The sequence below is a fragment of the Heterodontus francisci genome, chromosome 31 (genome assembly GCF_036365525.1).
Source record: "Heterodontus francisci isolate sHetFra1 chromosome 31, sHetFra1.hap1, whole genome shotgun sequence".
NCBI lineage: Eukaryota > Metazoa > Chordata > Chondrichthyes > Heterodontiformes > Heterodontidae > Heterodontus > Heterodontus francisci.
In genome coordinates this window covers 41,220,303-41,292,391 of record NC_090401.1, presented here as the reverse complement: position 1 = coordinate 41,292,391, position 72,089 = coordinate 41,220,303, and the positions used below count along the sequence as shown (strand labels likewise).

General features: G+C 42.7%; 1 protein-coding gene across 1 annotated transcript; it reads left to right on the top strand.

The window, feature by feature from the left end:
* Positions 1-31,703: 31,703 nt before the first annotated feature.
* Positions 31,704-59,282, top strand: LOC137346976 (amine sulfotransferase-like). The gene is made up of 6 exons (XM_068010951.1): positions 31,704-31,872; positions 41,942-42,141; positions 50,084-50,210; positions 53,916-54,010; positions 57,893-58,070; positions 59,155-59,282. Exons 1-6 carry the CDS (start codon positions 31,716-31,718, stop codon positions 59,280-59,282), a joined length of 885 nt encoding a protein of 294 aa, XP_067867052.1. The 5' UTR covers positions 31,704-31,715.
* Positions 59,283-72,089: the final 12,807 nt, after the last annotated feature.

The following is a 72,089-nucleotide window of genomic DNA, read 5'->3' as shown; positions in this document are numbered from 1 at the left end:
AGCTGTTTGCCCCTGGACTGGAAAAGACCTCTCTCCTGTCTGTTCTCATCTCGTTCTCACCAGCCTCGGAAACCGTTGATGACACGTAAAGTCAAAGAGAGAAAGGTCTCCTACGTGAACAAGATTTAAGGAGAATACTGGGCCCCAATGAAAAGTAAGACTACCTACAATCAATGACCCTACAGCGAACTCAAAGCACAGCAAAACAAAAAACCTTTTCAGAGATTGCCTCAAACCGCTCCATTTTATTTTTCTTCTCTTTTCTGTCTCTATTTGCATGTGCATATCGTGTATGCATGCTAGCGTGGGGCACAGCGTGTATCTGTAGGCATTAGCCGAATTAGAGTTTAAGTTTAAGGTTTAATAAACTTCACTTTTCTTCTTTATACCAAAAAAACCTGGTGTGCTCATTTCTTTGCCTTTTAATTGGAAAGCTGTGAACAAGGATTCACAAAGGTGGAGCTCAAAACACAGTGTTTAAAATTAAACCCTGTTACAATAAGACTATTTACCTCCATAGGGCAAATAGTAGGACAAGTGTTGCCAAGAACAGCAAAAGTACAAGCATTGATGGAGTTCCCTGCCCCAAGACTAAACAAAAAATCATGAGGTTTTTGGGGATGTGTGATTTATGCCACAAGTTTGTACCAAATTTTAGTACTAAAGCTGCTCCACTGATGGATTTGCTACAATAACAGAAAGCCAAGGTCGTGTGGTCAGAAGATTTCCAAGCATTGTTTGACAGCCTGAAAGCCATTTTGATCAATGAACCAGTGTTGGCTGCCCCAAATTTCACTAAGCCCTTCAAGGTAGCAATTGTTGCTCGTGACCTGGGGTCGGTGCAGTCCTGTTACAAGACGATGAATTGGGCATAGAAAGGCCAGTGGGATACTTTTCCAAAAAGCTAAATCGACATCAAAAGCGATACTCAACAGTGGAAAAAGAAACCCTGGGCTTATTACCAGCTCTTCAGCATTTTGAAGTCTATGTCCACCACGACTACAGAGTGACACTGGTATATACTGATCATAAACCCCTAGCCTTTGTGGAAAAATTTGAAAACCAGAATGCCAGACTATTCTGATGGAGTTTACTATTGCAGTCCTATCTCTTAAAGATTATCCACATTGCTGGGGAAAACAATATAATTGCTGATGCTTTGTCTAGAACTTAACCTTGATTTGAATTATCTGAGGACAAAGGGCATAACTGTCTTAGTTACAGGTAAAGAGTGAATGAGAATGAGTGTGGAAATGTGTTTGAATTTTTTTCAACTTCTGTTTTTTTCCCGCTCTTTGTAATGAAACGCATTTAAAAATTGTGTTTCATTCCTCCAAGGATGGAAGTGTTATGAAAGTGCTTCTATTTTTAAAATATTTTGTTGATGACTCATGGTTGAAGATTGTGGAGATGGATTCATTTGGGACTGAAGTCAATCCATAGATGCTGGACTTCATTTTTGTTTTGAAAGAAGAGGTCATTGGAAGGATTTGAGCTTTCTGTTTAAAAGGAACATTTACTGGATGTCGCATGTCTTAAGCTAAATAAACAACAGAAGCCTTGGTGACTAGATGAAGTTGATTACGGAGAAGTGACATGTCAAGATTTATGGTGGTCAAGAGTTGGTTTCATTTTGAATGCTGTTTTGAGTCAGTTGGGGGTCAGCCTGTTAAGAGAGAAACACCCAACTCATCTTTTCTCCACATCTCTGAGGAACCCTACAAATCCAGTGAGTGAATGCTGAAACCCCTGATGCCGCTTTTCTACTGGAAAGCCTGCCAGATTAATTCTCAATGCCGCTTGAAAAGAACTGCTCCAGGAAGATCCCAGTGACAGCCTTCAATGCCCGAATTTGGGACACCAGAATAAAGGGACAACTGATATCGCTCCATATCTTCTCCTTTTCCTTCAAGAATTAACAAGTGTTTGGCCAAAGTATTTTTTGTCTTTTTTTGTAAAAGGTCTCTGCAGAGAAAACTGCTGTATTTTTTCTGTGTGTGGCTAATTTTAAAAGGGAACGTTCATATTTCAATCTGTGTGTTAATGCTTTGTAACATTACTACATAAATCTGGGGTTTTCCGGCAGGCATTTAAAAAAGAATTGGAACCTGCTGGAAAATCCTGAAGCTGAGGATAAGTAGCAAACATCATGAATTGAAAATAGGTATAAGAGAAGTTAACTCTTTTTGGTATAAGAATGTTGAGAGTTTTATTTAACTATGAACAATAACTTTTTCTTTAGTTTTATTACAGTCATTTGGAAAGTTGCCTGAAAGAACAGGAAAATGATACAATTCATCTTTTCTTATGAAAGTATGTGCTCATATGTTCTACGTTTAATTAATAAGTGTTGGTTTGAAGTAAATTGGGAGTATTGTGGTTAACTCACCTGTTAAGTTATGAAAACTTGAGTTTCATTACTGGCCACAGTGAAATTCTGGTTATTATGATGAAGGATGTGGGAGTTTTTATTTCTGGATGATAAGGCTCAAACATCTAAAGCTTGCTAGTTTTAAATTTCTTGAATGTTTAATCATGTGAATTGGAATTTGGGATATATGAGTTGATTCTGGTTGTTCAATTATTTTGCTTGTACCCAAAAAATCTTGGATTGGAAACCTCTTACAAAAAAACTGCTCTAAAGTTAGGAAACAATTGGAGCTTAATCTAAAATGCAGCCTTACCTGATGAGAATAGGAGAATGTTTTCCTTCGAAGTTGATAATGTTACTCGGGACTTTTGTTTTCAATCCCTCTTGATAAAATTTGGGCAAAGTTGAAAAAATGATACCAAAAACAGTTTAAAATGGAGTTCGGTTCTTTTCCCATTGGGAAAGTTTTTAAAAGAAAATTATGTGAAGTGACACAATTGTGTGTATATGAGAGGTTTCCCTGCCCTTTTGCAAACAAGCAATGAAGTTAACACCTTCTGCTGACAGTTATTTTCAAATTCACCACAAAATTTTTGTATCGCTAAGTATAAATTTATAAATTAAGCATTATTAAATTTTAAGTTCCTAAATTGACAGATATGATTGGACAATTTAACCCATTTGGCTCTGGGTGGATTCTTTGTGCTCTTTTTAAAAAACAGGTGAGTTGCTATTTCAAGCACTCAAAGGGAAATTTTACCTGATGTTTAAGGGGATAATCAAATTTTCAGTTAAAAATATGAAAAACAGTCTTTTTGGTAGCATAGCAACCTTTCGAGTTAGTCATCAATTTGCTCTCTTGTAATTTGCGGGTTAAAATAAACTAAAAGTTTGGGTTGTTGTTTTCAAACCTTACACAACCAGAATTCTTAGTTACCAGCTCATTGAGGAGAACTTGAGCTGAACAATCCTTGCTGCCCTGCATTAACATTCAAGTCCAATATCTCTCTCAGCCCTTTCACCATTAAATAAACTGCCTCTGCTCAAAGGCCAACATTGATGTCAACTGACATTGCAGGGACACCACTACTCCAGGAACATTCTCTGCACCAAAATATTTCCAAAAGGATTATAATTTTATAAATACCTAGCACCTAGTCTTGACTGGTTTTCTGGTACCAAGGCATTGGTTGAAGGGGGTGGGAGGAGTCCAGATGTTATGTCATCCTGAGAGATAGAACTGTGCTCCCTTTCCACTGAAAGACTGCCTCTGCTAATGGGATGTGTCTCAGCTCTCCCACTGATCTGCAGGGAGTAGATCATAGGACTGTGACCCGATTGAAGTCACTTTCCATTCCACCTCCCAGCTGGTTCAAGATGGAGGAGATGCTGGAGCCCCGATCCTACATGTCACAAATGAGCATCCCTGAAAAATGTTATTACTCTTGTCATAGATTGGGACTGGAAGGGTCCAGCTTCAACATCTGTTGAGGAGACCACACACTCCATGGTTGACTTAAGAGCATCGATGCCATGGACCAGAATGCTATATGTCAACGGTGCCGACTCCACAATTTCAGGACAGAGAAAAAGAGTGAGATGAAAAAGGAAAAAGGAAGAAGGAGAAGAAAGGCCAAAAGAGAGAGCATCTCAAAGGGGAAGAAAAGAGACGCAGGAGCGAAAAGGATAATTTGAATTTAAAAAGCTGGAAATAAAGCAAAAAAACTGGCCTTGATTTGAGTGAAAATTCTGGTGAGGAAACAGCCCAGGACCCACTGAAGAGCTATTTAAATTTATGCAAGCCCTCCCAAAATTTGAGGAAAGGGACGTACAGCCATTTGTCATTTCTTTTGAAAAGATAGCTAGACAGATGAAATGGCCAAAGGAAAGCTGGACACTGCTCATGCAAAGCAGGTTGATGGGCAGAGCTCATGAAGTTTATGCTGTGCTTTCTGAGGAGGCTTCTGCAGATTTTGAGATGGCAAAAATGGCTATTCTCGCTGCTTATGAGTTGGTCCCTGAAGCGTACTGGCAGAAATTAACGAACCTCCAGAAACAGCCTGGGCAGCCATATTGAATTTGAGAGGGTAAAGCAACTTAACTTTGATCGTTGATTGCGGGCGCTAAAGGTAGAGGCCAGGTATGAGATTCTTAGGGAAATAAATCTCCTGGAAGAATTTAAAATTTCACTCCCTCTTATAGTAAGAACCCATGTAGAGAACCAGAAGGTTTCAACAGCTATACAGGCAGCTGAGCTAAGTACAAAAACCACTGTGGATGCAGGGGATGTGAAAAAGATACCTGAGAGTTATAGGAAATCCTTGTCAAAATGAAAAGTAACTCCTTATCCCTCAAGTGAGGCAGGTAAACCTATAGTTATACTTAGGGATACAGGAGCTACTCAGACTCTCTTGCTGGGGAAAGGCATGACCTTTCCACCAGAGAACAGATTGAATGCCAAGGTTTTAGTGAATGGTATCAGCGGGGAGTATATACCCGTACCTTTGTATCAGGTGCACCTGGAGTGTGGCCTAATGTCTAGAATGGTAACCTTAGGCGTTGTCCATAGTCTGCCTGTACTTGGAGTTGACCTACTTCTGAGGAATGATTTGGCCGGAGCGAGGCTAGTAGCTTCTCCAGTAGTTACGGAAAGACCAAGTAAAGTCAAAGAGACAGAGCAGTTGCAGGAAAAGGTTCCAGGAATTTTTCCTTCATCGTAGTGACCCGAGCAATGGGTAAAGAAGTTCCATTGTCGGGGGTCAAATTGGCACCACAGACAGATAGCTGAGTATCTGAAACTTTCTTTGGGAATTTGGATAATCAATAAGTCTTCTCTGATCAAGGCTCAGCAAGCTTATCCAGAGTTAAGTAAAGTGGCACAATCGACTCTAACTGAAGCTGAGGTAAAGGGAGTTCCAGAAGGCTACTCTATTAAAAATGGGATTCTGATGAGGAAGTGGAGACCTCCTCACAGATATGAGGATGAAGAATGGACAGTAGTTCACCAAATTGTGGTACCGCCCAAGTAACGCTGGGAAATATTAAGGATAGCCCATGAAATTCCTAAGGTGGGATATGTGGGGATACGGAAGACCCAATCACGTATAAGTCAACATTTTTACTGGCCGGGTCTTTTCAAGGATGTGGTGCAGTTTTGTAAAACGTGCCATATGTGCCAGATTGAGGGAAAACTGCAACCTGCCATAAAACCAGTTCCTCTAATTCCCATACCAGTTTTTGGGGAACCATTTAGTAGGGTGTTGGTAGACTGTGTGGGACCTTTACTGAAAACGAAGGCAGGACATCAATATATACTCACTAGCATGGATATGGTTTCTCGGTTCCCAGAGGCCATTCCCTTAAGAACAATTTCTGTTAAGGTAGTGGTAGAAAGGTTAACTCAGTTCTTCACTAGATATAGATTACCGATTGAGATTCAGTTGGATCAAGGTTCCAATTTTATGTCTAAGATTTTCCAGGAAGTTATGAGTAATCTGGGATAACACAGTTAAAGTCCTCAGCCCTCCACCCACTGACACAAGGAGCTTTAGAAAGGTACCATTAGACCCTCAAAATGATGATCAGGGCACACTGTCATGAATATCCCCATGATTGGGATAAAGGGTTGGAATTTCTTTTGTTTGCCACTATGGATTCACCTAATGAATCTATCAGTTTTAGTCCTTTTGAATTAGTTTATGGGCATGACGTAAGAGGTCCTCTAAAATTAATCACAGTTTTTAGAACATGTTCTGGGAGAGGCTGAGAGCCTGCAAAGTGGTTCAGGAACACCTGAAAGCTTCCCAAGCAAATATGAAGAAATGGGCATACAAGCATGCCAAGACCCAAACATTTCAACCAGGGGATGAGGTGTTAGTATTACTGCCTTTACAGGGTGAGCCGTTGAAAGCACGGTTCAGTGGTTCATATAGAGTAGTCAAAAGGATTGGTAAAGTAAATTATTCGATTGACATCCTAGAAAAAGATTCGGCTGGATCATATCAACATGTTGAAACAATATCACTGTCGGGTGGAGGATAAGCAAGCACGGGTATGTCAGCTAGTATGGCCAGTGAAGGATCAAAAGGATAGTGAGGATGTGACAGAAGGAGGCCTAGACAATTCTCAAATTAAACCTCCTACTATCCGGTTAGCTAATGCTGAATTGTTAGGGAGATTAGACACTATAATTTCATATTTAGATGCAGAACAATGAAAAGACATAACAAGGCTACTCACAGCATTTAAAGGAGTCTGGAGGGATAAACCAGGATGTACAACCTGAGCTACACATGATGTGGATGTAGGAGAATCATCTCCTATAAAACAGAATCCTTATCACTTAAGTCCAGAGAAACAGGCCCAGGTGAAAGCAGAAATCCAATACATGTTGGAAAACCACCTAATTGAACCCAATCAAAGCAGCTGGAGTTCCCCAGTTGTGTTTGTACCTAAACCTGACAGTTCAACCAGATTTTGTATAGACTACAGAAAGGTTGATGCAGTTACAAAGGCAGACTCCTACCCAATTCCTCACTTGGAAGATTGTATTGACAGAGTGGAGAGTGCCATGTTTCTTTCAAAAATAGATTTGTTAAAGGGATACGGGCAGGTTCCTTTAACACCCTGAATTAAAGAAATATTGACCATTGTCACACCAGATGGTCTTTTCCAATATCGAGTAATGCCATTCGGGCTAAAGAATGGCCCAGCAACTTTTCAGTGATTAATGAACCAAGTGGTAGCCAGTGTTCCTAACTGCTTGCTTTACCTTGATCATGTGCTGGTATACAGTGACACTTGGAAGGACCACTTGGAACAACAGAAGCTCTATTTTTAAAAATTGCAGTTGGCTGATTTGATGATAAACCTTGCCAAAAGTGAATTTACAAAAGTACGGGTAACCTCCTTAGTGCAAATAGTAGGACAAGTGTTGCCAAGAACAGCAAAGGTACAAGCATTATTGGAGTTCCCTGCCCCAAGACTAAACAAAAAAACATGAGGTTTTTGGGGATGTGTGATGTGCAACAGCCCCAACAAACAAATTTCTCTGCAGCACCTGTGGAAGAGCCTGTCACTCCAGAATTGGCCTTTATAGCCACTCCAGGCGCTGCTTCACAAACCACTGACCACCTCCAGGCGCGTATCCATTGTCTCTCGAGATAAGGAGGCCCAAAAGAAAGAAAGATTTATACCACAAGGTTGTACCAAATTTTAGTACTATAGCTGCTCCACTGATGGATTTGTTACAAAAACAGAAAGCCAAGGTAGTGTAGTCAGAAGAGTTCCAAGTATTTTTTGACAGCCTGAAAGCCATTTTGATCAATGAACCAGTGTTGGCTGCTCCAAATTTCACTAAGCCCGTCAAGGTAGCAATTGTTGCTAGTGACCTGGGGGTCGGTGCAGGCCTGTTACAAGACGATGAATTGGGCATAGAAAGGCCAGTGGGATAACTTTCCAAAAAGCTAAATCGACATCAAAAGAGATACTCAACAGTGGAAAAAGAAACAGTGGAAAAGGGTGGCACAGTGGCGTAAGAGTGGCGCAGTGGCTAGCACCACAGCCTCATAGCTCTAGGGACCCGGGATCGATTCTGGGCACTGCCTGCACAGAATTTGCAAGTTCTCCCTGTGACTGCGTGGATTTTTGCCGGGTGCTCCGGTTTCCTCCCACAGCCAAAGACTTGCAGGTTGAGAAGTAAATTGGTCATTGTAAATTGCCCCTAGTGTAGGTAGGTGGTAGGGAATATGGGATTACTGTAGGGTTAGTATAAATGGGTGTTTGTTGGTTGGCACAGACTTGGTGGGCCAAAGGGCTTGTTTCAGTGCTGTATCTCTAAATAAAAATAAATAAACCCTGGGCTTATTACTAGCTCTTAAGCATTCTGAAGTCTATGTTCACCACGACTACAGAGTGACACTGGTATATACTGATCATAACCCCTAGCCTTTGTGGAAAAATTCAAAAACCAGAATGCCAGACTATTCTGATGGAGTTTACTATTGCAGTCCTATCACTTAAAGATTATCCACATTGCGGGGGAAAACTCCATCAGAATATGTAATTGCTGATGCTTTGTCTAGAATTTAACCTTGTTTTGAATTATCTGAGTACAAAGGGTATAACTGTCTTAGTTACAGGTAAAGAGTGAATGAGAATGAGTGTGTCATTCTGGTGGTCAAGAGTTGGTTTCATTTTGAATGCTGTTTACAGTCAGTTGGGGGTTAGCCTGTTAAGAGAGAAACACCTAACTCATCGTTTTTCCACCTCTCTGAGAAACCCTGTGGATCCAGTGTGTGATAGCTGAAACCCCTGATACTGCATTTCTACTGGAATGCCTGCCAGATTAATTCTCAATGCCGCTTGGAAAGAACTGCTCCAGAAAGATCCCAGTGACAACCTTCTACGTCCAAATTTGGGACACCAGAATAAAGGGACAACTGATATCACTCCATATCTTCTCCTTTTCCTTCAAGAATTAACAAGTGTTTGGCCAAAGTATTTTTTGTCTTTTTTTGTAAAAGATCTCTGCAGAGAAAATTGCTTTATTTTTTCTTTAACCAGTGTGTGTCTGTGGCCAATTTTTAAAAGGCAGCTTTCATATTTCAATCTGTCTGTTAATGCTTTGTAATGTTACGACATAAATCTGGGGTTTTCCGGCATGCATTTAAAAAAAAATTGGAACCTGCTGGAAAATCCTGAAGCTGAGGATAAGTAGCAAACATCATGAATTGAAAATAGGTATAAGAGAAGTTAACTCTTTTTGGTATAAGAATGTTGAAAGTTTTATTTAACTATGAACAATAACTTTTTCTTTAGTTTTATTACAGTCATTTGGAAAGTTGCCTGAAAGAACAGGAAAATGATACAATTCATCTTTTCTTATGAAAGTATGTGCTCATATGTTCTACGCTTAATTAATAAGTGTTGGTTTGAAGTAAATTGGGAGTATTGTGGTTAACTCACCTGTTAAGTTATGAAAACATGAGTTTCATTACTGGCCACAGTGAAATTCTGGTTATTATGATAAAGGATGTGGGAGTTTTTATTTCTGGATGATAAGGCTCAAACATCTAAAGCTTGCTAGTTTTAAATTTCTTGAATGTTTAATCATGTGAATTGGAATTTGGGATATATGAGTTGATTCTGGTTGTTCAATTATTTTGCTTGTACCCAAAAAATCTTGGATTGGAAACCTCTTACAAAAAAACTGCTCTAAAGTTAGGAAACAATTGGAGCTTAATCTAAAATGCAGCCTTACCTGATGAGAATAGGAGAATGTTTTCCTTCGAAGTTGATAATGTTACTCGGGACTTTTGTTTTCAATCCCTCTTGATAAAATTTGGGCAAAGTTGAAAAAATGATACCAAAAACAGTTTAAAATGGAGTTCGGTTCTTTTCCCATTGGGAAAGTTTTTAAAAGAAAATTATGTGAAGTGACACAATTGTGTGTATATGAGAGGTTTCCCTGCCCTTTTGCAAACAAGCAATGAAGTTAACACCTTCTGCTGACAGTTATTTTCAAATTCACCACAAAATTTTTGTATCGCTAAGTATAAATTTATAAATTAAGCATTATTAAATTTTAAGTTCCTAAATTGACAGATATGATTGGACAATTTAACCCATTTGGCTCTGGGTGGATTCTTTGTGCTCTTTTTAAAAAACAGGTGAGTTGCTATTTCAAGCACTCAAAGGGAAATTTTACCTGATGTTTAAGGGGATAATCAAATTTTCAGTTAAAAATATGAAAAACAGTCTTTTTGGTAGCATAGCAACCTTTCGAGTTAGTCATCAATTTGCTCTCTTGTAATTTGCGGGTTAAAATAAACTAAAAGTTTGGGTTGTTGTTTTCAAACCTTACACAACCAGAATTCTTAGTTACCAGCTCATTGAGGAGAACTTGAGCTGAACAATCCTTGCTGCCCTGCATTAACATTCAAGTCCAATATCTCTCTCAGCCCTTTCACCATTAAATAAACTGCCTCTGCTCAAAGGCCAACATTGATGTCAACTGACATTGCAGGGACACCACTACTCCAGGAACATTCTCTGCACCAAAATATTTCCAAAAGGATTATAATTTTATAAATACCTAGCACCTTGTCTTGACTGGTTTTCTGGTACCAAGGCATTGGTTGAAGGGGGTGGGAGGAGTCCAGATGTTATGTCATCCTGAGAGATAGAACTGTGCTCCCTTTCCACTGAAAGACTGCCTCTGCTAATGGGATGTGTCTCAGCTCTCCCACTGATCTGCAGGGAGTAGATCATAGGACTGTGACCCGATTGAAGTCACTTTCCATTCCACCTCCCAGCTGGTTCAAGATGGAGGAGATGCTGGAGCCCCGATCCTACATGTCACAAATGAGCATCCCTGAAAAATGTTATTACTCTTGTCATAGATTGGGACTGGAAGGGTCCAGCTTCAACATCTGTTGAGGAGACCACACACTCCATGGTTGACTTAAGAGCATCGATGCCATGGACCAGAATGCTATATGTCAACGGTGCCGACTCCACAATTTCAGGACAGAGAAAAAGAGTGAGATGAAAAAGGAAAAAGGAAGAAGGAGAAGAAAGGCCAAAAGAGAGAGCATCTCAAAGGGGAAGAAAAGAGACGCAGGAGCGAAAAGGATAATTTGAATTTAAAAAGCTGGAAATAAAGCAAAAAAACTGGCCTTGATTTGAGTGAAAATTCTGGTGAGGAAACAGCCCAGGACCCACTGAAGAGCTATTTAAATTTATGCAAGCCCTCCCAAAATTTGAGGAAAGGGACGTACAGCCATTTGTCATTTCTTTTGAAAAGATAGCTAGACAGATGAAATGGCCAAAGGAAAGCTGGACACTGCTCATGCAAAGCAGGTTGATGGGCAGAGCTCATGAAGTTTATGCTGTGCTTTCTGAGGAGGCTTCTGCAGATTTTGAGATGGCAAAAATGGCTATTCTCGCTGCTTATGAGTTGGTCCCTGAAGCGTACTGGCAGAAATTAACGAACCTCCAGAAACAGCCTGGGCAGCCATATTGAATTTGAGAGGGTAAAGCAACTTAACTTTGATCGTTGATTGCGGGCGCTAAAGGTAGAGGCCAGGTATGAGATTCTTAGGGAAATAAATCTCCTGGAAGAATTTAAAATTTCACTCCCTCTTATAGTAAGAACCCATGTAGAGAACCAGAAGGTTTCAACAGCTATACAGGCAGCTGAGCTAAGTACAAAAACCACTGTGGATGCAGGGGATGTGAAAAAGATACCTGAGAGTTATAGGAAATCCTTGTCAAAATGAAAAGTAACTCCTTATCCCTCAAGTGAGGCAGGTAAACCTATAGTTATACTTAGGGATACAGGAGCTACTCAGACTCTCTTGCTGGGGAAAGGCATGACCTTTCCACCAGAGAACAGATTGAATGCCAAGGTTTTAGTGAATGGTATCAGCGGGGAGTATATACCCGTACCTTTGTATCAGGTGCACCTGGAGTGTGGCCTAATGTCTAGAATGGTAACCTTAGGCGTTGTCCATAGTTTGCCTGTACTTGGAGTTGACCTACGTCTGAGGAATGATTTGGCCGGAGCGAGGCTAGTAGCTTCTCCAGTAGTTACGGAAAGACCAAGTAAAGTCAAAGAGACAGAGCAGTTGCAGGAAAAGGTTCCAGGAATTTTTCCTTCATCGTAGTGACCCGAGCAATGGGTAAAGAAGTTCCATTGTCGGGGGTCAAATTGGCACCACAGACAGATAGCTGAGTATCTGAAACTTTCTTTGGGAATTTGGATAATCAATAAGTCTTCTCTGATCAAGGCTCAGCAAGCTTATCCAGAGTTAAGTAAAGTGGCACAATCGACTCTAACTGAAGCTGAGGTAAAGGGAGTTCCAGAAGGCTACTCTATTAAAAATGGGATTCTGATGAGGAAGTGGAGACCTCCTCACAGATATGAGGATGAAGAATGGACAGTAGTTCACCAAATTGTGGTACCGCCCAAGTAACGCTGGGAAATATTAAGGATAGCCCATGAAATTCCTAAGGTGGGATATGTGGGGATACGGAAGACCCAATCACGTATAAGTCAACATTTTTACTGGCTGGGTCTTTTCAAGGATGTGGTGCAGTTTTGTAAAACGTGCCATATGTGCCAGATTGAGGGAAAACTGCAACCTGCCATAAAACCAGTTCCTCTAATTCCCATACCAGTTTTTGGGGAACCATTTAGTAGGGTGTTGGTAGACTGTGTGGGACCTTTACTGAAAACGAAGGCAGGACATCAATATATACTCACTAGCATGGATATGGTTTCTCGGTTCCCAGAGGCCATTCCCTTAAGAACAATTTCTGTTAAGGTAGTGGTAGAAAGGTTAACTCAGTTCTTCACTAGATATAGATTACCGATTGAGATTCAGTTGGATCAAGGTTCCAATTTTATGTCTAAGATTTTCCAGGAAGTTATGAGTAATCTGGGATAACACAGTTAAAGTCCTCAGCCCTCCACCCACTGACACAAGGAGCTTTAGAAAGGTACCATTAGACCCTCAAAATGATGATCAGGGCACACTGTCATGAATATCCCCATGATTGGGATAAAGGGTTGGAATTTCTTTTGTTTGCCACTATGGATTCACCTAATGAATCTATCAGTTTTAGTCCTTTTGAATTAGTTTATGGGCATGACGTAAGAGGTCCTCTAAAATTAATCACAGTTTTTAGAACATGTTCTGGGAGAGGCTGAGAGCCTGCAAAGTGGTTCAGGAACACCTGAAAGCTTCCCAAGCAAATATGAAGAAATGGGCATACAAGCATGCCAAGACCCAAACATTTCAACCAGGGGATGAGGTGTTAGTATTACTGCCTTTACAGGGTGAGCTGTTGAAAGCACGGTTCAGTGGTTCATATAGAGTAGTCAAAAGGATTGGTAAAGTAAATTATTCGATTGACATCCTAGAAAAAGATTCGGCTGGATCATATCAACATGTTGAAACAATATCACTGTCGGGTGGAGGATAAGCAAGCACGGGTATGTCAGCTAGTATGGCCAGTGAAGGATCAAAAGGATAGTGAGGATGTGACAGAAGGAGGCCTAGACAATTCTCAAATTAAACCTCCTACTATCCGGTTAGCTAATGCTGAATTGTTAGGGAGATTAGACACTATAATTTCATATTTAGATGCAGAACAATGAAAAGACATAACAAGGCTACTCACAGCATTTAAAGGAGTCTGGAGGGATAAACCAGGATGTACAACCTGAGCTACACATGATGTGGATGTAGGAGAATCATCTCCTATAAAACAGAATCCTTATCACTTAAGTCCAGAGAAACAGGCCCAGGTGAAAGCAGAAATCCAATACATGTTGGAAAACCACCTAATTGAACCCAATCAAAGCAGCTGGAGTTCCCCAGTTGTGTTTGTACCTAAACCTGACAGTTCAACCAGATTTTGTATAGACTACAGAAAGGTTGATGCAGTTACAAAGGCAGACTCCTACCCAATTCCTCACTTGGAAGATTGTATTGACAGAGTGGAGAGTGCCATGTTTCTTTCAAAAATAGATTTGTTAAAGGGATACGGGCAGGTTCCTTTAACACCCTGAATTAAAGAAATATTGACCATTGTCACACCAGATGGTCTTTTCCAATATCGAGTAATGCCATTCGGGCTAAAGAATGGCCCAGCAACTTTTCAGTGATTAATGAACCAAGTGGTAGCCAGTGTTCCTAACTGCTTGCTTTACCTTGATCATGTGCTGGTATACAGTGACACTTGGAAGGACCACTTGGAACAACAGAAGCTCTATTTTTAAAAATTGCAGTTGGCTGATTTGATGATAAACCTTGCCAAAAGTGAATTTACAAAAGTACGGGTAACCTCCTTAGTGCAAATAGTAGGACAAGTGTTGCCAAGAACAGCAAAGGTACAAGCATTATTGGAGTTCCCTGCCCCAAGACTAAACAAAAAAACATGAGGTTTTTGGGGATGTGTGATGTGCAACAGCCCCAACAAACAAATTTCTCTGCAGCACCTGTGGAAGAGCCTGTCACTCCAGAATTGGCCTTTATAGCCACTCCAGGCGCTGCTTCACAAACCACTGACCACCTCCAGGCGCGTATCCATTGTCTCTCGAGATAAGGAGGCCCAAAAGAAAGAAAGATTTATACCACAAGGTTGTACCAAATTTTAGTACTATAGCTGCTCCACTGATGGATTTGTTACAAAAACAGAAAGCCAAGGTAGTGTAGTCAGAAGAGTTCCAAGTATTTTTTGACAGCCTGAAAGCCATTTTGATCAATGAACCAGTGTTGGCTGCTCCAAATTTCACTAAGCCCGTCAAGGTAGCAATTGTTGCTAGTGACCTGGGGGTCGGTGCAGGCCTGTTACAAGACGATGAATTGGGCATAGAAAGGCCAGTGGGATAACTTTCCAAAAAGCTAAATCGACATCAAAAGAGATACTCAACAGTGGAAAAAGAAACAGTGGAAAAGGGTGGCACAGTGGCGTAAGAGTGGCGCAGTGGCTAGCACCACAGCCTCATAGCTCTAGGGACCCGGGATCGATTCTGGGCACTGCCTGCACAGAATTTGCAAGTTCTCCCTGTGACTGCGTGGATTTTTGCCGGGTGCTCCGGTTTCCTCCCACAGCCAAAGACTTGCAGGTTGAGAAGTAAATTGGTCATTGTAAATTGCCCCTAGTGTAGGTAGGTGGTAGGGAATATGGGATTACTGTAGGGTTAGTATAAATGGGTGTTTGTTGGTTGGCACAGACTTGGTGGGCCAAAGGGCTTGTTTCAGTGCTGTATCTCTAAATAAAAATAAATAAACCCTGGGCTTATTACTAGCTCTTAAGCATTCTGAAGTCTATGTTCACCACGACTACAGAGTGACACTGGTATATACTGATCATAACCCTTTGTGGAAAAATTCAAAAACCAGAATGCCAGACTATTCTGATGGAGTTTACTATTGCAGTCCTATCACTTAAAGATTATCCACATTGCGGGGGAAAACTCCATCAGAATATGTAATTGCTGATGCTTTGTCTAGAATTTAACCTTGTTTTGAATTATCTGAGTACAAAGGGTATAACTGTCTTAGTTACAGGTAAAGAGTGAATGAGAATGAGTGTGTCATTCTGGTGGTCAAGAGTTGGTTTCATTTTGAATGCTGTTTACAGTCAGTTGGGGGTTAGCCTGTTAAGAGAGAAACACCTAACTCATCTTTTTTCCACCTCTCTGAGAAACCCTGTGGATCCAGTGTGTGATAGCTGAAACCCCTGATACTGCATTTCTACTGGAATGCCTGCCAGATTAATTCTCAATGCCGCTTGGAAAGAACTGCTCCAGAAAGATCCCAGTGACAACCTTCTACGTCCAAATTTGGGACACCAGAATAAAGGGACAACTGATATCACTCCATATCTTCTCCTTTTCCTTCAAGAATTAACAAGTGTTTGGCCAAAGTATTTTTTGTCTTTTTTTGTAAAAGATCTCTGCAGAGAAAATTGCTTTATTTTTTCTTTAACCAGTGTGTGTCTGTGGCCAATTTTTAAAAGGCAGCTTTCATATTTCAATCTGTCTGTTAATGCTTTGTAATGTTACGACATAAATCTGGGGTTTTCCGGCATGCATTTAAAAAAAAATTGGAACCTGCTGGAAAATCCTGAAGCTGAGGATAAGTAGCAAACATCATGAATTGAAAATAGGTATAAGAGAAGTTAACTCTTTTTGGTATAAGAATGTTGAAAGTTTTATTTAACTATGAACAATAACTTTTTCTTTAGTTTTATTACAGTCATTTGGAAAGTTGCCTGAAAGAACAGGAAAATGATACAATTCATCTTTTCTTATGAAAGTATGTGCTCATATGTTCTACGCTTAATTAATAAGTGTTGGTTTGAAGTAAATTGGGAGTATTGTGGTTAACTCACCTGTTAAGTTATGAAAACATGAGTTTCATTACTGGCCACAGTGAAATTCTGGTTATTATGATAAAGGATGTGGGAGTTTTTATTTCTGGATGATAAGGCTCAAACATCTAAAGCTTGCTAGTTTTAAATTTCTTGAATGTTTAATCATGTGAATTGGAATTTGGGATATATGAGTTGATTCTGGTTGTTCAATTATTTTGCTTGTACCCAAAAAATCTTGGATTGGAAACCTCTTACAAAAAAACTGCTCTAAAGTTAGGAAACAATTGGAGCTTAATCTAAAATGCAGCCTTACCTGATGAGAATAGGAGAATGTTTTCCTTCGAAGTTGATAATGTTACTCGGGACTTTTGTTTTCAATCCCTCTTGATAAAATTTGGGCAAAGTTGAAAAAATGATACCAAAAACAGTTTAAAATGGAGTTCGGTTCTTTTCCCATTGGGAAAGTTTTTAAAAGAAAATTATGTGAAGTGACACAATTGTGTGTATATGAGAGGTTTCCCTGCCCTTTTGCAAACAAGCAATGAAGTTAACACCTTCTGCTGACAGTTATTTTCAAATTCACCACAAAATTTTTGTATCGCTAAGTATAAATTTATAAATTAAGCATTATTAAATTTTAAGTTCCTAAATTGACAGATATGATTGGACAATTTAACCCATTTGGCTCTGGGTGGATTCTTTGTGCTCTTTTTAAAAAACAGGTGAGTTGCTATTTCAAGCACTCAAAGGGAAATTTTACCTGATGTTTAAGGGGATAATCAAATTTTCAGTTAAAAATATGAAAAACAGTCTTTTTGGTAGCATAGCAACCTTTCGAGTTAGTCATCAATTTGCTCTCTTGTAATTTGCGGGTTAAAATAAACTAAAAGTTTGGGTTGTTGTTTTCAAACCTTACACAACCAGAATTCTTAGTTACCAGCTCATTGAGGAGAACTTGAGCTGAACAATCCTTGCTGCCCTGCATTAACATTCAAGTCCAATATCTCTCTCAGCCCTTTCACCATTAAATAAACTGCCTCTGCTCAAAGGCCAACATTGATGTCAACTGACATTGCAGGGACACCACTACTCCAGGAACATTCTCTGCACCAAAATATTTCCAAAAGGATTATAATTTTATAAATACCTAGCACCTTGTCTTGACTGGTTTTCTGGTACCAAGGCATTGGTTGAAGGGGGTGGGAGGAGTCCAGATGTTATGTCATCCTGAGAGATAGAACTGTGCTCCCTTTCCACTGAAAGACTGCCTCTGCTAATGGGATGTGTCTCAGCTCTCCCACTGATCTGCAGGGAGTAGATCATAGGACTGTGACCCGATTGAAGTCACTTTCCATTCCACCTCCCAGCTGGTTCAAGATGGAGGAGATGCTGGAGCCCCGATCCTACATGTCACAAATGAGCATCCCTGAAAAATGTTATTACTCTTGTCATAGATTGGGACTGGAAGGGTCCAGCTTCAACATCTGTTGAGGAGACCACACACTCCATGGTTGACTTAAGAGCATCGATGCCATGGACCAGAATGCTATATGTCAACGGTGCCGACTCCACAATTTCAGGACAGAGAAAAAGAGTGAGATGAAAAAGGAAAAAGGAAGAAGGAGAAGAAAGGCCAAAAGAGAGAGCATCTCAAAGGGGAAGAAAAGAGACGCAGGAGCGAAAAGGATAATTTGAATTTAAAAAGCTGGAAATAAAGCAAAAAAACTGGCCTTGATTTGAGTGAAAATTCTGGTGAGGAAACAGCCCAGGACCCACTGAAGAGCTATTTAAATTTATGCAAGCCCTCCCAAAATTTGAGGAAAGGGACGTACAGCCATTTGTCATTTCTTTTGAAAAGATAGCTAGACAGATGAAATGGCCAAAGGAAAGCTGGACACTGCTCATGCAAAGCAGGTTGATGGGCAGAGCTCATGAAGTTTATGCTGTGCTTTCTGAGGAGGCTTCTGCAGATTTTGAGATGGCAAAAATGGCTATTCTCGCTGCTTATGAGTTGGTCCCTGAAGCGTACTGGCAGAAATTAACGAACCTCCAGAAACAGCCTGGGCAGCCATATTGAATTTGAGAGGGTAAAGCAACTTAACTTTGATCGTTGATTGCGGGCGCTAAAGGTAGAGGCCAGGTATGAGATTCTTAGGGAAATAAATCTCCTGGAAGAATTTAAAATTTCACTCCCTCTTATAGTAAGAACCCATGTAGAGAACCAGAAGGTTTCAACAGCTATACAGGCAGCTGAGCTAAGTACAAAAACCACTGTGGATGCAGGGGATGTGAAAAAGATACCTGAGAGTTATAGGAAATCCTTGTCAAAATGAAAAGTAACTCCTTATCCCTCAAGTGAGGCAGGTAAACCTATAGTTATACTTAGGGATACAGGAGCTACTCAGACTCTCTTGCTGGGGAAAGGCATGACCTTTCCACCAGAGAACAGATTGAATGCCAAGGTTTTAGTGAATGGTATCAGCGGGGAGTATATACCCGTACCTTTGTATCAGGTGCACCTGGAGTGTGGCCTAATGTCTAGAATGGTAACCTTAGGCGTTGTCCATAGTTTGCCTGTACTTGGAGTTGACCTACGTCTGAGGAATGATTTGGCCGGAGCGAGGCTAGTAGCTTCTCCAGTAGTTACGGAAAGACCAAGTAAAGTCAAAGAGACAGAGCAGTTGCAGGAAAAGGTTCCAGGAATTTTTCCTTCATCGTAGTGACCCGAGCAATGGGTAAAGAAGTTCCATTGTCGGGGGTCAAATTGGCACCACAGACAGATAGCTGAGTATCTGAAACTTTCTTTGGGAATTTGGATAATCAATAAGTCTTCTCTGATCAAGGCTCAGCAAGCTTATCCAGAGTTAAGTAAAGTGGCACAATCGACTCTAACTGAAGCTGAGGTAAAGGGAGTTCCAGAAGGCTACTCTATTAAAAATGGGATTCTGATGAGGAAGTGGAGACCTCCTCACAGATATGAGGATGAAGAATGGACAGTAGTTCACCAAATTGTGGTACCGCCCAAGTAACGCTGGGAAATATTAAGGATAGCCCATGAAATTCCTAAGGTGGGATATGTGGGGATACGGAAGACCCAATCACGTATAAGTCAACATTTTTACTGGCCGGGTCTTTTCAAGGATGTGGTGCAGTTTTGTAAAACGTGCCATATGTGCCAGATTGAGGGAAAACTGCAACCTGCCATAAAACCAGTTCCTCTAATTCCCATACCAGTTTTTGGGGAACCATTTAGTAGGGTGTTGGTAGACTGTGTGGGACCTTTACTGAAAACGAAGGCAGGACATCAATATATACTCACTAGCATGGATATGGTTTCTCGGTTCCCAGAGGCCATTCCCTTAAGAACAATTTCTGTTAAGGTAGTGGTAGAAAGGTTAACTCAGTTCTTCACTAGATATAGATTACCGATTGAGATTCAGTTGGATCAAGGTTCCAATTTTATGTCTAAGATTTTCCAGGAAGTTATGAGTAATCTGGGATAACACAGTTAAAGTCCTCAGCCCTCCACCCACTGACACAAGGAGCTTTAGAAAGGTACCATTAGACCCTCAAAATGATGATCAGGGCACACTGTCATGAATATCCCCATGATTGGGATAAAGGGTTGGAATTTCTTTTGTTTGCCACTATGGATTCACCTAATGAATCTATCAGTTTTAGTCCTTTTGAATTAGTTTATGGGCATGACGTAAGAGGTCCTCTAAAATTAATCACAGTTTTTAGAACATGTTCTGGGAGAGGCTGAGAGCCTGCAAAGTGGTTCAGGAACACCTGAAAGCTTCCCAAGCAAATATGAAGAAATGGGCATACAAGCATGCCAAGACCCAAACATTTCAACCAGGGGATGAGGTGTTAGTATTACTGCCTTTACAGGGTGAGCTGTTGAAAGCACGGTTCAGTGGTTCATATAGAGTAGTCAAAAGGATTGGTAAAGTAAATTATTCGATTGACATCCTAGAAAAAGATTCGGCTGGATCATATCAACATGTTGAAACAATATCACTGTCGGGTGGAGGATAAGCAAGCACGGGTATGTCAGCTAGTATGGCCAGTGAAGGATCAAAAGGATAGTGAGGATGTGACAGAAGGAGGCCTAGACAATTCTCAAATTAAACCTCCTACTATCCGGTTAGCTAATGCTGAATTGTTAGGGAGATTAGACACTATAATTTCATATTTAGATGCAGAACAATGAAAAGACATAACAAGGCTACTCACAGCATTTAAAGGAGTCTGGAGGGATAAACCAGGATGTACAACCTGAGCTACACATGATGTGGATGTAGGAGAATCATCTCCTATAAAACAGAATCCTTATCACTTAAGTCCAGAGAAACAGGCCCAGGTGAAAGCAGAAATCCAATACATGTTGGAAAACCACCTAATTGAACCCAATCAAAGCAGCTGGAGTTCCCCAGTTGTGTTTGTACCTAAACCTGACAGTTCAACCAGATTTTGTATAGACTACAGAAAGGTTGATGCAGTTACAAAGGCAGACTCCTACCCAATTCCTCACTTGGAAGATTGTATTGACAGAGTGGAGAGTGCCATGTTTCTTTCAAAAATAGATTTGTTAAAGGGATACGGGCAGGTTCCTTTAACACCCTGAATTAAAGAAATATTGACCATTGTCACACCAGATGGTCTTTTCCAATATCGAGTAATGCCATTCGGGCTAAAGAATGGCCCAGCAACTTTTCAGTGATTAATGAACCAAGTGGTAGCCAGTGTTCCTAACTGCTTGCTTTACCTTGATCATGTGCTGGTATACAGTGACACTTGGAAGGACCACTTGGAACAACAGAAGCTCTATTTTTAAAAATTGCAGTTGGCTGATTTGATGATAAACCTTGCCAAAAGTGAATTTACAAAAGTACGGGTAACCTCCTTAGTGCAAATAGTAGGACAAGTGTTGCCAAGAACAGCAAAGGTACAAGCATTATTGGAGTTCCCTGCCCCAAGACTAAACAAAAAAACATGAGGTTTTTGGGGATGTGTGATGTGCAACAGCCCCAACAAACAAATTTCTCTGCAGCACCTGTGGAAGAGCCTGTCACTCCAGAATTGGCCTTTATAGCCACTCCAGGCGCTGCTTCACAAACCACTGACCACCTCCAGGCGCGTATCCATTGTCTCTCGAGATAAGGAGGCCCAAAAGAAAGAAAGATTTATACCACAAGGTTGTACCAAATTTTAGTACTATAGCTGCTCCACTGATGGATTTGTTACAAAAACAGAAAGCCAAGGTAGTGTAGTCAGAAGAGTTCCAAGTATTTTTTGACAGCCTGAAAGCCATTTTGATCAATGAACCAGTGTTGGCTGCTCCAAATTTCACTAAGCCCGTCAAGGTAGCAATTGTTGCTAGTGACCTGGGGGTCGGTGCAGGCCTGTTACAAGACGATGAATTGGGCATAGAAAGGCCAGTGGGATAACTTTCCAAAAAGCTAAATCGACATCAAAAGAGATACTCAACAGTGGAAAAAGAAACAGTGGAAAAGGGTGGCACAGTGGCGTAAGAGTGGCGCAGTGGCTAGCACCACAGCCTCATAGCTCTAGGGACCCGGGATCGATTCTGGGCACTGCCTGCACAGAATTTGCAAGTTCTCCCTGTGACTGCGTGGATTTTTGCCGGGTGCTCCGGTTTCCTCCCACAGCCAAAGACTTGCAGGTTGAGAAGTAAATTGGTCATTGTAAATTGCCCCTAGTGTAGGTAGGTGGTAGGGAATATGGGATTACTGTAGGGTTAGTATAAATGGGTGTTTGTTGGTTGGCACAGACTTGGTGGGCCAAAGGGCTTGTTTCAGTGCTGTATCTCTAAATAAAAATAAATAAACCCTGGGCTTATTACTAGCTCTTAAGCATTCTGAAGTCTATGTTCACCACGACTACAGAGTGACACTGGTATATACTGATCATAACCCCTAGCCTTTGTGGAAAAATTCAAAAACCAGAATGCCAGACTATTCTGATGGAGTTTACTATTGCAGTCCTATCACTTAAAGATTATCCACATTGCGGGGGAAAACTCCATCAGAATATGTAATTGCTGATGCTTTGTCTAGAATTTAACCTTGTTTTGAATTATCTGAGTACAAAGGGTATAACTGTCTTAGTTACAGGTAAAGAGTGAATGAGAATGAGTGTGTCATTCTGGTGGTCAAGAGTTGGTTTCATTTTGAATGCTGTTTACAGTCAGTTGGGGGTTAGCCTGTTAAGAGAGAAACACCTAACTCATCTTTTTTCCACCTCTCTGAGAAACCCTGTGGATCCAGTGTGTGATAGCTGAAACCCCTGATACTGCATTTCTACTGGAATGCCTGCCAGATTAATTCTCAATGCCGCTTGGAAAGAACTGCTCCAGAAAGATCCCAGTGACAACCTTCTACGTCCAAATTTGGGACACCAGAATAAAGGGACAACTGATATCACTCCATATCTTCTCCTTTTCCTTCAAGAATTAACAAGTGTTTGGCCAAAGTATTTTTTGTCTTTTTTTGTAAAAGATCTCTGCAGAGAAAATTGCTTTATTTTTTCTTTAACCAGTGTGTGTCTGTGGCCAATTTTTAAAAGGCAGCTTTCATATTTCAATCTGTCTGTTAATGCTTTGTAATGTTACGACATAAATCTGGGGTTTTCCGGCATGCATTTAAAAAAAAATTGGAACCTGCTGGAAAATCCTGAAGCTGAGGATAAGTAGCAAACATCATGAATTGAAAATAGGTATAAGAGAAGTTAACTCTTTTTGGTATAAGAATGTTGAAAGTTTTATTTAACTATGAACAATAACTTTTTCTTTAGTTTTATTACAGTCATTTGGAAAGTTGCCTGAAAGAACAGGAAAATGATACAATTCATCTTTTCTTATGAAAGTATGTGCTCATATGTTCTACGCTTAATTAATAAGTGTTGGTTTGAAGTAAATTGGGAGTATTGTGGTTAACTCACCTGTTAAGTTATGAAAACATGAGTTTCATTACTGGCCACAGTGAAATTCTGGTTATTATGATAAAGGATGTGGGAGTTTTTATTTCTGGATGATAAGGCTCAAACATCTAAAGCTTGCTAGTTTTAAATTTCTTGAATGTTTAATCATGTGAATTGGAATTTGGGATATATGAGTTGATTCTGGTTGTTCAATTATTTTGCTTGTACCCAAAAAATCTTGGATTGGAAACCTCTTACAAAAAAACTGCTCTAAAGTTAGGAAACAATTGGAGCTTAATCTAAAATGCAGCCTTACCTGATGAGAATAGGAGAATGTTTTCCTTCGAAGTTGATAATGTTACTCGGGACTTTTGTTTTCAATCCCTCTTGATAAAATTTGGGCAAAGTTGAAAAAATGATACCAAAAACAGTTTAAAATGGAGTTCGGTTCTTTTCCCATTGGGAAAGTTTTTAAAAGAAAATTATGTGAAGTGACACAATTGTGTGTATATGAGAGGTTTCCCTGCCCTTTTGCAAACAAGCAATGAAGTTAACACCTTCTGCTGACAGTTATTTTCAAATTCACCACAAAATTTTTGTATCGCTAAGTATAAATTTATAAATTAAGCATTATTAAATTTTAAGTTCCTAAATTGACAGATATGATTGGACAATTTAACCCATTTGGCTCTGGGTGGATTCTTTGTGCTCTTTTTAAAAAACAGGTGAGTTGCTATTTCAAGCACTCAAAGGGAAATTTTACCTGATGTTTAAGGGGATAATCAAATTTTCAGTTAAAAATATGAAAAACAGTCTTTTTGGTAGCATAGCAACCTTTCGAGTTAGTCATCAATTTGCTCTCTTGTAATTTGCGGGTTAAAATAAACTAAAAGTTTGGGTTGTTGTTTTCAAACCTTACACAACCAGAATTCTTAGTTACCAGCTCATTGAGGAGAACTTGAGCTGAACAATCCTTGCTGCCCTGCATTAACATTCAAGTCCAATATCTCTCTCAGCCCTTTCACCATTAAATAAACTGCCTCTGCTCAAAGGCCAACATTGATGTCAACTGACATTGCAGGGACACCACTACTCCAGGAACATTCTCTGCACCAAAATATTTCCAAAAGGATTATAATTTTATAAATACCTAGCACCTTGTCTTGACTGGTTTTCTGGTACCAAGGCATTGGTTGAAGGGGGTGGGAGGAGTCCAGATGTTATGTCATCCTGAGAGATAGAACTGTGCTCCCTTTCCACCGAAAGACTGCCTCTGCTAATGGGACGTGTCTCAGCTCTCCCACACACTCCATGGTTGACTTAAGAGCATTGATGCCATGGGCGAGAATGCTATATGTCAACGGTGCCGACTCCACAATCTTCGACATTTAATGGAAGGTTCCTGGTAGATAGACCAAATATTGACCATTTACTGCTGCTTAGAAGGGTGGGAAGAGCAATGGTACATCTTTGGGAGGATTGCTTCAAGCTATACTCCTCCAAGTCCTGAGACGTGTGATTGATCTAGATAAAGGAAAGAGGGTTAACATGCAGTGACAAGGGTAGCAATGAGTGGCAGTGCCATTCACCACTGGGTTGAATGTATGAATGTGAGAGTGAGTGTGTTAAGTAGAAAGAGAAAAGTAAGAACTGATGCCCAAACACTCTGCTGATCATGACCTCCAGCTTGACCATCTCCCCTGCTGTATGTTCTCTCTCTGCCAATCAGATTGATGGCAGATCTTTCCATTGGTTTTGGGATCAGAGACAGGACACTCTTCTGTTCTTGTATTCTCCTTTCAATTGTGTGCCAGCTTGTCCTGTAGTATATGCAGATTAGTCTGTACCCTGTCGATGGGCTTCAAAATCAGTGAGGCTGTTTAGTGTAGAGTGCAGGGTAAGAGAAAGAAGGGGGAGTGGTTGTGAAGGCACCAGCAGGTTTTGAGAGTTAGTTCAAGCAGAAGGAGATGCAATGAAGTGTTCTGTTTTGATTTGAGAAGAGGCTTGTGAAGCAAAGAAAGGTTAATGCTGGGGCTGAAGTAGGATTGTACAGGGCTGTGCAGAGCATAAGTGAGAAAGGAAGGAGCTTCTTATCCTGGCAGTTCTGGTGAGGCCATTAAATCTTTTCATGCCCAACAGGCAGGTCCTGGGAGCAATTCTCGGAGGACTTACATCTTCTGGCATCTTTCTCCATTATTGCCAAGACATTTGTCTGGGCACCTGTCACCCACTGAAGGGGAACAGGGCTTCCTTCCTGTTGTTGACTGTGTCTTTGAGCACCTCCACTGCATTAGGAAATCTGATGCCATGGTTGAAATTATATTGCCTTCTGCTCCTGAACATTGCTATCCATTATTCACCGTAATGAAAGTGCACTTTCTCTTTAAGCTGCACCAGGTTGCCTTTCAGAAATGGCCAATGTGTGGAATCCCTACCTTCCCAACTGGAGAGCTGTCTATAGGAAAGAAGATCAGTATTAGTGCTGTAGCAGTCACCTGAGCCATCTTCCGCTTTATCTGGAGATCGAAAATGGAGAATGTCCACAGGGACGTGATGTTCAAACCTCTGAAGGAGGAAGAAAAGGTACCCAACATCACCTCATCCTGATGGCCATCTTTGTGTGCGGCTTCTTCAAGTTGTGCGTAGATCCTCAGTAAACAAACAGCAGTTGCCACTATGTGTTGAGGTTCTATCCGTCCCCAGTGTTGCGAAGGATGGGTCTGACCACGTTGCTGCAGAATGCTCCATTCAGTTGGACCGTGCTATACCACCTGTCCCTCATGGAAATGTCTGTGCAGAAAAACACCTTTGACCATAAGTCCATCAGGCAGTGGTCTGCATGTAATCTCCTCGGGGCCCTGTAAGAAAATCAGATGGTGGATCCTGTCAGATGGTTCCCCGAGCAAATATTAAACTCATTTGGCAGAATGCTATATTGAAAGAACTTTCAAACAAGCACCAAGACATATCTTGGCTTGTGGTGAGAAGGGCCCTCTATGGCTCATCTTTCCTGCGTGTCTGGACTGTCACCACCTCTGCACGTTGCCCTCGAGTGGCTGTGATGGGGAAAAGACTGTCATTCACCTCCTTCTGGAATATGCCTTTGCAAAAGCAGGTGTGGAAAGAGATGCAGTGGTTTTTGTCAAGCTTCATCCTGAGCAGCTCCCTAATGCAGGACTCTGCTCCACGGGCTGTTTCCAGGGACACACACCAAGATAAACATCAACTGTTGCTGGACGACCATCAACTCAGTGAAAGATGCACTTTGGTCTGCCCGAAACTTGTTGGTCTTCCAGTGCAAAGAGCTGTCCACAAACGAGCAACCGAATGTTGCAGACTGGCACATTCCAGTGTCCAGGGCGACGTGCTGAGGGAAGCACTAAAGCTTGGGCAGCTACCGCAAAGGCTCAATGAGGAAAGGCCACTCTTGAAGGCTCTCCTACCATAGTATACCGAGGGACAGGAGGCTGTTTGACATGAATTTGACATTGTAAATATAACCTGCAATGGCAAATGTAGTGAGGCATCTCATGTACTGTACTGAAAGAAACTGATCTGTACTGCCCATTATGTATTGTCATATTTGAACTGTTAAGGAATGTACTTTTACAAATATTATGAATAAAGTATATTTTTTTGAAAATTGGTATTGTTCTCCGTGAGTCACATGGACACAATCAATGAATCGATAAGGTAGGTTCTTTCACTTTTGTTACTTTCGTGTTTCAAGTTCCATCTTCCGTTATTTAACTTCCTTCAGTTCGGTCTGCGTTTCAGCTCCTCGAAGGCACACTGCCATCAGTTCATTCTGTAGCTCGCTTACAGCAGGCTTCCGTCATGGGTCTTCCCACCTGCCAATAGTTCTAGGCACATAATGTTGCCAATGATCTTCTAAATCTTTAACCTGTTGCCAAAATTCTTTCGGACACATTGGAACTTGTGCTTCTTTTACCCTGGTCTGTGCTGGCTCCACTTTGTGGCTGCCTGAGACCTTAAAATAGTTGTGAAGGTCTCCTGGTCTTCTCACTGCTTGGAGGTTTATCTGCATGGATGATTCTGCCTGGCCGCATCGCGATGGATCAATGGCAAATCTTTCTTCCTCTCTGGAAAATATTTCAGTTGGGAGGAATTGAATGTCTCCTTAAACATCTGCCACTGCTCATCAACTGTCCTACCTTTCAGTCTTCCTGCCCATTCCACTAGGGCCAAATCTGTCCTCATGTCTGTGTAATTACCTTTGTTTAACTCCAGAACGCTAGTGTGGGACTCCAGTTTCTCGCCCTCAAACTGAATTTGAAATTCTCGCATGCTATGATCACTTTTCTCTGGAGGATGCTTAACTATGGGATCATTAATTAATCCCACCTCATTACACAATACCAAATCTAGAATAGCCTGCGCCCTGATTGGTTACACAACATATTGCTCCAAAAAATAATCTTTAATACATTCAATGAACTCTCCCTCGAGGCTACCCTTACCAATTTGATTAATCCAGTCTATATGCATATTAAAATCACCCATGATTATTGCCATACCTTTCTTACAAACCCCCAGTATTTCCTGGTTTATACTGTGCCCCACTGCAGAACTACTGTTTGGGGACCTATGGATTACTTCCACCAGATACTTCTTTCCCTTGCTATTTCTTATTCCTACCCAGACTGATTCTATGTCTTGGTCTCCAGTGCCTGTATCATTTCTCACTACAGCATTGATCTCTTCCTTTACTAACAAAACTTGAAGTTTCTTAAATATCCACGAGTTGCCATCATGTTATACATGAGTCACACGGACACAATCAGGTTCCCACTCCCTCCAACTCAAACAGGTTGTTCAAGCTTCCACCCTTCCCACTGCCCACCTAATACATGCCACATCCAAAAATCTCCTCCAGTGTTAACACATCAAAACCTAAAACAACACAATGAACTACAAAATAAAATCAAAGGTTAAATACTGGCATTTGAGTATTCTTAGAGAATGCCTGGAAAAATGGAAGACTTCTCTGTGATTTTATACATTGATATGCTTTCTTTCTCAACGCTGTCACTGAGTGCTTTACATATAATGAAAGATTACCATCTATGTTCACAGTACTCCACTATTTTAATAAACAACTTGCCAGATAGTTTCTCCACTTAAAATGTTGATGATCTGAACGATTGCAGGCTTTTTTTGCTCTTCCTACTAAACTGTACCAGCAACATTTGTTAGAGCAAACAACTTCCTAATGTTAAACTCTGGACTATTAATAATCCAGCTACTCTCAAATTATAACAGCTTGTTCCTACTAGTTAAGTCTGTTAATTTGTGTACATTCAGAACAGCCCATATTGTCAATGCTGTTCCATAAATTCTATTCAGATTAGAAATTTGGAAAATTAGTCTTGCAGCCCCACGTCCATTTGTTCTCAATATCACATTTCATAGGTGAAACTCAGAACAGCTGACATTTGGTATTGAAAGGATAAAATGAAAAGAATGCAGAAATCAGATTGAAGAAAATGTACGGGGCCAATTGTTTTCCTTTAAACATTTTGTTTGGAAGCAAGCACATTATTAAACAAGTCACATGATCTTTCATTTACATGTGGAAAAACAACATATTTCGCAGTCCTCAGAAATTTGACTGAAGCAATCAGCAAGAGAGGACAGAGACAGTGTTTCAGGTACTGTTTTTATATCATTTTAAGAAGTAATCCTGGAAGGATTTTCAACTCATGATTGTTGATTTAGAGCTGGTAAAATAGGTGTTAGATGTCTGAATTTTGCCTGGAAATATCTTGCACCTGATGGCATTGGAAGTGTTGAATGTCATTTTGAGTTAGGTGTGCCTTAGTTATCTGATGTGTCCGCCCAAAATCGCAGGCAGCTAATAAATATTTGTAAATGGGGGTGTGTGGCTGTTTAATGAACCTTACGGTATTTTCAAATTGCTGAGTGCGGGATTCCCCCATTCTAAAACATGACCACAAATCCTGGGTGTGAGCAATTGGGGGAACCCTGCCTCAGTGTTAATTAAAGGTCTTCTCAGCTGCAGGTAGGTAATTAGTTTATTGGTTGTTTTAGACTGCAAGTGTTATTTTTAAAAACTTATTCCTGGCTGTGTGGTCTGCTGTAGTTTGGGGGTAGTTTTGACTTTGGACTTTTAGTGTCTGATGTTGTAATAGTCTGGGGCTACCACCTTCATGGCATGTCCTGACTCGTCTGAGTGTGTGCACATGCCGTGTGGGTCCTTGTACAGTTAAACTCTTTATTTTTAAAAAGTGTAACATGAGTCCCTGCGATGTTGTCTTCAGTCGGACTTCTTCTCTCTTCGTTTCGATGTCCTCCACATTCCATGCTTTTACCACCCTTTCTCAAACTCTGCACACAGAATTACCAAGTCCCAGTTTACATCTGTAACAAGCACATTTTGCATTTGATAAACTGTTACAAGCAAATAGCTGACTAAAAACATTGCATAAAAATACATTCCCCGAACAGGACTTCACCTGATATCAATGAAGAACACCGTGTGCATGTGAAGGTATTGGCCCAGGGAGCTGTTTGCCCCCAGGGAATTGACATAAGGGTGGGTGTATAAGCACCGCTAGAAGTGGCGTCATTGAAACAAATTTCTCCCCTCGAGGTCCCCAAATCCCACCAGTGCCGTTTGGGGATTTGAAATCAATTTAAAAAGAACCAAATAAATAAATCTAGAATAAAAAGCTAGTTTCAGTAATGTTTATTATGAAGCTATTGGATTGTCACAAAATAACAACTGGTTCACTGGTGTTCTTTAAGGAAGGAAATCTGCCTTTCTTACCCAAACTGTTCTCTGTGTGAGTCCAGACCCACGACAATGTGGTTGATTCTTAGCTGCCCTCTGAAATGGCCGAAAAAGCCACTCAAGTTGTATCAATCCGCTACATACAAGTATAATAAGAATCAAAATAAAATCAGACCAACAGGACACTTGGCTTTGGCTGTATTTGAAGACGGCAAAGGCCAGCAAAGTCCTTGTCACTATGGGAATGTGCCAAGGTTTAGAGAGCTGTCCCACAGACTGGTCCAGAATGACATGTGATGTGGTGATGTGAGAGTGACTGCCCTGAAGTTAAGGCATCATTTAACTAAATGTGGCATCAAGGAGCCCTGGTAAAATTGAAGTCAGTGGAAATCAGGGGGAAAACTCTCCACTAGCTGGAGCCATACCTGTCACAGAGGAAGATAGTTGTGGTCATTGGAGGCCAATCATCTCAGCCCCAGAACATCACTGCTGGAGTTTGTCAGGGTAATGTCCTTGGCCCAACCATCAACTTTAACTGCTTCATCAATGACCTTGCCGCCAACATAGGCCTGGATTTTATTCCGGCCACTGGGAGCTGTGGCCACTGCCGATTGGTACTGCAGGAGGCTCTGCAGTACAAAGACTAGAGAAAAGTGACGAAGACTGTGGGAGAGATGAATGGGTTCAGGTTCACCGTGACCAGTCAGGCAGAGACAGGAGAATTTTTTTTTTAAACAGAGGATTGTTCATCTGTGGAAGGAAATAGCAGAAATAATGATTCAAATACAAACCAGGTCAACACTTAAGAATTGGCTAGATAAGTGGTCGAAGGGAAGGAGAATAAAGTGATATGGGAACTGAATGGGCACACAGGACTAGGACAAGTGCTTGTGTGGAAGATAAATTGATGTGTCTTCTGCTAGACAATCTTTATTCTCTGAATTTTCTTTGCTTTACCAAATATGATTCCTGCCCCTTTTAGCTGCTGCAGTGCTTTAAATCTTGCAGCAGAGTTTGGGTTCCAATCCCCAGGGAGCGAGCTCCAATACAGAGGCATTTTGATGATTTGTGCACACCCAAAAAATTGTAATGATGTTGACTCTGGAAATGATTACAGGGTTAGCAGTCATTACATCAGGTGGGCAGAAGTCGCTCTCATCTTACTTCTAGTCAGAGCTGAAGCCAGTTAGAAAATCCTGACTGTAAATTCCCTTGGGTTTGCAGCTTCTCATCCGGTCTCAGCAATCAAATCCTTCTGGCTGCTGATTGAAGTTTCGACTGCTGGGGAGGAGTGGGGGACAGTTAAAAAATAAGACATGAGGACTATATTTTATTGTTGTGCCTGCCCTCAGAACCCTCAAAGACCTCTGATCAGCTGGGATTCTGGAGCACACCACAGCACCATTTTTCCTGTGTCCTTGTGCACTGGGGAGCTTAGCAACTATTCCCAGTGGGAAATTAAGCAGGAGGTTGGGAATGCCCCATTTTGGCTCATTTAAACAACTCCAACAGGTCCTCAGATAAACTATGGTAATCTCTAGGTAATGTTGAAGGGGCAGAAATCTGGATCCCCACCCCTTTTTCCCGACCTTTGCACTGAGGGAGGCTCAGTTTGTTGGAGCAAAGGCCTGGTAAATCGGACCAGTCATATTTTGCAGCATTGTGGATTGATTTACAATTGCTGGCTACAAATATCCAGAAATAAATCTTTTCTTTTCAGATAACAAATCCATAATGGACAACAATGAAGAAAACAAGCAAACGTTTGAGTATTTTCAACACAATGGCATCCCATTTGTTTCAGGGATACATTCAATTGAACGCCTTGAATGGCTGAAAGATTTTAAAATGGATCCAGATATTCCACTCATTGTCACTTACCCCAAATCTGGTAAGAATATCTCAATGGTGTAAGGTTGTGTCCAGAGTTTGTAATTTTTTTAAAGAACATTTTAATATACATTTTCCCATTTTAATTTTCTCCCCTCTCTTTGGGGTTGTATCTGTAGCATTGGAGTGTTTTGTTATTGCAATTGCATTGTGCATAGTGTACACTAGAGGCTGCTGTAGAACACAGATGCTCACAAAGGGAAAGTGAAGGTCAAACAGAAATAAAGAAGAAGCCTTTATGTTGAATTGCCTGCTGCTGCTGTCTCAGTCTTTGCCTCACACATCTTATACTAAACTCGGCTAAACCTTCCTCCAATCCTGAGAGTCATCACAATGGCAACCAGGTAAAAAGCAAAGGATTGTGGGAAAAAACGGAAACATTGCTTTCAGGTATAAAAATTTTGGAAAGTTTTTGTCTACTTTCCAGATGGTATTTTAAGTTAGAGACTGTGTTAGAGTGACTCACAGTAAGCTTGTATAGTGTATACACACACACTGATCTCTCCAAAATAACTAACCAATCAAAAAAATCTTGGATCCCTGCAGAGAAGTTTCCTCTGAAAGCAATACGATCCTGGATCCCTGATCACGCACTACCATTGCATTGTTGATCAATATGGTGATGTCTGTGCCCAACCTATCACCTTTTGATGTGCATTCACAGCTATCATGGGTAACCCCACATTGGCAAAAGTGGCGATGTTCAAAGGCACGATGGCAGGTTTTGCAATCACAGATGACACAAGGCTTTAAGAACAAAGAACAAAGAACAAAGAAAATTACAGCACAGGAACAGGCCCTTCGGCCCTCCAAGCCTGCGCCGATCCAGATCCTCTATCTAAACATGTCGCCTATTTTCTAAGGGTCTGTATCTCTTTTCTTCCTGCCCATTCATGTATCTGTCTAGATACATCTTAAAAGACGCAATCGTGCCCGCATCTACCACCTTCGCTGGCAACGCGTTCCAGGCACACACCACCCTCTGCGTAAAGAATGTTCCACGCATATCCCCCCTAAACTTTTCCCCTTTCACTTTGAACTCGTGTCCTCTAGTAATTGAATCCCCCACTCTGGGAAAAAGCCTCTTGCTATCCACCCTGTCTATACCTCTCATGATTTTGTACACCTCAATCAGGTCCCCCCTCAACCTCCGTCTTTCTAATGAAAATAATCCTAATCTACTCAACCTCTCTTCATAGCTAGCGCCCTCCATACCAGGCAACATCCTGGTGAACCTCCTCTGCACCCTCTCCAAAGCATCCACATCCTTTTGGTAATGTGGCGACCAGAACTGCACGCAGTATTCCAAATGTGGCCGAACCAAAGTCCTATACAACTGTAACATGACCTGCCAACTCTTGTACTCAATACCCCGTCCGATGAAGGAAAGCATGCCGTATGCCTTCTTGACCACTCTATTTACCTGCGTTGCCACCTTCAAGGAACAGTGGACCTGAACACCCAAATCTCTCTGGACATCAATTTTCCCCAGGACTTTTCCATTTACTGTATAGTTCACTCTTGAATTGGATCTTCCAAAATGCATCACCTCGCATTTGCCCTGATTGAACTCCATCTGCCATTTCTCTGCCCAACTCACCAATCTATCTATATTCTGCTGTATTCTCTGACAGTCCCCTTCACTATCTGCTACTCCACCAATCTTAGTGTCGTCTGCAAACTTGCTAATCAGTCCACCTATACTTTCCTCCAAATCATTAATGTATATCACAAACAACAGTGGTCCCAGCACGGATCCCTGTGGAACACCACTGGTCACACATCTCCATTTTGAGAAACTCCCTTCCACTGCTACTCTCTGTCTCCTGTTGCCCAGCCAGTTCTTTATCCATCTAGCTAGTACACCTTGGACCCCATGTGCCTTCACTTTCTCCATCAGCCTGCCATGGGGAACCTTATCAAACGCCTTACTGAAGTCCATGTATATGACATCGACAGCCCTTCCCTCATCAATCAACTTTGTCACTTCCTCAAAGAATTCTATTGAGTTGGTAAGACATGACCTTCCCTGCACAAAACCATGTTGCCTATCACTGATAAGCCCATTTTCTTCCAAATGGGAATAGATCCTATCCCTCAGTATCTTCTCCAGCAGCTTCCCTACCACTGACATCAGGCTCACCGGTCTATAATTACCTGGATTATCCCTGCTACCCTTCTTAAACAAGGGGACAACATTAGCAATTCTCCAGTCCTCCGGGACCTCACCCGTGTTTAAGGATGCTGCAAAGATATCTGTTAAGGCCCCAGCTATTTCCTCTCACGCTTCCCTCAGTAACCTGGGATAGATCCCATCCGGACCTGGGGACTTGTCCACCTTAATGCCCTTTAGAATACCCAACACTTCCTCCCTCCTTATGCCGACTTGACCGAGAGTAATTAAACATCTGTTCCTAACCTCAACATCCGTCATGTCCCTCTCCTCGGTGAATACCGATGCAAAGTACTCGTTTAGAATCTCACCCATTTTCTCTGAGTCCAAGCATAACATTCCTCCTTTGTCCTTTAGTGGGCCAATCCTTTCTCTAGTTACCCTCTTTCTCCTTATATATGAATAAAAGGCTTTGGGATTTTCTTTAACCCTGTTTGCTAAAGATATTTCATGACCCCTTTTAGCCCTCTTAATTCCTCATTTCAGATTGGTCCTACATTCCCGATATTCTTTCAAAGCTTCGTCTTTCATCAGCCGCCTTGACCTTATGTATGCTTCCTTTTTCCTCTTAGCTAGTCTCACAATTTCACCTGTCATCCATGGTTCCCTAATCTTGCCATTTCTATCCCTCATTTTCACAGGAACATGTCTCTCCTGCACGCTAATCAACCTCTCTTTAAAAGCCTCCCACATATCACATGTGGATTTACCTTCAAACAGCTGCTCCCAATCTACATTCCCCAGCTCCTGCCGAATTTTGGTATAGTTGGCCTTCCCCCAATTTAGCACTCTTCCTTTAGGACCACTCTCGTCTTTGTCCATGAGTATTTTAAAGCTTACGGAATTGTGATCACTATTCCCAAAGTAGTCCCCTACTGAAACTTCAAACACCTGGCCGGGCTCATTCCCCAACACCAGGTCCAGTATGGCCCCTTCCCGAGTTGGACTATTTACATACTGCTCTAGAAAACCCTCCTGGATGCTCCTTACAAATTCTGCTCCATCTAGACTTCTAACACTAAGTGAATCCCAGTCAATGTTGGGAAAATTAAAATCTCCTATCACCACCACCCTGTTGCTCCTACATCTTTCCATAATCTGTTTACATATTTGTACCTCTATCTCACGCTCGCTGTTGGGAGGCCTGTAGTACAGCCCCAACATTGTTACCCCACCCTTCCTATTTCTGAGTTCTGTCCATATTGCCTCACTGCTCGAGTCCTCCATAGTGCCCTCCTTCAGCACAGCTGTGATATCCTCTTTGACCAGTAATGCAACTCCTCCACCCCTTTTACCTCCCTCTCTATCCCGCCTGAAGCATCGATATCCAGGGATATTTAGTTGCCAATCATGCCCTTCCCTCAACCAAGTCTCAGTAATAGCAATAACATCATACTCCCAGGAACTAATCCAAGCCCTAAGTTCATCTGCCTTCCTTACTACACTTCTTGCATTAAAACAAATGCACCTCAGACCACCAGTCCCTTTACATTCATCATCTGCTCCCTGCCTGCTCTTCCCCTTAGTCACACTGACTTCATTATCTAGTTCCTTACAGGCTTTTGTTACTACCTCCTTACTGTCAACTGACCCCTCAATTGGTTCCCATCCCCCTGCCACATTAGTTTAAACCCTCCCCAACAGCGTTAGCAAAAGCACCCCCAAGGACATTGGTTCCAGTCCGGCCCAGGTGTAGTCCGTCCAATTTGTAATAGTCCCACCTCCCCCAGAACCGGTCCCAATGTCCCAAAAATCTGAACCCCTCCTTCCTGCACCATCTCTCAAGCCACGCATTCATCCTGACTATTCTTTCATTTTTACTCTGACTATCACGTGGCACTGGTAGCAATCCTGAGATTACTACCTCTGAGGTCCTACTTTTTAACTTGGCTCCTAACTCACTAAACTCTGCTTGTAGGACCTCATCCCGTTTTTTACCTATATCATTGGTGCCTATGTGCACAATGACAACTGGCTGTTCACCCTCCCCCTTTAGAATGTTCTGCAGCCGATCTGAGACATCCCTGACCCGTGCACCTGGGAGGCAACATACCATTCGGGAGCCTCGTTTTCGACCACAGAACCGCCTATCTACTCCCCTTACAATCGAATCCCCTATGACTATAGCCCTTCCACTCTTTTTCCCGCCCTTCTGAACAGCAGAGCCAGCCACGGTGCCATGAACCTGGCTACTGCTGCCTTCCCCTGGTGAGCCATCTCCCTCAACAGTATCCAAAACGGTATACTTGTTTTGGAGGGAGATGACCGCAGGGGACTCCTGCGCTGCCTTCCTGCTCTTTCTCTGCCTTTTGGTCACCCATTCCCTTTCTCCCTCAGCAATCCTAATCTGCGGTGTGACCAATTCACTAAACGTGCTATCCACGACCTCCTCAGCATCGCGCATGCTCCAAAGTGAGTCCATCCGCAGCTCAAGAGCCGTCATGCGGTCTAACAAGAGCTGCAGTTGGACACACTTCCTGCACGTGAAGGAGTCAGGGACATCAGCCATGTCCCTGAGCTCCCACATTGAGCAAGAGGAGCATGACACGGGTCTGAGATCTCCTGCCATTTTTAATCTTAAGCTTAACTTAGTTAAATGAAAAAGGAACGAAAAGTCTTTACCAATCACGATAAAACCAGAGAAATAGAAAAAGCCTTACCTTATATACACCCCACCGAGTCCTTTTTTTTGGTTAGAGGAGGAGGGCGGGTGGGAGACACTACAAGTGTGGTGTCTCGGGTTCAGAAACCGCCCAAATATATAGCATTTTACTTACCCAGCAGCCCCCTGGCCTCCGCCGAAAACAAAAGGAAATTAAGTTTACTTTCAAACTGACCTTCCCAGCTGCTCACTCGCTCGCACTCTGCTCCCGAAAAAGCTGCTGCAATGAAAGGAAAGTTATTTTAAACCGCCCAAATATATAGCGTTTTACGTACCCAGCAGCCCCCTGGCCTTCGCCGAAAACAAAAGGAAATTAAGTTTACTTTCAAACTGACCTTCCCAGCTGCTCACTCGCTCGCACTCTGCTCCCGAAAAAGCTGCTGCAATGAAAAGAGGCTTTATGGAGGTGAAGAATTAGAAGGTATCTTTGAGACACTTACACCTGAGCAAAATGACTACGACTCAGCAAATAATGTGCTGACACCCTACATTACACACAAGAGAAGCACCATATGTGAAACCATTGTCTTCCCACGCACTAAGCAAGCAGCAAACAAGACAATTGATTAATATTGCACGCATTGAGGCAATTAGCAACCAGATGTGACTTCGGTGATGTTGAACATGTCGAACAGAAAATCGAAACATAAATAATCAAAGGCTATCTCTCCAGTCAACTGCGACGAACAGCACTCAAGAAAGACAGAAAGCTGTGAGAGCTGCTGGAGTTAGTAAAATCACTATTGCTCTGAGTCCTACTGAAGTTGAGGCTGCTAACAGTAACTACCACACACTCCAGGTTCAACTCCTGTGAACGGTATTAATCGCTCACGTGCCAGGAAACCACCTGCAAAGCAACAACAACCGTCTCACAAACAGAGTTACGACTTATCCAAAGAATGTTTCCACTGTGGAAGTGCTTACCCACACTGGACAGAGTGTCCTGCTACTGGTAAACAGTGTAAAGCCTGTGGAAAACACAACCACTTTGCTCGTGTTTGTCACTCATCAGCACAATCAACTATTAAGACCAATACCAACAGGAGGGTGTCATGTATGCATACCTCAGCAAAAAGGCGAGAGAATGTAGCAAACGTAGAGGCAGATGACCCCGAACATACTTTTGAGATCTCTCTCAAACACAGCAAACAGCCCGGTGTGACTGTGACCATTGGCTGCTCGAACCTAGAGCACTCAAAGATACAGGAGCAGCCATCAATGTCACGGGAAACAAAACATTCAACCAACTTCAGGATTGCCCCACTCTCTGCAAACCAGAGAGTATGAAAATTTTCCCTTACAACAGTGACAAACAGCTGAAAATTCTCAGAACTTTTGAAACGCCGTGTCTCATTCAAAGACATTAGAACGAATGCTCTATTCTATGTCATATCTGGAGAATGTGATACGCTTATCAGTTTTCACACAGCAACAGCTCTGCAAATGATTCCTATGTATAACAACAAAAACATTTTCAAACAATATGCTGCTCACTTCACTGGTATCGGCAAACTGAAAGGTGTTACATGTAAGCTGCATGTCGACGCTAATGTGTCCCCAGTTGCGCATCAACAGCGACGAATACTATTTCATGTCAGGAAACAGACACTCATCTTTGCACATGCTATGCGCACACATCTACCTGAGCTACCCTGCGGAGCTAATAATCAAGGTGTACAGGATCGAGAACAGAAGGATCGAAATGCAGAGTGAAACACGAAATTTAGAGCTACACCGCTAAGGGCAGGAAATAAAGTAGTTGTGAAATGTAACGGTCAAGCTGGAAAGCAAACAAACCCCTGTGACATGCAACCATTTGTTGTGACCAACACAAAAGGATCACTGCTAATCGTGATTCACAGATCATCACAAGAAACACGTCACGTTACCATGGAGCAGAAAATTAACCAAACCCCAGCCACATAAACACTGTGACCTCAAGAACAGGTCAGATGCAGAGTATGCTCTGACGAGTAACTCACCTCCTGATTCCACAAAGCCTGTCCATCATCTACAAGGCACAGGTCAGGAGTGTGATGGAATACTCCCCACTTGCCTGGATGAGTGCAGTTCCAACGACACTCAAGAAGTTTGCCACCATCCAGGACAAAACAGCCCATTTGATTGGAAACCGATCCACCACCTTAAAATTTACTCCCTCAACCACTGGTAAACAGTGGCAGCAGTAGTTTATACCATCTACAAGATGCACTGCAGCAGCTCTCCAAGCCTCCTTCAACTGTACCTTCCAAACCCATGACCTCTATCACCTCGAAGGACAAGAGCAACAGATGCATGGGAACACCACCACCTGCAAGTTCCCTTCCAAGTCACACACCATCTTGACTTGGAACTATATCGCTGATCCTTCACTCTCGCCGGGTCAAAATCCTGGATCTCCCTCCCTAACATCACTGTGGGTGTACCTATATCAGAAGAATTGCAGTGGTTCAAGAAGATGGCTCACCACCACCCAAGGGCAATTATGGAGAGGCAATAAATGCTGGCATTGCCAGCAATGCCCACATCCCATGAACAAATAAAAAAACACATCCATGCCTAATAATGTTCTTTCCTCATCCGCATACAATCTCTTTCACGCTGAATACAGATTAAGAATGAGGAACTGTTATGGATTTTTTTATGGTTTGGCCAGGGATCTTGAAGAGTTTTTTTATAAATGGCTTATTACTCCAGCTGACTTAGCAGAGACGATGGATCAAATCTGGTTTTGTTGCAGGTTTGTACGACTCCATTCCAAACTCGGCAGAGCACATACCAACCAAGCCATAGGGGCAACAGAATTCATTTTTTATGATATATCATAAGAAGAATCTATTTGTGAAAATGTATTTTTGTAGCATAGTTGAATCTCAAGATATTCAACGTGCAAAGAGGTTTAAAACAAGAGCTGCAGGATTTACATAATCCGGGACATCATACACCCTTCAGTATCGAAATACATTACTATGACCGACATGTAGCCCATGATTAACAACAGATTCAAGCAATGTAAGAAACTAAAACGCGCAGTACTAAAACTGCTTTTCTTTCAATGTCTTTCGCATGAATACAATTATAATGACTCTATTAAGCAGCAGAATTATTGACTGTATGCATCATCAAATAAATCATGCAACAGCAGTGCAGCCAGCACAGTCATCATGGGCCAAATGGCCTCTTTCCGTGCTGCAACAATTCTGTTAACTGTGATGACTGCAGACTTAGTTTCTCAGTTTGATACTTAGTAAAGTAAAAAGTGAAGAATTTGCATTTTCACGGTGACTTTCAGACCCTCAGGACATAGCAAAATGCTTCATGGCCACTGAAATGCCTTTGAAGTGCAGTCACTACTTATTATTTAGGAGATGTGGCAGCCAATTTGCACACATCAAAAAGATGAATGACCAGATAATCTGTTTTTGGTGATGTTGGTTAAAGGATAAATGTTGGCCTGTAGACTTGGAGAACTCTTACGCACTTCTGTGAAAATTGTTATGGGATCTTTTATATCCACCTGAGCAGGCAGATGTGGGCATGGTTTAATGTCTGATCCCAGAGGCAGCAACTCTGACAGTGTAGCACTCCCTCAGTACTGCACTAAAGTGTCAGCCTCCAGTCTGCGGAGTGGGTCTTGAACCCAAGGCCAACTGATTCAGAAGCGAGGGTGCTATCACACTTTCAACAGCTGCCAACTTATGCAAAATGTAAAAGCCAACCTGGCAACCTCTCAGGACCACATTTTGACTCACTGGAATGAAGAGATCATGTTTTTCACTTGATATCGGTGTTGTGAGGTCCAACCCACTATTGGTTCCGGCTTCATTTAATTGCTGCCAGCGAGTTGCAACACCAAATATCCACCTTGCTGTATTTCAGCTGTTGTGAGAGGCTGGGAATTGGCCGGCTCCCACCCTGGGCTGGCTGGTAAGTCAGATGTGGGGAGAAAAGCCAGACCAGGGAGGGCCTGGAATGGGCTGGCACTGGGCCAGAATTTTTCCATTGGTCCAGGAGGAGCAGCCCTACTCCTTGCGGTCCCACCGGAAAAAAATTACGTTTTGTTAGCAGCCTTCATTGCCCATTCTAAGGACCATTGATTAGGTCATGCAATGCCAGATAGAAATACATTTCTTTTTGATAATTGCAATCAGGGATCTACAACCGACAATGCATCCTGATTTGCATATTTAAGCAGCCTCTTACCTAAATTGTTATAATCAGCATTCCCTGTGAATTCCTCTTACCCTCAGACAGCTTCAGGATAAGGAAAAGCTGTGGAAGTTTTGATCAGAGGGCGATCTGTAAAAGACGGTATTCTGCCTCAATGATGGTCCAGGGTGGAAGTTGGGCGCAGGAAGACCAACGGAGGAAATATTGAGAGAGTGGTCAGCAAAGCATATGGGATCTCGGGCTTCGTAAACATTGAATACAAAAGAAGGGAAGTTTTGCTGAAGCTTTATAAAGCTCTGATGCCCAAGATGCAACCGTAGTATTGAGCCTGTCTTCCTCTCCCATGCAAGGGCTGTGCTCTTGCCCTAACCCAGATACCTTGGTGGGTTCATAAATAAAAGCCTTAATCCTAACGCCCGGGAAGTGGGGCCATGCATTTCCTGCCCCTAAACCACTTTATCCCCAGGAAGTGAGTTATCAATAAAAGCAAAATACTGCAGATGGTGGAAATCTGAAATAAAATGAAGCAATGCTGGAAATACTCAGCAGGTCTGGCAGCATCTGTGGAGAGAGAAGCAGAGTTAACCTTTCAGGTCAGTGATTCTTCTTCAGAAGTGAGTTATCAAATTCACCCAGGTTAAACTCACCTTCATTGATGACCTTGCATTTCAGCAGCAATACTTGAAAAAAATGTGTATGACTTTGAAGCCTTTAATGAGGCCGGAAAATGCCATGTTGTGCAAACGTTTTTAACAGTCACTGCATTTCAATCACATAATAGTGGGCAGTGTTCTCCTGGCACTTTCAGAGCAATGACTTTCCTGCAAGTATTCTGATCTTCCTGCATTGAGAGCCTCACTGGCACAAAGCATGGAACACTTTCCCCTAGTGAACACTGAGTTACTGCTTTTGTGATGATATTACTACCAATAATGAAACTGATAGAAATTTTACTAGTAAAGTTAATAAGAAATTACATCATTGATTTGAAGAAGAGAAAGAGAAAGTAAGGCACCATTTTCCAAGCTGCTTTTACCAGTAATTATTTTATGTTCTCTGATTCAGGAACTAATTGGATGCAGCAGATTGCAAGTCTGATTATGAACTGTGACCACATTGCTTCATTAAAAGAACAAACTCTCTATCAAAGAGCCCCATGGATGGAGTATATTCCATTTAAGCCAGATATCACTAAATATATGATGCTGACAACACACTTAAACTACCACATGGTTCCAAATGATGTGAAAAACAAAATGATCAAGGTGTATTTTAAACAAACTTGCAATAGAATTGGAACATAATAAGAGCTGTTTGCTTTGTTGATATTGCATATTGTTATCTGTAGCTATATTGACCAATATATTCTTCAGAAATAATTACTTTTATTCTTATTACCTGATTCAAATGTACAGAAAGGAAACTGATCATGGTGTTCGGACAGTGACATTTCTTTCATCAATGCGATATATTTTCTTCCAGAAATGTGGAAGGGGGGTGGGGCAGTGGGGGGTGAACCCAGGCTCCATCTGACTCTGCATATAACACTGAAATAGTTTTAGGACCAGCGTTGGGTGGTCAGCAGGTCCCCTTTATAGGACTGCTGCTGAGACCACTCAAAGCCAGGATATTTCCGAGTGCCTCACTCCCAGGCGATCCCAGGGGATCCTCCTAGACTGTCTGGTGGTCTCTTCCTGCAGGAAGTGCAACCAGCTGCTCCAGCTTGAGCTCAGAGTCCTGGTGCTTGAGGAGCGGCTGGCATCACTAGAGTGCATATGAGAAGCTAAGAGTTTTGTGGGTAACACATTTCAGGAAGAGATCACCCCACAGCTACAGAGAGGGGGACTGGGAGACCACCAAACAGAATAGGAGGAACAGGTAGGTAGTACTAGCATCCCATGGGAGTGGGGTATTCACAAACATTGTGTTGATTGTCAGTGAGGGTGATGACACCTCGGGGGAGTGCAGTCAGAGGCAAATCCATGGCCTAATGGGAGACTCGACTGCACAGGGAGCACAAGAAAATACATAAATGTAGTTGTTATAGGGGATTCATTAGTCAGGGGGACAGACAAGCATTTCTGCAATTGCAGATGTGAGTTCCAAATGGTGTGTTTCCTCCCTGGTGCCAAGGTAAAGGATGTCATTGAACAGGTGCAGGACATTCTGCGGTGGGAAGAGGAGGAACTAGAAATCGTGGTCCATAGGTAGGAAAAGGATTGTGGTTCCACATAGAGAGTTTCAGGAGCTAGGAAAAAGATTAACGAACAGGACCTCAAATGTAGTAGGGCTAGAAATTTGTTGCAGTAGCACCGATACCTAACCCTGTTTCCAGGGGTACGATGCCCTCCAATTCTCTGCGTGACTAGCCATTTCCTGCATGGCCCAAATGTTGTTCTGAAAAGATAAGGAAACATGCAGAGGGCAACCTACCAGCTGATGTGACGCCAGGATCCAAAATTTCCAGGGAAAAACTGGAAAATGATGACAGTGAACGTGCTGAAGTTTAAATGTCAGACTTGCTCGTGGGGTGGGGGGCGGCCAGTAATGAGTTGGGAACCCGGACATTTCAGCAGTGCGTTTGTCAGTGGCTTTTTAACTCAGTCACAGCATTTGCATCTGACTTCCGAGTCTCCAACTCAATTAGAGTGTGCGGGTGTGGTGGCACATCAGTCTGTTTCAGCTCCACGATTAAAAAGGACCCTCCAAGGGTCAGAATTGAGGCACTGTAGAAGGGTCAAAACAGAGCAGGCAACTTGAGAGATGGAGTGTGAACATGAGAAGACAGCACCGCAATTTTCAGATGTGTCCCTGGACGTCATGCAGCAGGGTGTAAGGACCCGCAAAGAGATTCTTCCACCAGTGAGAAGCAGAGAATTGGAGGTGGCCCTCCAGTCATCTCCACCTTGAGAGCTGCGGAGGAGGAGACAGCGCTGGAGATAAGCGGGGTCTTGGATTGCTTGGACATTGATGATGGAGAGATGGGGGTCTCCAATCTACCTGGTGACAGAATTAAATATAATAGCTACATGGCAGACAACATTCAATGATGTAGACTTGATGTCAGCAGCTACTGAAATATGATGATCTGCACAATGATGACTCAGAAGCCTCTCAACTTGCCAGGTCTAATTCATGTCCTTCATCTCCCACAGGTGCTACAGGTGAGCCTCGGGAGGCAGTACCAGAGGAGGAGGAAGACTCCTCAATGGAGGTCACTCACTCTGAAGATGCACTCTCACAGGGCTCATGCGTTCCCTCCATCAGCTCAGATACACATACCTCAGTGGGACCACCAAGATAGTCGTGTCTTCACGTGCTGAAGCACACATCACTAGTGTGCAGGGGCAGATATTGGAAACAGGTACAGCAGTGGAAAGTCCCTGTCAGTGGGCGCAGGACCCTCCAAGCTCTGCTCAACTGGACACAGATGCTGAGCCTTGGGGTTGTTGATGAAGAAGACGATTCTGAAGCAGAAGCAGAAAATGTGAGAGATTCCGTCAGCCTTTCCAGAGGCACTGTGCACGATTGGAGAGACATTGGAGGAGTCGGCCTCTAGCATGAGTGCCATGGTGTCTCAGCCATTTGTATTGATCTTTATAACCAAGGGTTGCCACCTGCATGGAGCATGAGAGATAACAGGCAACCGAGTGCAAGCTGGCCCGAACCAATGGTCTGCACACCCAGACTGCCACCTGAAGCAGGGTGGAGGAAAGCAATGCCTTGGCCATTCAGAGCTTCACTGAAGTGCAACTAAGTGCTCTCCAGCCCTTGGCCAGCAGGAAATTGCAGGTGGTCCTTGAGAGGGAAGATGGAGAAAGTGGATATGGATTTGTTGACCCTGCTCCAAGTGCTTCCATTCCTGTCCCCTTGGCCTCCCTCTCAGTCAGAGCCCTGTATGCTGCCTCCATTCCTGCAGGTGGGGCAGGTATTGATGAGGCCCTTAATGGGCTCCAAAACCCAGAGGACATTGGCCGAGAGCATCTGAGCAGTCAGAGCAGGGATACGAGCAGCCTGCTTCCAGCTGTGCTGCAGCCACAGAGGTTGTATCACATCGGAGAGATTGGCAAAGGAAAAAAAAAAGCATTTGTAGTTTCACAAGGGTATTCATTTGGGTGTTTAACACTGTTCCATTGTCACATTTTTGTTCAACATTTATAAACCATGAACTTCATTTCAAAGCTCCATTATTTCCATTTTATTTCAAATCCTCCTTATTTTGCCTGCTGCTTGCTAAGTGACCTTCTGCATTGTTAAATTAGTGTGACAAGAGTAAAAGACAAGCAATGGGTGCCTGTGAGAGGGATGAGTTATTGACTGTGGGACCGCTTTGGGCTGAGGACTGGGGTGGGGCACAGTGGGTTCAGAATTGGTGTGTTGATGGCTGCACTGCCTGAGATTAACTGGTGTGCCTGAATCAGTCTGTTTCGGGCCTTCCTGGGGCTAAGTGAGTGGCTACTGGTGCCCTCACCAGACCAGGCTCCTCCGTCTCCTCCTCCGAACATGCAGAGTCCTCATCACCTTCCTCCTCCTGAAACTTCAGTCCTCACTGCTGCACTATGTTATACAAGGCACAGCAAACCACAACCATTCAGGAAATCCTTGCTGGTGCATACTGAAGGGTGCCCCCAGATCCGTCCAGGCACCTGAATCGCATCTTCAGCAGTCCAATTGCTTGCTCAGTTACAACTCTGGTGTTCATATGGTTTCGGTTGTACCTTTTCTGGGCATCAGTGGTAGGGCTCCTTGCGGGTGTCAGCAGCCATATCCTTAGAAGGTAGACCTTTTCTCCAAGGAGCCATCCACTACCTCTTCTTGAAGGTGTGAACATCTGCTAGAGACTTGACTGTTGCAGGTTGAAGGCATCATGTCAACTTTCAGGGTATAGGAGCAGGAGTAGGCCATTCAGCCCATCGAGCCTGCCTCGCCATTCAATATGATCACAGCTGATCATCCACTTCAATTCTTTTTTCCCACACTATCCCTATATCCCTTTATGTCATTGGTATTTAGAAATCTGTCAATCTCTACTTTAAACATACTCAATGACTGAGCTTCCACAGCTCTCTGGGGCAGAGAATTCCAAAGATTCCAAACCCTCTGAGGAAAGAAATTTCTCCTTGTCTCTGTCCCTAAGTGGTTTCCCCCTTATTTTGAAATTATGTCCCATGGTTCTAGACTCCCCAACCAGGGGAAACATGGTATCTGCATCTACCCTGTCTGTCCTCAGAGGTCCAAGGTACAGCTGCATAAGTGGCTGTTGTGGTGCTGTGAAGGCTGACAGCTGGGAAGTGCAGATCAAAGGCAAAAAACTCCATAACAGCAGAAATTACCTCCAAAGTATTGCAAATCACTCCTAAAACAGTGAATGTACACTCCCAGAACCAGTCTGGTGAGCAAAAGTCTTTCATTTAGGCAAGTCAGCAGCTGTCATATCTCAGTATTTAAAGCCTTTCTTGACTGTTAATTGCTCAGCCCCTTCAATCCCCATTTTCGTCTCGCCTTGTTCTACCTGGAGAGTTCCAGGAAGCCCGGGAAACCGGTACTCTGACAAAAGCGCCTCTGTATTTTGTTTAATATATTTTTGAAGATTCATTTTTGAAAGATTGAAGAAATGTTAAACTTTGGCCTTTTCAAAGGGGGTCATGTAAAGGCCACTTGACTTTGAAAAACAATCCCTGGAAATGTTTTTAAAAAGGGCACTGAGAGGTCTTTTGAGGAAAACAAGTCTTTCTGTGAAACCACCTGACTTCCAGCTCAATAAAAAAGAGAACTTTGGACACCTGGAGAAATTGTTTACAAAGTGACAGGTCAAGATTGATGGAGGTCAAAAGGTTGACCTCTTTTCAGTTTCACTTTTGAATTGTTTTGAGTAGGGGTTGAACTGTATAAAAAGGAAGAGAACTTTCAGAGAAGAGAACTTCCAAGGAGAGAAGAGAATTCCCAAGGAAGAAGAGAAGACCACAACCCAGCTCAGCTTTCTAGCACCTCTCTAAAAGACCCTGAGAAGTCCACTTTGTCAACTCATTTCATCTATTGTCTTTGAAGAAAAGCCTGTTCAAAATTAATTCTCACTGCCGTCCAAAAAGAACTGTTCTAAAAGATCCCAGTGACCCGTCTACACGTACTCGGAGGTCAGACTGTATGCCAGTTTTGGAACACAGCATTTCTCATCTGCTGTTTCTTCAAGAATGAGCAAGTAATCAGTCCAAGTGTTTTTTTTTTGTATGTAATCGAGCTCTAAAAACAAAAATCCCTTTATTTTTCTGGTTAACCGGTGAGTGTGTTTGTGTGTGTATGAGAGTGAGTGTGAGCGGATAAAGTTAAAAGGGAACTTTAATATTTCAATCTGTGTGTTTATGCTTTACTTCATTACTGTTTACAACTTGTTTTATAATAAACTGATAATTTTGTTGTTTGTTAAAGAAACCTGGTTGGTGTGTTTTATTCTGGGATAAAAATAGAGTCTATGATTGACTGTCTTGGTAAGTGGGAAAAATTTTTTAAATGTTGTGACCCGTGCAGAAGTGGATCTAAAATAAACAGTGCACTTCTCCCGCCTCAGGCATAACAATGCACACAGAGTTAAAGACAACATGTTTTAACATGTTTAAATGTCATACCCGCCTGTCCTACCAAACATGCTTGGGTTAAAGGCAAAAGTCAAAAGGTTCCTGCCTGCTTCCCGACATGCCACCAGTTCCTGGCCTTTTAACCTGCTTCCTGTACAGCCACTTGCCTGTCTTGGGATGTTAAAATTTCCTCCAGTGATTTGGATTTAAAAACTCAATGAAAATCAATCAAATTTGCTGACAATACCAAATTAGTTGTGTCAAAATCCTGGAACGCCATTCCTAACAGCACTGTGGGTGTTCCTACACCATATGAACTGCACCAGTTCAGGAAGGTGGCTCACCAACAACATCTCAAGGGCAATTAGGGATGGGCAACTAATGCTGGCTTTGCCGGTGAAGCTCACCTCCCATGAACAAACTTTTAAAAAGTGGAATGGAAGGAGACATCTCAGAAATCATAATATAATTGGACAATGTATGTAAATAGACAGCAAAGAGCCACGAGGCAGATCCCTTTTGGCAGAGGTCTAAGTTACTAAGAAAGACTGGAGATATTTGTCTTTTTCAGCCTGGAATGGAGGTTTCTAAGTCTTTATCTTACAATGGAAAATAACATGGTCACAGAAATGGAGATGATGAATCTTGAATGCTGCTTAAAATTAACAGGACAATGGGTCACAAGTTCAAAATAGTAAGAGGTAACTTTAGGACAGATAACAAGGAATGTCTTTTATGCAAATATAGAAAATCACCAGAAAACAGGCATGGGAATCATTTGGGTGCTGGAGGGTCTTTCTGGCTGGATGAATTAAAATGCCCTTTCTCATGCACAGAAGGAGCTGTGGTGAATTAAACAATGAAATGGAAGAACCATGAATGAAAAGAAATCAACTGTTAAACAAAACCACAAGACCATGTTCACTTGTACAACAGACAAAATGGAGTAGTGGTCATATGACCCCTCCTGTACTGGAAATCAACAAACCTGTCTACAAGAATGAAATTCATTAACCTCATCTGAAATAACTCTGGGGAAAACCCCTTTGAAATTAAGAACAGCACAATTGCATGAATGACTCTGATCAACATGAATGAACTAACAAAGGATTCTGGAGACTGATTGACTCACAGCACAAACCAAAATTGACTAGGTGTGAAATTGCACCATGTAAACAGAATGTTCCTCATTCAGACATCAAATGATAGCCATGGTCTCCACATTCTGGTCCATTGTGTGGTCACACCAGGGCAGCAAGCCATGTTTCTCCTAACAGAAACGCTAATGTGATGAACTTTTACCTCAGAAAGGTACCCCTGTGGTGAGAGAGGGGAGATCAAACCAATACCTTCAGAAAGCAGTCCAGCCAGGTGCTGTGAAAGAGATCCAGCCAAGCAAGAAGACCTGCTGCTCATTCTACACTTTAATTTGCTGCAGCAGGGAAGTTAAAATGACCACCACCTCCAGTCCAAAGTTTTAACCACCAGAAAATCTATAACACCTCAACAAATTCAAGACTACAAACACCTAGGCCAACAGGTTGGAAAAGGTGCAGAGGAGATTTACTAGGATGTTGCCTGGTATGGAGGGAAGGTCTTACGAAGAAAGGCTGAGGGACTTGAGGTTGTTTTCGTTAGAGAGAAGGAGGAGAAGAGGTGACTTAATAGAGACATATAAGATAATCAGAGGGTTGGACAGGGTGGATAGTGAGAGCCTTTTTCCTCGGATGGTGATGGCAAACACGAGGGGACATAGCTTTAAGTTGAGGGGTGATAGATATAGGACAGATGTCAGAGGTAGTTTCTTTACACAGAGAGTAGTAGGGGCGTGGAACGCCCTGCCTGCAACAGTAGTAGACTCGCCAACTTTAAGGGCATTTAAGTGGTCATTGGATAGACATATGGATGAAAATGGAATAGTGTAGGTCAGACGGTTTCACAGGTCGGCGCAACATTGAGGGCTGAAGGGCCTGTACTGCGCTGTAATGTTCTGTGTTCTATGTTCTATGTTTACCATAAACCATGAAAACGACCACACTTTGAAATTTAAACCACTTGTCATTTTTCTCTCTATCTATTCTTATGTACGCATGTGTAAGTGAATGTGTGCATGGGTGAGGTTGCAATTATTTTGGGAACTGTGTAAAAAAGTTATTTTTTTAACCTAAGAGAAAACCTGTCATTTGTTTGTTTATTTGACTGTAAATAAAAAACACTTAGGGACTAACTCATAATTTTTAACAAAACACGATTGTGGTCAGATGGGAGGTGAACAGTGGGAATCATCCACACCTCCTTCTACCTGTCTGTAACACCTTCCTCATCCATAAATACCTTGTGACCTTGGGAACAGGTTTAGTGTTCTTTCTTACTTTCAAAGGTCTGACTGTAATCCCCTGTGCAAGGTGACCTTTCCATAAGATAGGAGGTAGTTGGGCATACATTGTTAAATGATAGACAAATCAGTTTAGTTAAAAAAAGGAGAGAAATACAGAATCAAAATTGTAGAAATGAAACGAGTTCAGGAAAAATGTTGAGAAAAACACATGAACTAAATGGTTTAGATAGGTTATGACCTAAATCCGCATCAGTTGGTAACTTAATTTTCTGTTTTTGTATTTATTTCCCAACCCAGATCATTTATGTTGTCAGAAATCCCAAGGATGTGATTGTGTCATCATATTACTTTCACCAATGCACTCATTTCTTGAAGGTACCAAAGGATTTTCAGGACTTCCTGAAGCAATTTGTTGAAGGAAATGGTAATTTAAAAAAAAAGTTTTATTCAGTTCTTGCCAAAAATATTAATTATGCTAATATTTTGTTCACAATTGTCAGGTCATTTAAGAATCTTTGGGCTAGAAATTCAGCTTCAGATGCCAGAGACCCTCAAAATGGTGCATGCAGTACAACAGGCCACTTCTGATGTGGCCCGCACAGCACTGCATGCTGGAAAGGGCATGCCCACATGCGCCAGAAGCCTCCCAACTGGTCAGATCGTGACCTCAAACAGTTGTTCTGGCTGAATTGACACGCGATTTTGAAACTTGGACCACACAGGTCCACTGAACACATATGCTATCGACTCACAGCCCAACATGTGTTCAGCCACATGAAGGGCCCTTAACTAGTGCTATTTAAAGGGCCAGTCATCAACATGCAGGTGAGGTGATTTTGACTAACTTGCTAATGCAAAGTTTGTGGAAGTACTGTGGAGTGTTTCTGGAGGTGTTGTGGTGAGCTGCTGGATTTGTCAGAGAGTGTTGCTGTATCCTCACAGGGAGGTTGGAGGATTTGGTGATCTATCCTCACAAAGGCTGCAACAGGTGGGGGGAGGCTGTGGATGCAGTGCCTCTGAGTCTGCAACATGACATGGAGATGGAGCAGAGGCTGCAGAGAGGGAAAGCTCTGCATGAAGGGAGGAGGAGGAGGAAGCAGAAAATGTGGCAGGGAGAAGGCATCCGGGTCCCTTCGTTCTGGATGGGATGCCCGTGAGCACCTACTTTCAGACTCCTGTTCCCTTAGAATCACATCCCTTCACCATCATCACTCCAATATATCCTATCTTTCCATTCATCTGCAACATCCCATCACAGTGTCCTCTTGGTCAAAATCCTGTAATAAAAGCCACCAATAAAAACATTTCCATAACATCTTTATCAAACTACATATCTGTTATGAATGCTGGATATTGTAACATAATTATGTTTTTAAAAATCTGATTTTAAAAATTTCCAGATGGACTCTGGAAAGTCAGGTGACCTCACCATCCACTCTGCGAAAGGACAAGACAGAAGTCTTGGTTACCAGGACAACAGAGAACACAGATCAAAGACTTTCATTTGAAAAACAGTGACTGCAGGGCTAACACCTGAAGAACAATGCATTTCGCCCTCCCAGTCTTTCGGGTTGTAAAACAAGGAGTCAGTAATTAGGAAGATGCAAATGTACCAGGCAGTGTTAACACCTGGGAAAAACAGAAGGCCCAAGTGGCTCACTGGAACCAGACTTCTGGACGCCTCATATTGGAACAGTACTATAAGCTATTGAGTATTGTGTCCAGATAAATTTAAACAGACTTTCTGAAGGCAGACAGGCTGTAAGAAGGGAACTCAGTGGTTGCAGCCTCACACAAGGCTGTAATAAAGAAAGACAACCAGTGGTGGCAACTCATGATGAGATAGGGAACATCTGCTCTCAGAAGCCGGATAGAGCGAAAGGCTGGGAAGACTTGAACATGTTTTGAAAGTTGAAGCTTGTGGAGAAGTAGAAGTCCAGCAGGATCAGCAGGAAACACCTTATTCACAGACGTCCAGGACAGAAGTGCTCAGAAAAGTGAGTGAAGAGGACATTGATTTTTGAAAAGGGCTGGGAGATCCAACCCATTGCAACTGGGAGGAGTTTGAGACTTTTAACCGCAAAGAATTTTGCCAGCAAAAAGGACTGTGTCACATATATGTGTGGCGTGAAGTTATCAAGTATTTTAATAAACAAACAAGATACCTTTCTTTGTAATCTGTGGTTCCCCTTGCCTGTCCTTGTGCTCCTATGCAGTTCATGGCTTGTGGAAGTCTGCTGGCCTTCTCTGGAGGGGAGATGGCTATTCAGAATGACCTTGGGCAGCTCTGGGCCTTGTGGGCCCAGCGTCAGACTGCACCACCTCGCATGGATGGCAGCAGACTGGACTGGCTGGCTGGCTGGCACCAGCAAGAGCATAGGCAATAACGTTACCATCACTGCACCACGGCCCCCTCCACCACCATCAACATCCTGGGGGTCACCAATGAGCAGCCTTTTAATTAATGTAGCTACAAGAGCAGGTCAAAGGCTGGAATTCTACAGCAAGTGACTCATCTCCTGACTTCTAAAAGCCTATCCACATCTACAAGGCACAAGTCAGGAGTGTGACGGAATACTCTCCACTTGCCTGGATGAGTGCAGCTCCAACAACACTCAAGAAGCTCAACATCATCTAGGACAAAGCAGCCCCTTGGATCAGCACCCCATTTACCACCTTAACATTCACTCCCTCCTCCACCACTGATGCACAGTGGCAGCAATGTGTACCATCTACAAGATACACTGCAGCAACTCACCAAGGCTCCTTTGACAGCAACTTTTGTATGACTGTACTGCCTAGAAGGACAAGGGCAGCAGATACATGGGAACACCAACACTTGCCAGTTCCCCTCCAAGTAACACACCATCCTGACTTATAACTATATCCGTAATTCCTTCACTGGGTCAAAATCCTGGAACTCCCTTCCCAACAGCACTGTGAGTGTACCTACACAATGTGGACTGCAGCGGTTCAAGAAGGTGGCTCAACTCCACCTTCTCAAGGGCAATTAGGGATGGGCAATAAATGATGACCTTGCCAGTGATGCTCAAATCGCATGAAAGAATAAAAGGGGCAGTGGTCGGAGTACAAATGTTGTGATCCTGATACAGGACAGTAGGTTCATGCTCCAGGGTGCCACTGCCACTCCCTTGGGACAGAGCCTCAGCGATTCTAGTAATCTGTTGGAGGACAGATTGCTGCAGTACTGTCAGAGTCTGCATTCCCTTTTGAACAATGAGGTCCGCAGCCATGATGGCAGCAACCATGGATCGTATGACCCTTGACTGAGCTTCCACTGCAGCACAGAAACACTGGGTGATTCTGTTTCAATGAAAGTTAACTTCAGCCACCAGTTGCTGAATCTTGTTGGGTCCGCAAGTGCTGACAAGAGAATTGGCTTCCACAGTGGAAAGGATGAGCTCCAAGCTCTGCATGATGCCCTGTGCCACATTGGAGCCAGAGTCCTCCATACTCCTTTACAGTGACAAGATGCTGTCTGGCAGGGCTGCCAATACACCACGCATCTCAGTGTGCATGTACATCAACGTTCTCCTGTATGCGCCTCATTGAAATCCTCACCTGAGTCCACTGTAGCAGAACGTATCTGTGAATTTGCCTTCTGGTGAGCTGGCACATAAACTATCCTTGCCTCCTAGCCTGGCTGCAGCCCACTTTTCTGGTGACTCATCGTGTGCAGATCCAGATTCTATACTGTCCTCCAAGGTGCCAATAGCTGAGCTGGTGGCTGTCAGTGTCAGATCTAATGATGGCATTTCTTCATCAGTGCTGTGCTGTGGCATTCATCCTTCCATGCACAGATGTATAGTTTGAATCCAACATTTCAAATGTCATAGAAATTTGCAGCATCTTTGTGGTGTGCTGTGGGGCACGATGCAAATCAAATCTATGCAGGGTGCTGTCCAATTATGTGCAAATAGTTTAGGAAAAATGACGATGTACAAATAGAGACGCATTTTTTCTTTTGTAGGCTTACAATTTTCATAAAGGAATAGGTGCATCAATATTTGAAGTGGGTATGGATTGGAAAAAATGTGGCAATGATGTTTCTTTGCAGTAAAGGCATTCTGTAGCACTGTAAACTCACCACATTTATTTATCTTTTAAGTGTTTTATGGATCTTGGTTTGACCACATTAGAGACTGGTACAACCATAAAGATGAACTCAACATCTTGATTGTGATGTATGAAGATATGCAGAAAGTAAGTGATATTTATATATGATAACTAAAGATGCTTGAATAAATCATGAATTATGTGGACCTGATACTTTAACAGCAGGGAGAATGTTGTGAAATCATCTGTGTCTAGGTTTTGTATCAACCGAAATGATGTTTAATTTGGTTCTTCAAACCAAAACTTTAAGCGTTAAAATAATGTTTAATGGGGGTGAAGTTGAAATTGGGTGATTGTGGAAAACTGGTGATTTTGAACCAGAAGTTTGTTTTACCCCGTGCCTGATTTTGTACTGTGTTGAAGTCAAATGAAGAACAAAATTGGGCAGGATATAAAACAGGCCGACAATTCACTATTGCTCATTTTACACTATCGTCAAAGACCAATTTCACCCCCAAATACTCCTGACCCGCACTTAAATGCTGCCAGTGGGAAGTCGTGGCTGTTTTGCCCCTCAGGGTTAAAATGCAATGGAAGCCTTATTGATGCATGAGGAATCTGATATGCGTAAACTCATGAGGCATCTGCCTACTTTAAGTGGGGGCTCATCCAGCTGCAGAACCCTCGTGGTTAAAAGAAAAAAAATGCCAGGAAACGGTTGAGTTTGGAGCGGGTAAGTAACCTGATTGGTTTTAACTGTCCACTAGCCCAGTTTCTGGCAGGTGGATAATGTTAAATTGACTCTGTTCTCTGTTTTTAAAACAAAGTAAATTCGTACAATTTGAAAAAAGCACAAACTGCAAGCATAGGAAATGTGTATTAAAGCCAAATAGGCCAGTTTGTGGCAATGTCACAGGTTACAGTCTTTTCCTATTCAGTTCAATAAAGGTCAGCTGTTTCAACTTGGGCTAATTAGCCAGGGTGGCTTCGATTTTGGGAACATTAGGGATGTTCTCACAGAATCACTACCATAACGAAGGAGGACATTTGGTCCATCTCACCTGCACCAGCTCTCCGAATGAGCAATTCCCCTAGTGCCACTCCACCGCCTTTTCCCCGTAACCCTGCACTTTCTTTCTTTTCAGATAACAGTCTAATTTCCTTTTGAATTCCTCAATTGAACCTGCCTGATTCTCTTTAAACCCACATCAACAAGAGGGAGTTGCAGCAGCTGTACTTATTGACAGACCTACGAACTAATCACCAGTGAGGAAGGATGTCAGCAACAGAGTCTTCCAGTTAGCTAGAAATGGAGAGGAAAGCAACAAAGGGGAACAAGGTCAGTTAGTTTTAAACAAGAGACTGCAAGGTGTCGGCTTGAGCTTGGAGCTAGAAGCTAAACAGCAGGAGATCAGTTTTTGCAGATAAAAGCAGTCTGAAGGTAGAATAGATGGGCCTATATTTTCTTGCGGTTAGAAGAACAAGAGGTGATGTCACTGAAATGTATAAAATTCTTAAAGGGCTTGATAGGGTAGATGCCGAGAGGCTGCTTCTCTTGGCTAGAGAGTCTAGACTCTAGTCTCAAGGGGAGGCAGTGATGTAGTGGTAATGTTGCTGGACCAGCAATGCAGAGGCCCAGGCTAACGTTCTAGGGACATGCGTTTGAATCCCACCAAACCGGATGGTAAAATTTGAATTCAATTAATAAATCAGGAATTAAAAAGCCAGTCAAATGGTGACCATGAAACCATTGTTGATCGTTGTAAAAACCCATCTGGTTCATTAATGTTCTTTCGGGAAAGAAATCTGCTCTCCTTACCTGGTCTACATGTGACTCCAGACCCACAGCAATGTAGTTGACTCTTAAATGCCCTCTGAAATAGCCAAGCAAGCACTCAGTTCAAGGGCAATTAGGGATGGGCAAGAAATGTTGGCCGAGCCAGCGGCGCCCATATCCCATGAGCAAAGAATAAAGGTTTTGGCCATTTAGGACTGAGATAAAGAACTCTCTTCACTCAGATGGTTTGAGAATCTTTGGAATTCTCAACCTCATGGATGTGCAGTGTTAACTATATTCAAAATTGAGATCGGTAGATTTTTGGGCACTAAGAGAATCAAGGGATTTGAGGATAGGGTGAGAAAGTGGAGTTGATGTAGACTCAAAGGGTTACATGTCCTACTGCCGCTCCTATTAAGTTCTTATGAAAGAAAGGGACAAGGCACATGGTTTATTTTTTTCTCTCATTTTTGAAAACTGAGATTGAACTAAGTGGAATTTGCTTGACTCCAACTCTGCAGGCTCATTTGCTTTGGAATGAATAACTTAATGATTTGTATCTGGCCTTGCCGTACCAAGTATTTCCCAAGCTGCCTTTGAAAAAATTGGAGGAGAACACACAATGGCAAATGTGAAAGATATGAAATCAAGTTCAGATCCCAAGGGGCTCCTATTTTTAAACTACTGAGCTATAACTAGATACTGGGGTCACAGCTGAATGTAAGACATTCAGGCAGCTTATGGGAGTGGTCAGCACCACTGCAGCTGATACACTAGCTAACACTTACATGCAGCACCTTGACATGTTCCAACCATTCAGCCCTTCCGCATGTTCGGTCGCAGTGGATGTTCTCATTCTTTTGACATGCAATCAATTTTCTGTCATCAGACCATCAGTTCACCTCCGAGGCTGATGATGAGACTATCGGCTGGGCAATGACACTTTCATTTTGGTGTAAAAAGGGCCAGTAGAATATTGAATTTTATATACAGGAGCATGGAGACTATGGAGATGGAGGGAAAATGTCATCTGTGTTTTTCTTGCCAGCATTGTGGAGAACCAGGAGAAATCCCACACTTCTTCAAATAGTTCCATGGATCTATTATGTCAGCTTAAGAGAGAGAGACAAAGCCTCGGTGTGACAGCTCATCCAAACTCAGCACTTCCAATTGGGCAGCACTCCCTCAGTCTGCACTGAAGTGTCAACCTAGATTGTGGGCTGGATTTTACCATAGGCGGAAAAGCCGGTGGCGAACACGCTTCCACCCAGCTGGGGGATCTGACCCATATTTTACTGGTCCCCAGGCTTTAATTGTCCCTAGGCGGGACTTCCACCCACTTGAGGGAGGAGGTTCTGCCTCAGTGAGCTGCCGGCCAATCAGTGGGCCGGCAGCTCTTAGTACCAGCAGTGACACTGGGAGCCGTGGCCACTGCTGGGACTGCAACCCAGCCAACGCCATGGAGCCAGGACTTCAGGTAAGTTGGGCTTGCCTTGCCGGGGGGGGAGGGGGTGGTGATCGGATGTGGTGGCGAGGCAAGGGTAGTCGTTTGGGGGGAAGGGGGCATCATGAGTCCCGGGGGTGGGTTGGAAAGTGGGGGCGGCCCTCAATTGGGCACTCTGTGCCAGACGGCCATGGCACCCCCGGCCCTCAGAAAGGCTGGCAGCTATCGCTGGGCGGCCTTTCACATCCCCAGCACACCTGCTTGCCACGGGTAAAATACCCGTGGAGACAGGTGAGGGCCCTTAAGTGGCAGGTTAAGTGGCCACTTAAGGACCTCGATTGACCTCGGACGGGCGGGTCTTTTTCCCCTCCCCGCCCGACCGCCATGAAGTTGGCCGAATGCGGGGGCTGGGCGGGAAGACCTCCCGGAGCCTCCCACTCAATTTTATGCCACTCTCACGCCACCATCCGACCTGCTGAGGTGGCGTAAAATTCAGCCCTGTGTATTCAATGTCTGGAGTGGGGCTTGAACACAAAACTATCTGACTCAGGTGAGAATGCAACTGAGCCACGGTTGACACAACAGCTATCGATTGCTACTTAAGTTGAAAAAGCTTTGACTTATAATAATTGTGAGGCAGAATACAGACAATTTGATGATCTGTATTCAAATGTGTATGCTACTTTACTAATGGATGAGTGTATACTTTGATAATAGGAGGATGCTAATCAGGTTAATGTATATTAAATAGGAATTATATTTTGGATTTACAATTGAGTAACTTAAGCATAATTTTAATTTGTTAAAGGATCTCAGGAGTGTGATAGAAAAAATTGCATCTTTTCTTAATAAAGAGTTGGACGGAGAAACCTTGGAGTTAATTTTGGATCAATGCACTTTTAAGTATATGAAAGAAAACCCTGAAACAAACTACCAAATGTCAACAGGGCTGTTCAAAAATGATAGTGATCCTCTTTTTAGAAAAGGTGAGTAATGCTACTGATCACTGGAAATGACTAGGTAAGGCCAAAGGAGCTTTATGTTTGTTTAAAAGATTGGTTTCTTTTCCAATCTTTATTTTTACTGACAAGAAGCATAAAATCAATATGAAGCATGTAGAAATAATTTGGTTGTGATTAACAGTCTCACCATTAATGGTCTTCAGGGATGGTTGGGTCAGATTTTCAAAATGCTTGTAGCTACCAGTGAGCATCTGAAATTAGTTTCCATTGGGATAGAGTTTGCTTAACATTAAGAAATACTATTGGATTTACTTACAACATCAAAGCTCATTGCTTAAATGGAAAAAAATATGTTAGTGTTACTGTCGGATGCTGCAAGTGATGCAGGAATGGTTGTAAAGTGGATTTTTATCTGCACTCTCTAGGGGTGATTTCACAATCCAATGCTCCCCACAATGGGGTTGCTCATAAGGAGGGCATCTCAGGAAACCACTGGAACATGGTCCATGGTTTTGGATCCATTCATTTTAATGGCCTGTGCTTTCCCAAGATGCACTTCTGACGTGCCCCACTTAGGAATGTTGGATCACAGAATCACCCGATGTTTCTGGTCCTGGTTCAGTATTGTCCATGTCTAATATTAGGATTTATTATTCTTTCATGGGATGTGGGCATCACTGGCAAGGCCAGCATTTATTGCTCATCCCTAATTGCCCTTGACAACCAAGAGGCTTGCTAGGCCATTTCAGAGGGCAGTTAAGAGTCAACCCCGTTGCTGTGGGTCACGTGTTGGACGACAGATTTCCTTCCCTAAAGGTCATTAGTGAACCAGATGGGTTTTTAGGACAACTGATGATTGTTTCATGACACCATTGCTAAGTCTAGCTTTCAATTCCAGATTTTTATTCATTAATTGAATTTAATTCCACCAGCTGCCCTGTTGGGATTTGAATGCATGTCCTCAGGGAATTAGCATGGGTTTCTGGATTACTAGTCCAGTGACATTAACACAACGCCACCGTCTCCCCTGTTACTAATTCTAAATAATTGTGATATGTCTATTACGTTATTTATTTAATGTTTAAATCTGGAATTATTTATTTTTTAGGAGTGGCTGGAGACTGGAAGAATCACTTCCTGGTGTCTCAGAGTGAGTGGTTTGATTCCATCTACCAGGAGAGGATGGCAGATTTCCCTTTGAAGTTTGAATCCGATATTGTTACCAATAAGCAGTGATTTTAATATTTAAGTGTTGCCTCCTACTTGATTCTCCGCACCACCAATTCTCTCCATTTTCTACAGAAATACCTCTAGCAGTGTTTGCACTGTTACTGTACCCTTCAAATAGCTCCCTGAGCTTGCCCTCCACAACTGTCTCCAAACCTGGCCATCATTTTGTTGATGCTCCAAGCTGACTTAATCCTACTTAAAAGTGAACTTCATCCCACCATGGCACCTCTGACTTTAATTTTTGTCTCTTTCTTCTGGTCTCCTGCCTATTTACTGTTTGCTACCAGGATATACTTATCCTAATCAGTGTCATGTTTATGTAAGCTGGGTTTCCCTGTGTCCATTTGCATAAGCATTTTGGTTGCTGCACCAGACCTGAGCCCATTACTTCAATCTGCCTTTTCTTTCATTTATTTTTATCCCTCTTGGGAACTTCTCTCCCATCTCATCGCTTTCCTTTCACCCAGTCATGCCGACTTTCCTTTCACCCTTCACGAGTACTTTGCTCCCACAAATCCCTACCCCAACTCTTCACTACTCCTTGACCATTCCTGCATACTGCCAAGGCTACGGGCCCTGACAACATCCCGGCTGTAGTACTGAAGACTTGTGCTCCAGAACTGGCCGCACCGCTAGCCAAGCTGTTCCAGTACAGCTACAATGCTAACATCTACCCGGCAATGTGGAAATTTGCCCAGGTATGTCCTGCCCACAAAAGGCAGGGCAAATCCAACCCGGCCAATTACCGCCCTATCAGTCTCATCTCAATCATCAGTAAAGTGATGGAAGGGGTCGTTGACAATGCTATCAAGCGGCACATGCTCAGCAATAACCTGCTCACTGACACTCAGTATGGGTTCTGCCAGGGCCACTCAGTTCCTAACCTCATTACAACCCTGGTCCAAACATTGACAAAAGAGCTGAACTCCAGAGGTGAGGTGAGAGTGACTGCCCTTGACATCAAGACAGCGTTTGACTAAGTATGGCATCAAAGAGCTCTAGCAAAACTGGAGTCAATGGGATTCAGGGAAAAACTCTCTTCTGGTTGGAGTCATACCCAGCACAAGATGGTTGTGGTTGTTGGAAGTCAATTAACTCAGTCCCAGGACTTCACTGCAGCAGTTCTGCAGGGTAGTGTCCTAAGCCCAACCATCTTCAGCTGCTTCATCAATGACCTACCCGCCATCAAAAGGTCAGAAGTGGAGATGATTGCACAATTTTCAGCACCATTCGCAACCGCAGATACTGAAGCAGCCCGTGTCCAGATTCTTGTAAATGGTTCTCTTTCCTCATTCACTTCTCCCCTCCCTTTCAATATAACCATCATCAGCCCCTCCTCAAAAAGACCATCCTTGACCCCCCCCCCACCCCGTCCTTGCAAACTACTGCTCTATCTCCAACCTCCCACTGCTCTCCAAAATCTTTCGTTATGTTGTTGCCTTCCAAATTCGTGCCTACCTTTCCCACAATTACATGTTTGATCAGTTCAATCTGTTTTGCGCCCCTGCCACAGCACTGAAACCACCCTAATCAAAGTCACAAATTACATCCTCTGTGCACTGTCCCTCCCCATCCTCTGGACCTGTATGCAATCTTTGACCACACCATCTTCCTCCAACTCCACTCCTGTCCAGCTGAGGGTGACAGCCTACTTGGTTCCACTTTTATCTAGACAGTTATAGCCAGAGAATCTCTTGCAACAGCCTCTCTTTCCACCCCAAACCGTTATCTCTGGATCTATCTTTGGCCCCCCTCCTATTTTCATTTGCTGTCCCTTGGTGACATCCTCCGAGAGCACAATGTCATTTTCCACGTGTAAGGTGAAGGCTCCAACTCATCACCCCCTCTCTCAGCTCCCATGTCAGACTGCTTGTTTGACATCCACTCCAAAATATCTTCCAAGTAAACACTGGAAGTTCAAGTCACTGCCTTTGGTCCACAGCACAAACTCTGTTCTCTGGCCACCAGTTCCATTCCATTCCATTCCCTCCCCTGACCACTGTCTCAGGCTGACCACACTGTTTGTAACCTTGGCATTCTATTTGACCCAGAGCTGAGCTTCCAATCCCATACCCACTCCATCACAAAAACTGCTGAATTGTTATTCCTGCCTCAGCCCGTCTGCTGCTGAAACTCTCATCTATGCTTTTTTTTTTAACCTCCAGATTCAACTATTCCAATCCTCTCCTGGTGAGCCTTCCATCTTCCAGCCTCCATAAACCTCTTGTTCAAAATTTTGCCGCCTGTATCTCAATTCACTCTGTCTGGTTTACCCATCACGCCTGTGCTCATTAACTTACATTGGCTTCCAGTCCACTAATCAAAATCAAATTCTCATTCTTGTAAAATCCCTCCATGGTCTCATGCCTCTTTATATCTCTATAACCCCCTCCAGCCCTACAGCCCTCCAAGAACTTTGTGTTCCTCCACTTTCTTCACCTTTCCATTGGTGGCTATCTAGACCCTAAGCTCTGTAATTCCCTCTTCAAATCTCATCGCTTCTCCACCTCTCTCCTACTTTAAGACACTGCTTAAAACCTATCTCTTTGACCAAATGTTTTGGTCACCTGTCCTAATATCTACTTTTTTTGAGGATCATTGTCGTTTTTTGCTCCTGTGAAGCGCATTGGGACAGTTTATTATGTTAAAGGTGCGATACAAATGCAAGTTTTTGTTGTCAAGGTTTTCATTAATTAATTTTGTAAAATTTACCATGAAATTTAAGAAAGCATTATTTCTAGTTTTCTCCTCCTAAATTCTCCCTTCCTCATCAGAAAACGTAGACTCAAATTGGGATACAATCCATCGAGCTTCAGCCATCATGGGAACAGGCACAGGAGGAAGCCATTTAGCTCCTCAAGCTTATTCCACAATTCAGTCAGATTGTGGCTGATCTGTGACCTAATTCCATTTCCCTGCCTTTGCCCCATATCCCTTAATCCCTTTGGTTAACGAACATCTATTTATTTCAGATTTAAAATTAACAATTGATCCTTTTGCACAAGACAATTTCATTTGTATTACTTGTATCTGGCCCAAATGACTATTTTTGACCCCCACCTCAGGTCCAAACAGGCAGATTTCAAGTGGATATTACTGGACAATGATCAGGGCCAGGATTTTATCTGGGCAATGGGGGACTCGACTACTGGCAAAAGCACCGGCCAGAGCCTTGCGTTGCTTCCTCTGGGAAGGCCTACCGGATCAAGTGCCAATTAGGCACTGAAATGGACTGCGGTGGGCCTTCCCCAGGATCAAGGACCCCGATGGCAGATGTCCTGCCTGCTGAGAGCTGCTGGCGAATCAGGCACCAGCAGCTCTTTAACTGAGCAGCACCATGGCGGATGTAGTGGCTGTTGCCGGTAATGGACTCACCGGAGGTGCTGGACCCAGGCCACACATAAGTCTCAGTGGAAGGGGTTTCATGGAGTGAGAGTCACGGAGTTGGGATGATCAGTGGGGTCAGCAGAAAGGGCAGCAGGATGGCTCTCAGTGGGCCCCCCAATCCCAATGCCGAGTCCCTCGCACTAAGGGTGCCTTTTAACAAGGACGACCATCCCCCGCCCACTGACCCCAGGTTTGCTTGTCGTGCTCCCCATGCAGTGACAGGCCCGCCCACTAATGGCCTAATTCTGCCAGTGGCCAGATGAAACCCTATATTGGGTAATATTGCTAACTTAAGGGCTTCAATTGGCAGTGAGGCTGGAAGGCCATTCACAGGCCTTTCTGCACCGGACTTAATTCGGGTGGATGTGAGAAGGTGATGGGGTTCACCAGCTCCCCTCCCACCACCATCCCGCCCGATTATATGCTCTCCCTGCCTTCAAAACCAACGTGGGGGACAGCATAAAATTTCCCCCCAGACCCGGGAACCCTGGCTGATATTTTCCTTTTGAGTGTAGGGGTGTTGACTTCCAAATGGGCCGGAATTCAAATAGCTCAGCACGGGATTTTGCTGCTCTGAATTACATATTTCCATTTTGCTCACTTTAAGCACATTGTTTGAGGATTCCTTCATTGCAATAACAAAGTTTATGTCCAACAAATAGGCTCCAGAAACTATTAAACTTATTGGTAACTCCTTTCCAGTGAGATGAATATTGACTTCAATAATGCTATGATATTGACAACATAGATTTTGGTGTTGTTACTGTTATTTCACACAAGCTGACACTTTCAACATCATTAACTTTCTGTCCGTTTCAGCTAAGCTTCAGTTTGGAGTTCTCTACCCCAGAGGCTGTGAATGCTCAGATGTGATTATATTCAAGACAGAGATTAATAGATTTTTGCATGCTAAGGAAATCAAGGGATATGGTGACAGTGGAAGAAAGTGGAGTTGAGATTGATGATCATCCATGATCTTATTGAATGGTGGAGCAGGCTCGAAGGACAGAATGGCCTACTTCTACTCATCTTTCTTATGGTCTTATTGTGCAAAACACGAGGTTGTGAATCAGCAGCCCGTTTTCCACGCTGCACAATTTTATTTCGACCAATGGAAAAGAATTGGGTGGAGTCAAAGATTCCATGCGATTCGCTGTTGCCCATTTTGTGCTGTTGCTTAAGATGAATTACACACCCCAACTTCCAAGAACCATTAAAATTGTGGAGTCTCAATCCATTAGATTGTAATTATTGTTAGAGATTTAAAGAAAATAGAGTTTTTTTTATGTTTTTGTTGAGTCTCTTTAATCTGTCTCACTTAATCCCATCTTTCTTTTCCTCACTTTATTTAGCTTTCTGTACATGATTTGGCATTGAATTAAATATTCCAACTTACACTTCCTGGTTTTGATTCTGCACGTCTCAGTAAGGATTCATCAATCTGATTGATTGAGGAGATATATTGTTGCTTGTCCTGTTCACACAGGTCACAGATTCCCTTGTACTGGGTGTTTTGATGCTCTAATCATGGAATTATAGATATATATGGCACATAAGGAGGCCATTCAGCCCTTTGTGTCTGTGACAGCCAAAAAAGAGCCATCCAGCCTGATTCCACTTTCCTGCTCTTGGTCCACAGCCTTGTGTGTTATGGCACTTCAAGTACCAATGCAAGAATTTTTCAATACAATTGGGTTTTTCTGCCTCTACCACCCTCTGGGGATTTTCTCCTCAGCTCCCCTCTAATCCTTCTGCTAATAGCAAAACTCCTTCCTATCCACTCTATCTCAGCCTTTCATAATTTTATACACATCAATTAAATATCTCCTCAGCCTCCTCTGTTCCAAAGAAAACAACCCCATCCGAGCCAATTTTTCCTCATAGCTAAAATGTTCTAGTCCTAGCAACATCCTTGTAAATTTCCTCTGTAGTCTCTCTAGTGCAATCACCTGTAATGTGGTGACCAGAACTGTATGCAGTACTCTAGCTGTGGCCCAACCAGTGATTTTATACAGTTCTAGCAAAACCTTCTTGCTCTTACATTTTATGCCTTGGCTAATAAAGGAAAGTATCTTGTTTGCCTTCTGACCACTTATCTACCTGTTCTGCTACATTCAGGGATCTGTGGAAATGTACACCAGGGTCCCTCTGTTCCTTTACACTTCTCAGTGGCCTGCTATTTATTTGTGTATTTCTTTGCCTTCTCCAAATGCATTAATTTCCATTTGCCACTTTTCTGCCCATCTGACCTGTCCATTCATATCCTCCTGCAATCTAGAGTTTTCCTCCTCACTATCAACTGCACGGCCAATTTTTGTATGATATGCAAACTTCTTAATCATGCCCCCTACATGCAAGTCTAAATCATTGACATGTATGCATCTATGTCTAAATCATTGATAATCACTCATTGATATATACTCATCTGAATCATTGACATGTACGCATCTATGTCTAAATCATTGATATATACTCATCTAAATCATTGATATGTACGCATCTATGTCTAAATCATTGATATATACTCATCTAAATCATTGATATGTACGCATCTATGTCTAAATCATTGATATATACTCATCTAAGTCATTAATATGTACGCATCTAAGTCTAAATCTTTGATATGTAAGCATCTAAATCATTCATACGTACTCATTGATGTATACTCATCTAAGTCTAAATCATTGATATGTACGCATTTAAGTCTACATCATTGATAAACACACAAATAATAACCGCAAGTCACACTGAAAAATCCCACAGAAAGTCTGTAAGCAATTGCAAATGTAATGAATGGCAGGTGCTGTTCTTTTGCTACTGACTGCAAATCGGAGCCAATATGATTTAAATGTTTTCTCACATATACAAACATATACATACTTACCACCATCAGAGTTAAAAATAACACACTGTTTTCCAAGACCTATATATAATTCATCAAACAGCTTTTCATTATAACCTCTTTGACATGATGACAGGCGAGAGTAACCCTCAGACACTGGTGAGGTGCGCTGAGAGATTGCTCTGCCATGCTAACCACAAACAAATCTCCCTTTCTTATATAATACACAGGTGAATATCCAATATTACAACTCTTCATATTACATAGAACGTCACAAAGAATCAGTTCATTATTGTTTCAGTGTTGCAGAAATATTCTGTATTTTATGAATAAATAGTATATTCACTTTTAATCATTTCGAATCAGTCATCATGTGTATTGATTTATATGTACATGTTCCTTCTTAGATTTTGACACCTAACAATAAAGTCCAAATGAGAAACAAAAATCTCATTCTGTCTGACGGGTTGTGGTGTAAACGACAGATGATAATCATATTTTACGAAGTGTCAAACTTTCATCAGAAACCAGTTTTAACCCATTTCCTTGGTCTCCAAAACACATAAAATATGAATTAAAATATTTACTTTCCTCATGAAAATATAAATATTCAAAATTGGATGTCATGTCCAGCAATGCAATGAGGAAAATACCTCCACTTATGAAATTCATCACATCCCACTTATGACTTCATCTCTTGTGCATTATCCAACGAGTTTCACTCTGGGAAATATGTACAATCTAAAGTCTGCTCATGACAAAATGCTGACAATTGGTTGAATGAATACTCATCAAGCAGTGCAGTTGATGTTGTGCATATGTACTTGCAAAAGGCGTTTGATAAAGTACACATATTAGGCTTGTTAGCAAAATTGAAGCCTGCAGACAATAGGGGCAGTAACAGCATGGATCCAAATTGGCTAAGGGACAGAAAACAGAGTTGTGGTGAATCGTTTTTTTTGGACTGGAGGGAGAGATACAGTGGTGTCCCCCAGGATTTACTACTAGGACCACTGCTGTTTTTATATCTATTAATAACTTGGACTTGGAGGTACATGGCACAACTTTGAAATTTGCAGATGACACAAAACCCGGAAGGGCAGTAGGCAGGTAGGAAAATAGTCACAAGACGTCACAAGAGAACACAGAATGACTGGTAGAATGGACGCATAGATGGCAGATGAAATTCAATGCATTAAAATGTGAGGTGATATATTTTGGCAGGAAGAATGAGGAGAGACAATACAAGCTAAATGATACAAATTTAAAGAGGGTGCAAAAAAGACTTGGGGTGTTTGTACACAAATCTTTGAAGGTGGCAGGGCAGGTTAACAAAGCAGGAAATAAAGCTACTGGGATCTTGGGGTTTATAAATAGAGGCATGGAGTACAAAAGCAAGGAAGTTATGCTCAGCCTATATAAAACATTATTTCAGACCCAGTTAGAGTAATGTGTCCAATGCCAGGCATCATACTTTTAAAAGGACGTGAAAGCTTTAAAGAGGCTACAGAGGAGATTTATTAGAATGGGTCCCGAAATTAGGGATTACTGTTACATAGATTGACCAGAGAAGCTGGGGTTCTTCTCCTTGGAACAGAAAAGGCTAAAAGGAGATTGATAGAGGTGTTTAAAATCCTGAAGGGGTTAGATAAAGTAAATAAAGAGAAACCATTCCTTTGTTTCCAGACAAATTGAGCATCCTGTTTACTTTGCTGCTTTACATACAAACATACAAAAAAGGACAGGTAAACAGCAGCTAACTTTCCATTTCAGCCTGCCCTATATTAATATTGTGTACTTCAGCACACCATGATCCTCCTTTGCCACTTGTCCACCAGCTATGCAATCTCCTGGGAGGTGCAAAAAAAAAGAAAAAAAGTAACTTGGTTCAATATAGAAAACTGCTCTGGGAAATTACTCTCTAAGCTCTGATGGCAATCTGGCAAGTTCCAGGAGACCACAGTAACTGGGTAACACATTGACCAATACCAACCCACTAGCTATATGCATTGACTAGACATGTTAGATGCCGAGTCTGTTAATTTATTGGAGTTCTTTCAAGAAGAAACATGTGCTGCGGATAAAGGGGAACTGGTGAATGTACTGTACTTGATTTCCAGGAGGCATTTGATAAGGTGCCACATCAAAGGTTACTGCAGAAAATAAAAGCTTATGGTGTAAGGGGTAACATATTGGCATGGACAGAAGATTGGCTAGCGAACAGGAAACAGAGAGTAGGCATAAATGGATCATTTTCTGGTTGGCAAGATGTAACGAGTGGTGTGCCACAGGGATCAGTGCTGAAGCTTCAACTTTTTACAATTCTATAAATGACTTAGATGAAGGGACCAAAGGTATGCTTGCTAAATTTGCTGATGACACAAAGAAAGGTAGGAAACTAAGTTGTGAAGAGGACATAAGGAGGCTACAAAGGGATATAGATAGGTTAAGTGAGTGGGCAAAGACCTGGCAAATGGAGTATAATGTGGCAAAATGTGAAATTGTCCATTTTGGAAGGAAGAATAAAAAAGAAACGTATTATCTAAATGGTGAGCGATTGCAGAGGTCTGAGATGCAGAGGAATCTGGGTGTCCTAGTGCATGAATCGCAAAAGGTTAGTATGCAGGTTCAGCAAGTAATTAGGAAAGCTAATAGAATGTTATCATTTATTGCGGGGGGAATTGAATACAAAAGTAGGAAGGTTATGCTTTTGCTATACAGGGCACTGGTGCGTCCACATCTGGAGTCCCGTGTACAGTATTGGTTTCCTTATTTAAGGAAGAATGTAAATGCATTGGAAGCTGTTCAGAGAAGGTTTATTAGACTAATACCTGGAATGGGCGAGTTTTCTTATGAGGAAAGGTTGGACAGACTAGGCTTGTATCAGCTGGAGTTTAGAAAAGTAAGAGGCAACTTGATTGAAACATATAAGATCCTGAGGGGTCTTGACAGGGTGGATGTCGAAAGGATGTTTCTCTTGTAGGAGAATCTAGAACTAGGGGTCACTGTTTAAAAATAAGGGGTCACCGATTTTAGACAGAGATGCGGAAAAATATTTTCTCTGAGGGTCATGACTCTTTGGAACTCTCGTCCTTAAAAGGCAGAGGTAGATAGATTCTTGATAAGCAAGAGGGTGAGGTTATCGAGGGGAGGCGGAAATGTGGAGTTGTGGTTACAATCAGATCATCCATGATCTTATTGAATGGCGGAGCAGACTTGAGGGGCTATGTGGCCTACCCCTGCTCCAAATTTGTATTTTTGTGTGTTTGTAAACATTTTCCAATGCCTGATAACTAGAGGGCACAGATTTAAAGTGATTGGCAAAAGAACCAAAGGGGACATGAGGAAAAAACTTTTTATGTAATGTTTATAATTTAGAGTGCAATGCCCAATCGGGTGGTGGATACACATGCAATCATCACCTTCAAAAGGGCATCCTCCATTGAAGGGGAAATAAATTGGAAGGATATATGTGAAATGAGCGGGTAGCAGGACTAAGTGTATTCTTCTTCGAAAGAGCCAGCTCAGACTTCATAGGCTGCATCGCCTCCTTTTGTGCTGTGCTGTTCTATAATTTTATGATTCTATTGTATTAAAGGGATGGTGATAACTTTGGTACAGAATTGGCTATGGGATAGGAGTCAGGAAGTAATGGTGAATGAATGTTATTCTGACTGGATTGAAGTATGCAATGGAATCCCCCATGGGTCTGTATTAGGACCATTTCTTTTCTTGTTATATATATATAAATGATTTGGACCTGGATATAGGCAATACAATTTGGAAGTTTGTGGATGACATAAAATTTGGTAACATAGTAAATAGTGAACAGGATAGTAGCAGACTTCAAGATGACACAGATATACTGGTGAAATGGGCAGAAACATGGCAGATGTTTAATGTGGGTAAGTGCAAGGTGCTGCACTTTGGGAGGAACAACATGGAGATGCAATATAATCTACAAATGGTACTATTAAGAGCGGGTGCAAAAGAAGAGAAACCTGGGGGTGCCTGTTCACAAATCACTGAAAATGGGATTATTCTGCTTGGAGCAGAGAAGGTTAACTGCAGACCTAATAATGGTATTGGACATTATGAAAAATTTTGATTGAACTCTCAGGGAGAAACAGTTACCGCGGGCAAGTGGAACAGTAACCAAAGGTCACAGTTTTAAAATAATTGGCAAAAGACAAAGAGGAGAAATGAGGAGAGATTTTTCACACAGAGGGTTATTAAGATCTGGTCCTACCTGAAAGAATGGTGGAAACAGGTTCCATAGAAACTTTCAAAAGGCAATTGGACATGTAGGCCGGAATGTTGTCGCTCCCGGCAGCTCCAGGGCAGATGAGGCGGAAGTGGATGAGCACTCCGATCTTGCTCCACGCCTCCTGCCTACCAGCATCACACGCGCGGCAGCCAATTAGCAGCCCCACGGCGTATTTGAAACTCGAAAGGGCATGCGCGGGCAGGAAGCTGAGCCACTTTGGGGGCGGGGCCACAACCAGAAAAGGCTGCTCGAAGCCCTTTAAAAAGGCTTGCAGCAATGAACTGGACCAGTTGTTTATGACCTTACATCAGATGAAGACCTTTGCATGTTACTGTGGGAAGTTTAGAGGTTATACAAAGCTCTGTGCATGCAAGGATTGAAGGAGCACTGGCAATGCCCAGGAGCAGGACAGGACAGAAAGAGATAAAAAGCGGCAGAACCAATCAACAGTGATGGAGGGGAGAAGTTTCTGCAAGGCCCCCAGATTCTCGGAGGAATCACTGCAGGCCCTCGTCCAGGCGGTAGAAGTGAGGCGGGAGGTCCTCGTCTATGCAGATGGCAGAAGGCGGCCCTCACAAGTGACCAAGAGGGTCTGGCTGGAGGTCGCGGAGGAGGTCAGCAGCCATGGCGTTATAAGAAGGACATAGTTCCAGTGCCGACAGCGGGTCAATGACCTTTTTCGCTCTGCCCGGGTAAAGGGCATTTCCCATTAATCTCATCGTTAATGTGTCAGGAAAGGGTCTATGTGTCCTCACACTGCAAGGTGGAAGCCATCAATCATCAGTCCTTGCCTGCTACCTTCTATTGGGTCACATGATGGGCAAGTCTGAGATGCACGGTGATCCACAGGTGTTCAAATCTGGCGCTGCATCGGCATAGCAGTGAAATGCAACAACAAACCCTATGGGGGAGTGCATGAGATACCAACCAATATATCTAAACCAAGTGTCTTTGCTTAGATAGGAAAAGAGGGCACATAATGCCCAAGAGAGGTCCTGGATCGGTGGTGGCTTAGCCAATCAGGCATACCTTCCCAGAATGGAGGAGGATGCCTTGATGCTAGCAGGGGAGGACAGAGGACACACCGTGGCAGATGGCGAGGCCGACGGACCTGGCCATGAGAGTGAGTGACCCAGTATGTGGTGTAAGGGTTTATGGGGGGGGGGGGGGGGGCGGTGTTGTAGTGATTGTCCCATGCACTGAAGTGTGCTCTTAAAAGTTGAATCACACAGATGTGACCAAAATGTAGTAAAGAACATGTCCTTAAGTCTGGAGTGCTGATCAAACTGATCAATATAATTTTCCCTGCAGGTGAAACACAGCAGTGTCCAGGAGGCGTCACAGTGGCTCAACTGTCCACCTCTGAGGATGAGGAGGGTGCGTCAGAGGGGCCACCGTCACATCCTCGCACTCACCAAGCACCAGCACAGAAACTTCCACCACGATTGGGATTAGTGTCTCCGCGGAGACGCGTTCACATACAGGTGTAAGCACAGCACAGTTGCCGGGCCAGCCACCAGAGGCAGTACTGGCCGATGCCTCCATCAATCGGAGGAGTGTGGGAAGCCAGGTCAGTGCAGAGCTACAAGCTGATGATGAGCCTCTGAGAACATCCATTCGGCGGGAGATGTTGCAGGTGCAGAATGCGGTGAGTGGACATCTGGCGGAATTGCCAGAGACACTGCGAGCTATGACTCATACTCTGGAAACATCCATCCAGGGTATGAGTGCTGGAAACTCTCAGGCATTTGTCCATCAGGCATCCTCCATTGAAAGATTGGTGGCTGCAGTGGAGGGGCCAGTAATGTAGGCTATCCGTCATCTTAGAGCAAGTGTGGCCTCCCTGGACCAGAGCATCAGACAGCAGGCGACAGGTTCAGGCTGCTCATCCCTCCGAGGTCACCTTGGAGGACCAGCTGAACCTCAGGAAGGCAAAGGGGCAGCAGGAGATCGCATATGGGAGCTCCTGTCAGGGCGCCCCGATGCATCCTGCAGCTCCTTGTTCCCTCTGCCAGTGACATGTGAACTGCAAACTCCCAGGGCGTCAGAGGGTGTTCCTGATATTTCTCATGAGCACCCTGATATGCTGGGGCCTGCACGGCCACGAGCAGGCAGAGGACAACCGCCAAAGTCATCAAGAGCAGGGCGACAGCCCGATCAGCCACCTGCCTCTGGTGAGTCTGGTGGCGAGGGATCGTCCACACACCAGAGCACTCGCAAATGTATGAAGAAATCACCGTAACAGCACATCTGGTTCACTGGGGTACTTTCCAATTATTTATTTGATTTGTTAATGAGAAAGTTGTAATAAAATTTG

Coding starts and splice junctions, on each gene's coding strand:
- LOC137346976 (XM_068010951.1), top strand. CDS start 31,716: ATGGACAACAATGAAGAAAACAAGCAAACGTTTGAGTATTTTCAACAC. Junction 42,142..50,083: donor TGAAAAACAAAATGATCAAG/GTGTATTTTAAA, acceptor TTCCCAACCCAG/ATCATTTATGTTGTCAGAAA. Junction 50,211..53,915: donor GCAATTTGTTGAAGGAAATG/GTAATTTAAAAA, acceptor TTATCTTTTAAG/TGTTTTATGGATCTTGGTTT.